The 71,450-nt window shown below is 44.6% G+C and overlaps 5 protein-coding genes across 5 annotated transcripts; 1 reads left to right on the top strand and 4 right to left on the bottom strand.

Moving 5' to 3' along the window:
* Positions 1-29,803: 29,803 nt before the first annotated feature.
* Positions 29,804-32,760, bottom strand: LOC119278503 (endo-1,3;1,4-beta-D-glucanase-like). The gene is made up of 7 exons (XM_037559848.1): positions 32,528-32,760; positions 32,396-32,417; positions 31,718-31,844; positions 31,047-31,137; positions 30,869-30,958; positions 30,685-30,785; positions 29,804-30,170 (listed from the first exon to the last, which is right to left on the bottom strand). Exons 1-7 carry the CDS (start codon positions 32,676-32,678, stop codon positions 30,030-30,032), a joined length of 723 nt encoding a protein of 240 aa, XP_037415745.1. The 5' UTR covers positions 32,679-32,760; the 3' UTR covers positions 29,804-30,029.
* Positions 32,761-34,277: 1,517 nt separating this feature from the next.
* On the top strand, positions 34,278-34,810 carry LOC119278511 (trihelix transcription factor GTL2-like). The gene is made up of 2 exons (XM_037559856.1): positions 34,278-34,662; positions 34,695-34,810. Exons 1-2 carry the CDS (start codon positions 34,299-34,301, stop codon positions 34,808-34,810), a joined length of 480 nt encoding a protein of 159 aa, XP_037415753.1. The 5' UTR covers positions 34,278-34,298.
* Positions 34,811-38,366: 3,556 nt separating this feature from the next.
* LOC119353688 lies at positions 38,367-40,093 on the bottom strand. The gene is made up of 3 exons (XM_037620342.1): positions 39,944-40,093; positions 39,732-39,899; positions 38,367-38,737 (listed from the first exon to the last, which is right to left on the bottom strand). Exons 1-3 carry the CDS (start codon positions 40,091-40,093, stop codon positions 38,597-38,599), a joined length of 459 nt encoding a protein of 152 aa, XP_037476239.1. The 3' UTR covers positions 38,367-38,596.
* Positions 40,094-42,787: 2,694 nt separating this feature from the next.
* On the bottom strand, positions 42,788-45,794 carry LOC119278480 (endo-1,3;1,4-beta-D-glucanase-like). The gene is made up of 7 exons (XM_037559833.1): positions 45,532-45,794; positions 45,422-45,443; positions 44,755-44,881; positions 44,261-44,351; positions 44,084-44,173; positions 43,884-43,987; positions 42,788-43,156 (listed from the first exon to the last, which is right to left on the bottom strand). The coding sequence occupies exons 1-7, from the start codon at positions 45,680-45,682 to the stop codon at positions 43,016-43,018; spliced, it is 726 nt and encodes a 241-aa protein (XP_037415730.1). The 5' UTR covers positions 45,683-45,794; the 3' UTR covers positions 42,788-43,015.
* A 1,623-nt stretch (positions 45,795-47,417) lies between these two features.
* On the bottom strand, positions 47,418-50,288 carry LOC119278490 (endo-1,3;1,4-beta-D-glucanase-like). The gene is made up of 7 exons (XM_037559840.1): positions 49,986-50,288; positions 49,866-49,887; positions 49,236-49,362; positions 48,718-48,808; positions 48,541-48,630; positions 48,342-48,442; positions 47,418-47,788 (listed from the first exon to the last, which is right to left on the bottom strand). Exons 1-7 carry the CDS (start codon positions 50,134-50,136, stop codon positions 47,648-47,650), a joined length of 723 nt encoding a protein of 240 aa, XP_037415737.1. The 5' UTR covers positions 50,137-50,288; the 3' UTR covers positions 47,418-47,647.
* Positions 50,289-71,450: the final 21,162 nt, after the last annotated feature.

The following is a 71,450-nucleotide window of genomic DNA, read 5'->3' as shown; positions in this document are numbered from 1 at the left end:
TCCTAATCTTGAAATACGCCAACCCAACATGTACCTTTGGAGACACCTGTAGAGCACCTTTATAATCACCCAGTTACGTTGTGACGTTTGGTAGCACACAAAGTGTTCCTTCGGTAAACGGGAGTTGCATAATCTCATAGTCATAGGAACATGTATAAGTCATAAAGAAAGCAATAGCAACATACTAAACGATCGAGTGCTAAGCTAACAGAATGGGTCAAGTCAATCACATCATTCTCCTAATGATGTGATCCCGTTAATCAAATGACAACTCATGTCTATGGCTAGGAAACATAACCATCTTTGATCAACGAGCTAGTCAAGTAGAGGCATACTAGTGACACTCTATTTGTCTATGTATTCACACATGTATCATGTTTCCAGTTAATACAATTCTAGCATGAATAATAAACATTTATCATGAAATAAGGAAAAAAATAATAACTTTATTATTGCCTCTAGGGCATATTTCCTTCAGTCTCCCACTTGCACTAGAGTCAATAATCTAGTTCACATCGCCATGTGATTTAACATCAATAGTTCACATCTTTATGTGGTTAACACCCATAGTTCACATCAACATGTAACCAACACCCAAAGGGTTTACTAGAGTTAGTAATCTAGCTCACATCGCTATGTGATTAACACCCAAAGAGTACTAAGGTGTGATCATGTTTTGCTTGTGATATAATTTTAGTCAACGGGTCTGTCACACTCAGATCCATAAGTATTTTGCAAATTTCTATGTCTATAATGCTCTGCACGGAGCTACTCTAGCTAATTGCTCCCACTTTCAATATGTATCCAGATTGAGACTTAGAGTCATCTGGATCAGTGTCAAAATTTGCATCGACATAACCCTTTACGACAAACCTTTTTGTCACCTCCATAATCGAGAAAAATATCCTTATTCCACTAAGGATAATTTTGACCGCTGTCCAGTGATCTACTCCTAGATCACTATTGTACTCCCTTGCCAAAATCAGTGTAGTGTATACAATAGATCTGGTACACAGCATGGCATACTTTATAGAACCTATGGCTGAGGCATAGGGAATGACTTTCACTCTCTTTCTATCTTCTGTCGTGGTCGGGCTTTGAGTCTTACTCAATTTCACACCTTGTTACACAGGCAAGAACTCTTTCTTTGACTGTTCCAATTTGAACTGCTTCAAAATCTTGTCAAGGTATGTACTCATTGAAAAAACTCATCAAGCGTCTTGATCTATCTCTATAGATCTTGATGCTCAATATGTAAGCAGCTTCACCGAGGTCTTTCTCTGAAAAACTCATTTCAAACACTCCTTTATGCTTTGCAGAATAATTCTACATTATTTCCGATCAACAATATGTCATTCACATATACTTATCAGAAATGCTGTAGTGCTCCCACTCACTTTCTTGTAAATACAGGCTTCACCGCAAGTCTATATAAAACTATATGCTTTGATCAACTCATCAAAGCGTATATTCCAACTTTGAGATGCTTGCACCAGTCCACAGATGGATCACTGGAGCTTGCACATTTTGTTAGCACCTTTAGGATTGACAAAACCTTCTGGTTGCATCATATACAACTCTTCTTTAATAAATCCATTAAGGATTGCAGTTTTGTTATCCATTTGCTAGATTTCTTAAAATGCGGCAATTGCTAACATGATTCAGACAGACTTAAGCATAGATACGAGTGAGAAACTCTCATCATAGTCAACACCTTGAACTTGTCGAAAACCTTTTGCGACAATTCTAGCTTTGTAGATAGTAACACTACTATCAGCATTCCTCTTCCTCTTGAAGATCCATTTAATCTCAATGGCTCGCCGATCATTGGGCAAGTCAATCAAAGTCCATACTTTGTTCTCATACATGGATCTCATCTCAGATTTCATGGCCTCAAACCATTTTGCAGAATCTGGGCTCACCATCGCTTCCTCATAGTTCGTAGGTTCGTCATGGTCAAGTAACATGACCTCCAGAACAGGATTATCGTACCACTCTAGTGCGGATCTCACTCTGGTTTACCTACGAGGTTTGATAGTAACTTGATCTGAAGTTACATGATCATCATCATTAGCTTCCTCACTAATTGGTGTAGGTGTCACAGAAACCGGTTTCTGTGATGTACTACTTTCCAATAAGGGAGCAGGTACAATTACCTCATCAAGTTCTACTTTCCTCCCACTCACTTCTTTAGAGAGAAACTCCTTCTCTAGAAAGGATCCATTCTTAGCAACGAATGTCTTGCCTTCGGATCTGTGATAGAAGGTGTACCCAATTGTCTCCTTTGGGTATCCTATGAAGACGCACTTCTACGATTTGGGTTTGAGCTTATCAGGTTGAAACTTTTTCACATAAGCATTGCAACCTCAAACTTTAAGAAATGACAACTTAGGTTTCTTGCCAAACCATAGTTCATATGGTGTCGTCTCAACGGATTTAGATGGTGCCCTATTTAACGTGAATGCAGATGTCTCTAATGCATAACCCCAAAACGATAGTGGTAGATCGGTAAGAGACATCATAGATCGCACCATATCTAATAAAGTATGGTTATGACGTTCGAACACACCATTATGTTGTGGTGTTCTAGGTGGCACGAATTTGTGAAATTATTCCACATTGTTTTAATTGAAGACCAAACTCGTAACTCAAATATTCGTCTCCGCGATCAGATCATAGAAACCTTTTTTTCTTGTCACGATGATTTTCCACTTCACTCTGAAATTCTTTGAACTGTTCAAATGTTTCAGAGTTATGTTTCATCAAGTAGATATACCCATATCTACTCAAATCATCTGTGAAGGTCAGAAAATAACGATACCCGCCGCGAGCCTTAACCCTCATCGGAACGCATACATCAGTATGTATTATTTCCAATAAGCCAGTTGCTTGCTCCATTGTTCCAGAGAACGGAGTTTTAGTCATCTTGCCCATAAGGCATGGTTCGCAAGCATCAAGTGATTCATAATCAAGTGATTCCAAAATCCCATCAGCATGGAGTTTCTTCATGCGATTTACACCAATATGACCTAAACGGCAGTGCCACAAACAAGTTGCACTATCATTATTAACTTTGCATCTTTTGGCTTCAATATTATGAATATGTGTATCACTACGATCGAGATCCAATAAACCATTTCCGTTGGTGTGTATGACCATAGAAGGTTTTATTCATGTAAACAGAACAACAATTGTTCTCTAACTTAAATGAATAATCGTATTGCAATAAACATGATCAAATCATATTCATGGTCAACGCAAACACCAAATAACACTTATTTAGGTTCAACACTAATCCCGAAAGTATAGGGAGTCTGCGATGATGATCATATCAATCTTGGAACCACTTCCAACACACATCGGCACCTCACCCTTAACTAGTCTCTGTTTATTCTGCAACTCCCATTTTGAGTTACTAATCATAGCAACGGAACTAGTATCAAATACTTAGGGGTTGCTATAAACACTAGTAAAGTATACATCAATAACATGTATATCAAATATACCTTTGTTCACTTTGCCATCCTTCTTATCCGCCAAATACTTGGGGCAGTTCCGCTTCCAGTGACCAGTTCCTTTGCAGTAGAAGCACTCAGTCTCAGGCTTAGGTCCAGACTTGGGCTTCTTCACTTGAGCAGCAACTCGCTTGCCATTCTTCTTGAAGTTCCCCTTCTTCCCTTTTCCCTTTTTCTTGAAACTAGTGGTCTTGTTAACTATCAACACTTGATGGTTTTCTTGATTTCTACCTTCGTCGATTCCAGCATCACGAAGAGCTTGGGAATTGTTTCCGTTATCCCTTGCATATTATAGTTCATCACGAAGTTCAACTAACTTGGTGATGGTGACTAGAGAATTCTGTCGATCACTATCTTATTTGGAAGATTAACTCCCACTTGATTCAAGCGATTGTAGTACCCAGACAATCTGAGCACATGCTCACTGCTTGGGCTATTCTCCTCCATCTTTTAGCTATAGAACTTGTTGGAGATTTCATATCTCTCAACTCGGGTATTTGCTTGAAATATTAACTTCAACTCCTGGAACATCTCATATGGTCCATGACGTTCAAAACATCTTTGAAGTCCCGATTCTAAGCCGTTAAGCATGGTGCACTAACCTATCAAGTAGTCATCATACTAAGCTAGCTAAACGTTCATAACTTCTGCATATGCTCCTGCAATAGGTCTGTCTGTTGGGGAACGTAGTAATTTCAAAAAAATTCCTACGCACACGCAAGATCATGGTGATGCATAGCAACGAGAGGGGAGAGTGAGATCTACGTACCCTTGTAGACCGACAACGGAAGCGTTAGCACAACGCGGTTGATGTAGTCGTATGTCTTCACGGCCCGACCGATCAAGCACGGAAACTACGGCACCTCTGAGTTTTAGCACACGTTCAGCTCGATGACGATCCCCGGACTCCGATCCACAAAGTGTCGGGGAAGAGTTCCGTCAGCACGACGGCGTGGTGACGATCTTGATGTACTACCATCGCAGGGCTTCGCCTAAGCACCACTACAATATTATCGAGGATTATGGTGGAAGGGGGCACCGCACACGGCTAAGAATATGATCACGTGGATCAACTTGTGTCTCTAAGGGTGCCCCCTGCCCCCGTATATAAGGGAGCAAGGGGAGGAGGCCGGCCGGCCCTATAGGCGCGCCAAGGAGGAGTCCTCCTCCTAGTAGGAGTAGGACTCCTACTAGGAGGGGGAAGGAAGTGGGGAGGGAGAAGGAAAGGGGGGCGCCGCCCCCCTCTCCTAGTCCAATTCGGACCAGGGGGGAGGAGGCGCGCGGCCCACCCTTGCTACCCCTCTCTCTCTCCACTAAGGCCCATATGGCCCATTACTTCTCCCGGTAGGGTTCCGGTAACCCTCCCGCTCTCCGGTTTTCTCCGAAATCACCCGGAACACTTTCGTTGTCCGAATATCGCCGTCCAATATATCAATCTTTATGTCTCGACCATTTCGAGACTCCTTGTTATGTCCGTGATCACATCCGGGACTCCGAACTAACTTCGGTACATCAAAACTCATAAACTCATAATATAACTGTCATCGAAACCTTAAGCGTGCGGACCCTACGGGTTCGAGAACAATGTAGACATGACCGAGACACATCTCCGGTCAATAACCAATAGCGGAACCTGGATGCTCATATTGGCTCCCACATATTCTACGAAGATCTTTATCGGTCAGACCGCATAACAACATACGGTGTTCCCTTTGTCATCGGTATGTTACTTGCCCGAGATTTGATCGTCGGTATCTCAATACCTAGTTCAATCTCTTTACCGGCAAGTCTCTTTACTCGTTTCGTAATACATCATCTCGCAACTAACTCATTAGTTGCAATGCTTGCAAGGCTTATGTGATGTGCATTACCGAGAGGGCCCAGAGATACCTCTCCGACAATCGGAGTGACAAATCCTAATCTCGAAATACGCCAACCCAACATGTACCTTTGGAGACACCTGTAGAGCTCCTTTATAATCACCCAGTTACGTTGTGACGTTTGGTAGCACACAAAGTGTTCCTCTGGCAAACGGGAGTTGCATAATCTCATAGTCATAGGAACATGTACAAGTCATGAAGAAAGCAATAGCAACACACTAAACGATCGGGTGCTAAGCTAATGGAATGGGTCATGTCAATCACATCATTGTCCTAATAATGTGATCCCGTTAATCAAATGACAACACATGTCTATGGCTAGGAAACATAACCATCTTTGATTAACGAGCTAGTCAAGTAGAGACATACTAGTGACGTTTAGTTTGTCTATGTATTCACACAATTATTATGTTTTCGGATAATACAATTCTAGCATGAATAATGAACATTTATCATGATATAAGGAAATAAAATAATAACATTATTATTGTGTCTAGGGCATATTTCCTTCAGTCTCCCACTTGCACTAGAGTCAATAATCTAGATTACACAGTAATGATTCTAACACCCATGGAGGTTTGGTGCTGATCATGTTTTGCTCGTGGAAGAGGCTTAGTCAACGGGTCTGCAACATTCAGATCCATATGTATCTTGCAAATCTCTATGTCTCCCACCTGGACTAGATCTCGGATGGAATTGAAGCGTCTCTTGATGTGCTTGGTTCTCTTGTGAAATCTGGATTCCTTTGCCAAGGCAATTGCACCAGTATTGTCACAAAAGATTTTCATTGGTCCCGATGCACTAGGTATGGCTCCTAGATCGGATATGAACTCCTTCATCCAGACTCCTTCGTTTGCTACTTCCGAAGCAGGTATGTACTCCGCTTCACATGTAGATCCCGCCACAACGCTTTATTTAGAACTGCACCAACTGACAGCTCCACCGTTTAATGTAAACACATATCTGGTTTGCGATTTAGAATCGTCCGGATCAGTGTCAAAGCTTGCATCAACGTAACCATTTACGATGAGCTCTTTGTCACCTCCATATATGAGAAACATATCCTTAGTCCTCTTCACGTATTTCAGGATGTTCTTGACCGCTGTCCAGTGATCCACTCCTGGATTACTTTGGTACCTGCCTGCTAGACTTATAGCAAGACACACATCAGGTCTGGTACACAGCATTGCATACATGATAGAGCCTATGGCTGAAGCATAGGGAACATCTTTCATTTTCTCTCTATCTTCTGCATTGGTCGGGAATTGAGTCTTACTCAATTTTACACCTTGTAACACAGGAAAGAATCCTTTCTTTGCTTGATCCATTTTGAACTTTTTCAAAACTTTGTCAAGGTATGTGCTTTGTGAAAGTCCAATTAAGCATCTTGATCTGTCTCTATAGATCTTAATGCCCAATATGTAAGCAGCTTCACCGAGGTCTTTCATTGAAAAACTCTTATTCAAGTATCCCTTTATGCTATCCAGAAATTCTATATCATTTCCGATTAGTAATATGTCATCTACATATAATATCATAAATGCTACAGAGCTCCCACTCACTTTCTTGTAAATATAGGCTTCTCCAAAAGTCTGTACAAAACCAAATGCTTTGATCACACTATCAAAGCATTTATTGCAACTCCGAGAGGTTTGCACCAGTCCATAAATGGATCGCTGGAGCTTGCACACTTTGTTAGCTCCCTTTGGATCGACAAAACCTTCCGCCTGCATCATATACAACTCTTCTTCCAGAAATCCATTCAGGAATGCAGTTTTGACATCCATCTGCCAAATTTCATAATCATAAAATGCGGCAATTGCTAACATGATTCGGACAGACTTAAGCATCGCTACGGGTGAGAAGGTCTCATCGTAGTCAATCCCTTGAACTTGTCGAAAACCTTTTGCGACAAGTCGAGCTTTGTAGACAGTAACATTACCGTCAGCGTCAGTCTTCTTCTTAAAGATCCATTTATTCTCAATTGCTTGCCGATCATTGGGCAAGTCAAGCAAAGTCCATACTTTGTTCCCATACATGGATCCCATCTCAGATTTCATGGCTTCAAGCCATTTTGCGGAATCTGGGCTCACCATTGCTTCTCCATAGTTCGTAGGTTCATCATGATCTAGTAACATGACTTCCAGAACAGGATTACCGTACCACTCTGGTGCGGATCTTACTCTGGTTGATCTACGAGGTTCAGTAGTATCTTGTTCTGAAGCTTCATGATCATCATCATTAGCTTCCTCACTAATTGGTGTAGCTGTCACAGAAACTGGTTTCTGTGATGTACTACTTTCCAATAAGGGAGAAGATACAGTTAACTCATCAAGTTCTACTTTCCTCCCACTCACTTCTTTCGAGAGAAACTCCTTCTCAAGAAAGTTTCCAAATTTAGCAACAAAAGTTTTGCCTTCGGGTCTGTGATAGAAGGTGTATCCAATAGTTTCCTTTGGATATCCTATGAAGACACATTTCTCCGATTTGGGTTCGAGCTTATCAGGTTGAAGTTTTTTCACATAAGCATCGCAACCCCAAACTTTCAGAAACGGCAACTTTGGTTTCTTGCCAAACCATAGTTCATAAGGCGTCGTCTCAACGGCTTTTGATGGTGCCCTATTTAACGTGAATGCGGCCGTCTCCAAAGCATAACCCCAAAACGATAGCGGTAAATCAGTAAGAGACATCATAGATCGCAGCATATCAAGTAAAGTACGATTACGACGTTTGGACACACCATTACGTTGTGGTGTTCCGGGTGGCGTGAGTTGCGGAACTATTCCGCATTGTTTCAAATGTACACCAAACTCGTAACTCAAATATTCTCCTCCACGATCAGATCGTAGGAATTTTATTTTCTTGTTACGATGATTTTCAACTTTACTCTGAAATTCTTTGAACTTCTCAAACGTTTCAGACTTGTGTTTCATTAAGTAGATATACCCATATCTGCTTAAGTCATCTGTGTGTTGGGGAACGTAGCAGAAATTCAAAAATTTTCCTACGTAACACCAAGATCTATCTATGGAGAGACCAGCAACGAGTAGAAAGGAGAGGAGAGTTTGCATCTACATACCCTTGTAGATCGCTAAGCGGAAGCGTTCAAGTGAACGGGGTTGATGGAGTCGTACTCGTCGTGATTCAGATCACCGATGATCAAGTGCCGAACGGACGGCACCTCCACGTTCAACACACGTACAGCCCGGTGACGTCTCCCACGCCTTGATCCAGCAAGGAGAGAGGGAGAGGTTGAGGAAGACTCCATCCAGCAGCAGCACAACGGCGTGGTGGTGATGGAGGAGCGTGGCCATCCTGCAGGGCTTCACCGAGCACCTACGGGAGAGGAGATGTGTCACGGGAGGGAGAGGGAGGCAACCAAAGGCCTTAGGTATGATTGCTCCTCCTTTTCCCCACTATATATAGGGCCAAGGGAGAGGGGGGAGGCGCAGCCTTGCCCCCTCCTCCAAGGAAGGGGTGCGGCTAAGGATGGGGAGGAGTCCATCCTCCCCAAGGCACCTCGGTGGTGCCTTCCCCCTTTAGGACTCTCCCCTTTTTCCTTTATCTTGGCGCATGGGCCTCTAGGGGCTGGTGCCCTTGGCCCATGTAGGCCAAGGCGCACCCCCTACAGCCCATGTGGCCCCCCGGGGCAGGTGGCCCCACCCGGTGGGCCCCCGGGACCCTTCCGGTGGTCCCGGTACAATACCGATGACCCCGAAACTTGTCCCGATGGCCGAAACAGGACTTCCTATATATAAATCTTTACCTCCGGACCATTCCGGAACTCCTCGTGACGTCCGGGATCTCATCCGGGACTCCGAACAACATTCGGTAACCACATACAAGCTTCCTTTATAACCCCAGCGTCATCGAACCTTAAGTGTGTAGACCCTACGGGTTCGGGAGACATGCAGACATGACCGAGACGTTCTCCGGTCAATAACCAACAGCGGGATCTGGATACCCATGATGGCTCCCACATGTTCCACGATGATCTCATCGGATGAACCACGATGTCAAGGACTCAATCAATCCCGTATACAATTCCCTTTGTCTAGCGGTATTTTACTTGCCCGAGATTCGATCGTCGGTATCCAATACCTTGTTCAATCTCGTTACCGGCAAGTCACTTTACTCGTTCCGTAACACATCATCCCGTGATCAACTCCTTGGTCACATTGCGCATATGATGATGTCCTACCGAGTGGGCCCAGAGATACCTCTCCGTTTACACGAAGTGACAAATCCCAGTCTCGATCCGCATAAAACAATAGATACTTTCGGAGATACCTGTAGTGCACCTTTATAGTCACCCAGTTACGTTGTGACGTTTGATACACTCAAAGAACTCCTACGGTATCCAGGAGTTACACGATCTCATGGTCGAAGGAAGAGATACTTGACATTGGCAAAGCTCTAGCAAATGAACTACACGATCTTTTGTGCTAGTCTTAGGATTGGGTCTTGTCCATCACATCATTCTCCTAATGATGTGATCCCGTTATCAACGACATCCAATGTCCATAGCCAGGAAACCATGACTATCTGTTGATCACAACGAGCTAGTCAACTAGAGGCTCACTAGGGACATATTGTGGTCTATGTATTCACACGTGTATTACGATTTCCGGATAATACAGTTATAGCATGAATAAAAGACAATTATCATGAACAAGGAAATATAATAATAATACTTTTATTATTGCCTCTAGGGCATATTTCCAACAGTCTCCCACTTGCACTAGAGTCAATAATCTAGTTCACATCGCCATGTGATTAACACTCACAGGTCACATCGCCATGTGACTAATACCCAAGAGTTTACTAGAGTCAGCAGTCTAGTTCACATCACTATGTGATTAACACTCAATGAGTTTTATGTTTGATCATGTTGCTTGTGAGAGAGGTTTTAGTCAACGGGTCTGAACCTTTCAGATCCGTGTGTGCTTTACAAATCTCTATGTCATCTCCTAGATGTAGCTACCACGCTCTATTTGGAGCTATTCCAAATAACTGTTCTACTTGGAGCTGTTCTAAATTATTGCTCCATTTTATGTATCCGGTCTCTCTACTCAGAGCTATCCGGATAGGTGTCAAGCTTGCATCGTCGTAACCTTTACGACGAACTCTTTTACCACCTCCATAATCGAGAAAATTCCTTAGTCCACTAGTTACTAAGGATAACTTTGACCACTGTCCTATGATCCATTCATGGATCACTCTTGTACCCCTTGACTGACTCATGGCAAGGCACACTTCAGGTGCGGTACACAGCATAGCATACTGAAGAGCCTACGTCTTAAGCATAGGGGACGACCTTCGTCCTTTCTCTCTATTCTGCCGTGGTCGAGCTTTAAGTCTTAACTTCGTACCTTACAACTCAGGCAAGAACTTCTTCTTTGACTGATCCATCTTGAACACCTTCAAGATCATGTCAAGGTATGTGCTCATTTGAAAGTATTATTAAGCATTTTGATCTATCCTTATAGATCTTGATGCTCAATGTTCAAGTAGCTTAATCCAGGCTTTCCATTGAAAAACACTTTCAAAATAACCCTATATGCTTTCCAGAAATTCTACGTCATTTCTGATCAACAATATGTCAACGACATATACTCATCAGAAATTCTATAGTGCTCCCACTCACTTCTTTGGAAATACAAGTTTCTCATAAACTTTATACAAACCCAAAATTTTTTGATCATCATCAAAGCATACATTCCAACTCCGAGATGCTCACTTCAGTCCTTAGAAGGATCGCTGGAGCTAGCATACCTTTTAGCATCCTTAGGATCGACAAAAACACTTTCTGATTGTATTGCATACAACCTTTCCTTACGAAAACTAGTAAGGAAACTTGTCTTGACATCCATCTGCCAGATTTCATAAATGCAGCTAATGCTAACATGATTCCGACGGACTTTAAGCATCGCTACGGATGAGAAAGTCTCATCGTAGTCAACTCCTTGAACTTGTGAAAAACTTTTCGCCACAAGTCGAGCTTCATGGACGGTGACATTACCATCCACGTCCGTCTTCTTCTTAAAGATCCATTTATCTTAATGGCTTGCCGATCATCGGGCAAGTCCACCAAAGTCCATGGATCCGTTCTCGGATTTTATGGCCTCGAGCCATTTATCGGAATCCGGGCCCACCATCGCTTCTCCATAGCTCGTAGGTTCATTGTTGTCTAGCAACATGACTTTCAATACAGGATCACCTTACCACTCCGAAGTAGTACGTGTCCTTGTCGTCCTACGAGGTTTGGTAGTGACTTGATCCGAAGTTTCATGATCAATATCATAAGCTTCCACTTCAATTGGTGTAGGTGCCACGGGAAGAACTTCCTGTGCCCTGTCACACACTAGTTGAAGAGATGGTTCAATAACCTCATCAAGTCTCCACCATCCTCCCACTCAATTCTTTCGAGAGAAACTTTTCCTCGAGAAAGGACCTGATTCTAGAAACAATTCATATTGCTTTCGGATCTGAATTAGGAGGTATACCCAACTGTTTTTGGGTTTCCTATGAAGATGCATTTTGTCCGCTTTGGGTTCGAGCTTATCAAGCTGAAACTTTTTCACATAAGCGTCGCAGCCCCAAACCTTTAAGAAACGACAACTTAGGTTTCTCTAAACCATAATTCATACGGTGTCATCTCAACGGAATTACGTGGTGCCCTATTTAAAGTGAATGTGGTTGTCTCTAATGCCTAACCCATGAACGATAGTGGTAATTCGATAAGAGACATCATGGTACGCACCATATCCAATAGGGTGCAACTATGATGTTCGGACACACCATCACACTATGGTGTTCCAGGCGGTATTAATTGCGAAACAATTTCCACAATGTCTTAATTGTGTGCCAAAACTCGTAATTCAGATATTCATCTCTATGATCATATCATAGATATTTTATCCTCTTGTCACAATGATCTTCTACTTCACTCTGAAATTACTTGAACCATTCAATAATTCAGACTTGTGTTTCATCAAGTAAATATTCTCAACATCTACTCGAATCATCTGTGAAGTAAGAACATAACGATATTCACTGCATGCCTCAGCACTCATTGGACTGCACACATCAAAATGTGTTACTTCCAATAAGTTGCTATCTTGTTCCATCTTACTAAAACGAGGCTTTCAGTCATCTTGTCCATGTGGTATGATTTGCATATCTCAAGCGATTCAAAATCAAGTGAGTTCAAACGGTCCATTTGCATGGAGTTTCTTCATGCATGTATACCAATAGACATGGTTCGCATGTCTCAAACTTTTCAAAAACGAGTGAGTCCAAAGATCCATCAACATGGAGCTTCTTCATGCGTTTTATACCATTATGACTTACATGGCAGTGCCACAAGTAAGTGGTACTATCATTACTATCTTATATCTTTTGGCATGAAAATGTGTATCACTATGATCGAGATTCAATAAACCATTCCTTTTTGGTGCAAGAGCACTTTATTCAGGTTTAATACTAATCTTGATGGTAGAGGGAGCGTGCGATGCTTGATCATATCAACCTTGGAAACACTTCCAACATATATCGTCAGCTCACCTTTAGCTAGTCTCCGTTTATTCCGTAGCTTTTATTTCGAGTTACTAACACTTAGCAACCGAACCGGTATCCAATACCCTGGTGCTACTAGGAGTACTAGTAAAGTACACATTAACATAATGTATATCCAATATACTTCTATCGACCTTGCCAGCCTTCTCATCTACCAGGTATCTAGGGTAATGCTGCTCCAGTGGTTGTTCCCCTTATTACAGAAGCACTTAGTCTCGGGTTTGGGTTCAACCTTGGGTTTCTTCACTAGAGCAGCAGCTGAATTGCCGTTTCATGAAGTATCCCTTTGTTCCCTTGCCCTTCTTGAAACTAGTGGTTTCACCAACCATCAACAATTGATGCTCCTTCTTGATTTCTACTTTCGCGGTGTCAAACATCGTGAATACCTCAAGGATCATCTTATCTATCCCTGATATGTTATAGTTCATCACGAAGCTCTAGCAGCTTGGTGGCAATGACTTTGGAGAAACATCACTATCTCATTTGGAAGATCAACTCCCACTCGATTCAAGTGATTGTTGCACTCAGACAATCTGAGCACAAGCTCAATGATTGAGCTTTTCTCCCTAGTTTGCAGGCTAAGAAAATCGTCGGAGGTCTTATACCTCTTGACGTGGGCACGAGCCTGAAATCCTAATTTCAGCCCTCGAAACATCTCATATGTTCCGCGACGTTTCGAAAACGTCTTTGGTGCCTCTACTTAAACCATTTAACTGAACTATCACGTAGTTATCAAAACGTGTATGTCCGATGTTCGCAACATCCACAAACGACGTTTGGGGTTCAGCATACTGAGCGGTGCATTAAGGACATAAGCTTTCTACTGATCGCATAATTGCTACTTTCAACTTTTAACTATATTTTCTCTAGGAACATATCTAAAACAGTAGAACTAAAACGCGAGCTACGACATAATTTGCAAAAGGTCTTTTGACTATGTTCAGGATAATTAAGTTCATCTTATGAACTCCCACTCAGATAGACATCCCCCTGGTCATCTAAGTGATCACATGATCCGAGTCAAACTAGGCCGTGTCCGATCATCACGTGAGACGGACTAGTCATCATCGGTGAACATCTTCATGTTGATCGTATCTTCTATACGACTCATGCTCGACCTTTGGGTCTCCGTGTTCCGAGGCCATGTCTGTACATGCTAGGCTCGTCAAGTTAACCCTAAGTGTTTTCGCTGTGTAAAACTGTCTTACACCCGTTGTATGTGAACGTAAGAATCCATCACACCCGATCATCACGTGGTGCTTAGAAGCGACGAACTGTAGCAATGGTGCACAGTTAGGGGAGAACACTTCTTGAAATTGTTGTAAGGGATCATCTTATTTACTACCGTCGTTCTAAGCAAACAAGATGCATAAACATGATAAACATCACATGCAATCAAATAGAGTAGTGACATGATATGGCCAATATCATATAGCTCCTTTGATCTTCATCTTCGGGGCTCCATGATCATCTTGTCACCGGCTTGACACCATGATCCCCATCATCATGATCTCCATCATCGTGTCTTCATGAAGTTGTCACGCCAACGACTACTTCTACTTCTATGGCTAACGCGTTTAGCAATAAAGTAAAGTAATTTACATGGCGTTGTTAAATGACACGCAGGTCATACAATAAATAAAGACAACTCCTATGGCTCCTGCCGGTTGTCATACTCATCGACATGCAAGTCGTGAATCCTATTACAAGAACATGATCAATCTCATACATCACATATATCATTCATCACATCCTTTTGGCCATATCACATCACATAGCATACCCTGCAAAAACAAGTTAGACGTCCTCTAATTGTTGTTTGCATGTTTTACGTGGCTGCTATGGGTTTCTAGCAAGAACGTTTCTTACCTACGCAAAGACCACAACGTGATATGCCAATTGCTATTTACCCTTCATAAGGACCCTTTTCATCGAATCCGATCCGACTAAAGTAGGAGAGACAGACACCCGCTAGCCACCTTATGCATCTAGTGCATGTCAGTCGGTGGAACCAGTCTCACGTAAGAGTACGTGTAAGGTCGGTCCGGGCCGCTTCATCCCACGATGCCGCCGAATCAAGATAAGACTAGTAACGGCAAGCATATTGAACAAAATCAACGCCCACAACTACTTTGTGTTCTACTCGTGCATAGAATCTACGCAATAGACCTAGCTCATGATGCCACTGTTGGGGAATGTAGCAGAAATTCAAAATTTTTCCTACGTAACACCAAGATCTATCTATGGAGAGACCAGCAACGAGTAGAAAGGAGAGGAGAGTTTGCATCTACATACCCTTGTAGATCGCTAAGCGGAAGCGTTCAAGTGAACGGGGTTGATGGAGTCGTACTCGTCGTGATTCAGATCACCGATGATCAAGTGCCGAACGGACGGCACCTCCGCGTTCAACACACGTACAGCCCGGTGACGTCTCCCACGCCTTGATCCAGCAAGGAGAGAGGGAGAGGTTGAGGAAGACTCCATCCAGCAGCAGCACAACGGCGTGGTGGTGATGGAGGAGCGTGGCCATCCTGCAGGGCTTCACCGAGCACCTACGGGAGAGGAGATGTGTCACGGGAGGGAGAGGGAGGCAACCAAAGGCCTTAGGTATGATTGCTCCTCCTTTTCCCCACTATATATAGGGCCAAGGGAGAGGGGGGAGGCGCAGCCTTGCCCCCTCCTCCAAGGAAGGGGTGCGGCTAAGGATGGGGAGGAGTCCATCCTCCCCAAGGCACCTCGGAGGTGCCTTCCCCCTTTAGGACTCTCCCCTTTTTCCTTTTATCTTGGCGCATGGGCCTCTTCTCCCGGTGGGCCCCCGGGACCCTTCCGGTGGTCCCGGTACAATACCGATGACCCCGAAACTTGTCCCGATGGCCGAAACAGGACTTCCTATATATAAATCTTTACCTCCGGACCATTCCGGAACTCCTCGTGACGTCCGGGATCTCATCCGGGACTCCGAACAACATTCGGTAACCACATACAAGCTTCCTTTATAACCCCAGCGTCATCGAACCTTAAGTGTGTAGACCCTACGGGTTCGGGAGACATGCAGACATGACCGAGACGTTCTCCGGTCAATAACCAACAGCGGGATCTGGATACCCATGATGGCTCCCACATGTTCCACGATGATCTCATCGGATGAACCACGATGTCAAGGACTCAATCAATCCCGTATACAATTCCCTTTGTCTAGCGGTATTTTACTTGCCCGAGATTCGATCGTCGGTATCCAATACCTTGTTCAATCTCGTTATCGGCAAGTCACTTTACTCGTTCCGTAACACATCATCCCGTGATCAACTCCTTGGTCACATTGCGCATATGATGATGTCCTACCGAGTGGGCCCAGAGATACCTCTCCGTTTACACGGAGTGACAAATCCCAGTCTCGATCCGCATAAAACAATAGATACTTTCGGAGATACCTGTAGTGCACCTTTATAGTCACCCAGTTACGTTGTGACGTTTGATACACTCAAAGCACTCCTACGGTATCCAGGAGTTACACGATCTCATGGTCGAAGGAAGAGATACTTGACATTGGCAAAGCTCTAGCAAATGAACTACACGATCTTTTGTGCTAGTCTTAGGATTGGGTCTTGTCCATCACATCATTCTCCTAATGATGTGATCCCGTTATCAACGACATCCAATGTCCATAGCCAGGAAACCATGACTATCTGTTGATCACAACGAGCTAGTCAACTAGAGGCTCACTAGGGACATATTGTGGTCTATGTATTCACACGTGTATTACGATTTCCGGATAATACAGTTATAGCATGAATAAAAGACAATTATCATGAACAAGGAAATATAATAATAATACTTTTATTATTGCCTCTAGGGCATATTTCCAACACCGTGAAGGTGAGAAAATAACGATATCCGCCATGAGCCTCAATATTCATCGGACCACATACATCTATATGTATGATTTCCAACAAATATGTTGCTCTCTCCATAGTACCGGAGAACGGTGTTTTTGTCATCTTACCCATAAGGCACGGTTCGCAAGTACCAAGTGATTCATAATCAAGTGGTTCCAAAAGTCCATCAGTATGGAGTTTCTTCATGCGCTTTACACCAATATGACCCAAATGGCAGTGCCACAAATAAGTTGAACTATCATTATCAACTCTGCATCTTTTGGCTTCAACATTATGAATATGTGTGTCACTACTATCGAGATTTAATAAGAATAGACCACTCTTTAAGGGTGCATGACCATAAAAGATATTACTCATATAAATAGAACAACCATTATTCTCTGATTTAAATGAATAACCGTCTCGCATTAAACAAGATTCAGATATAATGTTCATGCTTAACGCTGGCACCAAATAACAATTATTTAGGTCTAATACTAATCCCGAAGGTAGATGTAGAGGTAGCGTGCCGACCGCGATCACATCGACTTTGGAACCATTTCCCACGCGCATCGTCACCTCGTCCTTAGCCAATCTTCGCTTAATCCGTAGTCCCTGTTTCGAGTTGCAAATGTTAGCAACAGAACCAGTATCAAATACCCAGGTGCTACTGCGAGCATTAGTAAGGTACACATCAATAACATGTATATCACATATACCTTTGTTCACCTTGCCATCCTTCTTATCCGCCAAATACTTGGGGCAGTTCCGCTTCCAGTGACCAGTCTGCTTGCAGTAGAAGCACTCAGTTTCAGGCTTAGGTCCAGGTTTGGGTTTCTTCTCTTGAGTAGCAACTTGCTTGCTGTTCTTTTTGAAGTTCCCCTTCTTCTCCCCTTTGCCCTTTTTCTTGAAACTAGTGGTCTTGTTTACCATCAACACTTGATGCTCCTTCTTGATTTCTACCTCCGCAGCTTTCAGCATTGCGAAGAGCTCGGGAATAGTCTTATTCATCCCTTGCATATTATAGTTCATCACAAAGCTCTTGTAGCTTGGTGGCAGTGATTGGAGAATTCTGTCAATGACGCAATCATCTGGAAGATTAACTCCCAATTGAATCAAGTGATTATTATACCGACATTTTGAGTATATGCTCACTGACAGAACTGTTCTCCTCCATCTTGCAGCTATAGAACTTATTGGAGACTTCATATCTCTCAATCCGGGCATTTGCTTGAAATATTAACTTCAACTCCTCGAACATCTCATATGCTCCATGACGTTCAAAACATCGTTGAAGTCCTGATTCTAAGCCCTAAATTATGGCACACTGAACTATCGAGTAGTCATCAGCTTTGCTCTGCCAGACGTTCATAACATCTGGTGTTGATCCAGCAGCAGGCCTGGCACCCAGCGGTGCTTCCAGGACATAATTCTTCTGTGCAGCAATGAGGATAACCCTCAAGTTACGGACCCAGTCCGTGTAGTTGCTACCATCATCTTTCAACTTTGCTTTCTCAAGGAACGCATTAAAATTCAACGGAACAACAACACGGGTCATCTATCTACAATCAAACATAAACAAGCAAGATACTATCAGGTACTAAGTTCATGATAAATTTAGGTTCAATTAATCATATTACTAAAGAACTCCCACTTAGATAGACATCCCTCTAATCCTCTAAGTGATTACGCGATCCAAATCAACTAAACCATGTCCGATCATCACGTGAGATGGAGTAGTTTCATTGGTGAACATCACTATGTTGATCATATCTACTATATGATTCACGCTCGACCTTTCGGTCTCCGTGTTCCGAGGCCATATCTGTATATGCTTGGCTCGTCAAGTATAACCTGAGTATTCCACGTGTGCAACTGTTTGCACCCGTTGTATTTGAACGTAGAGCCTATCACACCCGATCATCACGTGGAGTCTCGGCACGAAGAACTTTCGCAACGGTGCATACTCAGGGAGAACACTTCTTGATAATTAGTGAGATCATCTTAAAATGCCACCGTTAATCAAAGCAAGATAAGATGCATAAAAGATAAACATCACATGCAATCAATATAAGTGATATGATATGGCCATCATCATCTTGTTCTTGTGATCTCCATCTTCGAAGCACCGTCATGATCACCATCGTCACCGGCGCGACACCTTGATCACCATCGTAGCATCATTGTTGTCTCGCCAATCTTATGCTTCCACGACTATCGCTACCGCTTAGTGATAAAGTAAAGCATTACAGCACAATTGCATTGCATACAATAAAGCGACAACAATATGGCTCCTGCCAGTTGCCGATAACTTGGTTACAAAACATGATTATCTCATACAATAAAATTTAGCATCATGTCTTGACCATATCACATCACAACATGCCCTGCAAAAACAAGTTAGACGTCCTCTACTTTGTTGTTGCAAGTTTTACGTGGCTGCTACGGGCTTAAGCAAGAACCAATCTTACCTACGCATCAAAACCACAACGATAGTTTGTCAAGTTGGTGCTGTTTTAACCTTCTCAAGGACCGGGCATAGCCACACTCGGTTCAACTAAAGTTGGAGAAACTGTCACCCGCTAGCCACCTTTGTGCAAAGCACGTCGGGAGAACCGGTCTCACGTAAGCGTACGCGTAATGTCGGTCCGGGCCTCTTCGTCCAAAAATACCGCCGAACCAAAGTATGACATGCTGGTAAGCAGTATGACTTATATCGCCCACAACTCACTTGTGTTCTACTCGTGCAAATAACATCAACACATAAAACCTAGGCTCGGATGCCACTGTTGGGGAACGTAGTAATTTAAAAAAAAATCGTATGCACACGCAAGATCATGGTGATGCATAGCAACGAGAGGGGAGAGTGTGATCTACGTACCCTTGTAGACCGACAGCGGAAGCGTTAGCACAACGCGGTTGATGTAGTCGCACGTCTTCACGGCCCGACCGATCAAGCACCGAAACTACGGCACCTTCGAGTTTTAGCACACGTTCAGCTCGATGACGATCCCCGGACTCCGATCCAGCAAAGTGTCAAGGAAGAGTTCCGTTAGCATGACGGCGTGGTGACGATCTTAATGTACTACCGTCGCAGGGCTTCGCCTAAGCACCGCTACAATATTATCGAGGATTATGGTGGAAGGGGGCACCGCACATGGCTAAGAATATGATCACGTGGATCAACTTGTGTCTCTAGGGGTGCCCCCTGCCCCCGTATATAAAGGAGCAAGGGGAGGAGGCCGGCCGACCCTCTAGGTGCGCCAAGGAGGAGTCCTCCTCCTAGTAGGAGTAGGACTCCTACTAGGAGGGGGAAGGAAGTGGGGAGGGAGAAGGAAAGGGGGGCGCCGCCCCCCCTCTCCTAGTCCAATTCAGACTAGGGGGAGGAGGCGCGCGGCCCATCCTTGCTGCCCCTCTCTCTCTCCACTAAGGCCCATATGGCCCATTACTTCTCCCGGTAGGTTTCCGGTAACCCTCCGACTCTCCGGTTTTCTCCAAAATCACCCAGAACACTTCCGGTGTCCGAATATAGCCGTCCAATATATCAATCTTTATGTCTCGACCATTTCGAGACTCCTCGTTATGTCCGTGATCACATACGGGACTCCGAACTAACTTCGGTACATCAAAACTCATAAACTCATAATATAACTATCATCGAAACCTTAAGCGTGCGGACCCTATGGGTTCGAGAACAATGTAGACATGACCGAGACACGTCTCCGGTCAATAACCAATAGCGGAACCTAGATGCTCATATTGGCTCCCACATATTCTACGAAGATCTTTATCGGTCAGACCGCATAACAACATACGTTGTTCCCTTTGTCATCGGTATGTTACTTGCTCGAGATTCGATCGTCGGTATCTCAATACCTAGTTCAATCTCGTTACCGGCAAGTCTCTTTACTCGTTTCGTAATACATCATCTCGCAACTAACTCATTAGTTGCAATGCTTGCAAGGCTTATGTGATGTGCATTACCGAGAGGGCCCAGAGATACCTCTCCGACAATCGGAGTGACAAATCCTAATCTCGAAATACGCCAACCCGACATGTACCTTTGGAGACACCTGTAGAGCTCCTTTATAATCACCCAATTATGTTGTGACGTATGGTAGCACACAAAGTGTTCCTCTGGCAAACGGGAGTTGCATAATCTCATAGTCATAGGAACATGTACAAGTCATGAAGAAAGCAATAGCAACACACTAAATGATCGGGTGCTAAGCTAATGGAATGGGTCATGTCAATCACATCATTCTCCTAATAATGTGATCCCGTTAATCAAATGATAACACATGTCTATGGTTAGGAAACATAACCATCTTTGATTAACGAGCTAGTCAAGTAGAGACATACTAGTGACGTTTAGTTTGTCTATGTATTCACACAAGTATTATGTTTCCAGATAATACAATTCTAGCATGAATAATAAACATTTATCATGATATAAGGAAATAAAATAATAACATTATTATTGTCTGTAGGGCATATTTCCTTCACTGTCACCTAGCGGTGCATCAAGAACATAATTCTTCTGTGCAGCAATGAGGATAAACCTCAGATCACGGATCCAATCCGTATCATTGCTACTAACATCTTTCAACTTAATTTTTCTCTAGGAACATATCAAAATAAACATAGGGAAGCAACAACGCGAGCTATTGATCTACAACATAGATATGCTAATACTACCAGGACTAAGTTCATGATAAATTTAAGTTCAATTAATCATATTACTTAAGAACTCCCACTTAAAAAGACATCCCTCTAATCTTCTAAGTGATCACGTGATCCAAATCAACTAAACCATAACCGATCATCACATGAAATGGAGTAGCTTTCAATGGTGAACATCAATATGTTGATCATATCTACTATATGATTCACGCTCGACCTTTCGGTCTCAGTGTTCCAAGGCCATATCTGCATATGCTAGGCTCGTCAAGTTTAACCTGAGTATTCTGCGTGTGCAAAACTGGCTTGCACCCGTTGTAGATGGACGTAGAGCTTATCACACCCGATCATCACGTGGTGTCTGGGCAGGACGAAGTTTGGCAACGGTGCATACTCAAGGAGAACACTTTTATCTTGAAATTTAGTGAGAGATCATCTTATAATACTACCGTCAATCAAAGCAAGATAAGATGCATAAAAGATAAACATCACATGCAATCAATATAAGTGATATGATATGGCCATCATCATCTTGTGCTTATGATCTCCATCTCCGAAGTACCGTCATGATCACCATCGTCACCGGCGCGACACCTTGATCACCATCGTAGCATCGTTGTCGTCTCGCCAATCTTATGCTTCCACGACTATCGCTACCGCTTAGTGATAAAGTAAAGCATTACAGCGCAATTGCATTGCATACAATAAAGCGACAACCATATGGCTCCTGCCAGTTGCCGATAACTCGGTTACAAAACATGATCATCTCATACAATAAAATTTAGCATCATGTCTTGACCATATCACATCACAACATGCCCTGCAAAACCAAGTTAGGCGTCCTCTACTTTGTTGTTGCAAGTTTTATGTGACTGCTACAGGCTTTAGCAAGAACCGTTCTTACCTACGCATCAAAACCACAACGATAGTTTGTCAAGTTGGTGCTGTTTTAACCTTCGCAAGGACCGGGCGTAGCCACACTTGGTTCAATTAAAGTTGGAGAAACTGACACCCGCCAGCCACCTGTGTGCAAAGCACGTCGGTAGAACCAGTCTCGCGTAAGCGTACGCGTAATGTCGGTCCGGGCCGCTTCATCCAACAATACCGCCGAACCAGAGTATGACATGCTGGTAAGCAGTATGACTTATATCGCCCACAACTCACTTCTGTTCTACTCGTGCACAACATCAACGCATAAAACCTAGGCCCGGATGCCACTATTGGAGAACGTAGTAATTTCAAAAAAATTCCTACGCACACACAAGATCATGGTGATGCATAGCAACGAGAGGGGAGAGTGTTGTCCACGTACCCTCGTATACCGAAAGCGGAAGCGTTAGCACAACGCGGTTGATGTAGTCATACGTCTTCACGGCTCGACCGATCAAGCACCGAAACTACGACACCTCCGAGTTCTAGCACACGTTCAGCTCGATGGCGATCCCAGGACTCTGATCCAGTAGAATGTCGGGGAAGAGTTCTGTCAGCACGACGGCGTGGTGACGATCTTGATGTTGTACTGTCGCAGGGCTTCGCCTAAGCACCACTACAATATTATCGAGGATTATGTTGGAGGGGGGGCACCGCACACGGCTAAGAGATCAATGATCCATTGTTGTGTCCATGGGGTGCCCCCCTGCCCCTGTATATAAAGGAGCAAGGGGGGAGGCGGCCGGCCTAGGAGGAGGGCGCACCAAGGGGGGAGTCCTACTCCCACCGGGAGTAGGATTCCTCCTTTCCTTGTTGGAGTAGGAGAGAAGGAAAGAGGAGGAGAGGAAGAAGGAAAGGGGGGCTGCACCCCTTGTCCAATTCGGACCAGAGGGGGGCCGCGCGCCTCCTTCCTTTTGGCCTCTCTCCTCTATTCCCGTATGGCCCAATAAGGCCCATATACTCCCCGGCGAATTCCCGTAACTCTCCGGTACTCCGATAAATACCCGAATCACTCGGAACATTTCCAATGTCCGAATATAGTCGTCCAATATATTGATCTTTACGTCTCGACCATTTTGAGACTCCTCGTCATGTCCCCGATCTCATCCGAGACTCCGAACTCCTTCGGTACATCAAAACTCATAAACTCATAATATAAATGTCATCGAAACTTTAAGCGTGCGGACCCTACGGGTTCGAGAACAATGTAGACATGACCGAGACACGTCTCCGGTCAATAACGAATAGCGGAACCTGGATGCTCATATTGGCTCCCACATATTCTACGAAGATCTTTATCGGTCAAACCGCATAACAATATATGTTGTTCCCTTTGTCATCGGTATGTTACTTGCCCGAGATTCGATCATCGGTATCTTAATACCTAGTTCAATCTCGTTACCGGCAAGTCTCTTTACTTGTTCCGTAATACATCATCTCGCAACTAACTCATTAGTTGCATTGCTTGCAAGGCTTAAGTGATGTGCATTACCGAGAGGGCCCAGAGATACCTCTCCGACAATCGAAGTGACAAATCCTAATCTCGAAATACGCCAACCCAACATGTATCTTTGGAGACACCTGTAGAGCACCTTTATAATCACCCAGTTACGTTGTGACGTTTGGTAGCACACATAGTGTTCCTCCGGTAAACGTGAGTTGCATAATCTCATAGTCATAGGAACATGTATAAGTCATGAAGAAAGCAATAGCAACATACTAAACGATCGAGTGCTAAGCTAACAGAATGGGTCAAGTCAATCACATCATTCTCCTAATGATGTGATCCCGTTAATCAAATGACAACTCATGTCTATGCCTAGGAAACATAACCATCTTTGATCAACGAGCTAGTCAAGTAGAGGTATACTAGTGACACTCTGTTTGTCTATGTATTCACACATGTACCATGTTTCCGGTTAATACAATTCTAGCATAAATAATAAACATTTATCATGAAATAAGGAAATAAATAATAACTTTATTATTGCCTCTAGGACATATTTCCTTCAGAGTAATGCACTACTATAGGATCCTGGAGCAAAGTAAATACATGTACGATCTTCAATCTTGCAGGCACATAATGTGTTGGTTTTGTTTCTCAAGAGTTGTGTAGGTCATCGTAGGAACATCTGGCTTCAGGCTTTCAACTCTTGACCTCAAACCATTTTCTTTAGTAACTAATCTGCAAATAAATCGACATGGAACTAAGCTGAGAGAAAAATAAGACTGAATTTTGCTTATAAAATCGAACCACATAGGCGCTCACCAAAGGGTGAATAAATCAATTCTGATTTCTATTTACTAAAATCGGATCTAATTCAGATGCATCTCACTTGCAGGCATGTAGACCCAATACCTGTATACTAATCTGAAGAGGATCGTGCAAATTAGGATTAACCATGATGGTTTGGACAAGGGGCTTACATCCCAGATTGCCGGAGTACTATTGGTGCTGGTACGAACTGGCCATGATTTGGCTTCTCTGCTATCAGACCAGGACGTCGGAGTCCGTTGGGAAGCAGAGGAGTACCGACGGCACCCGCACCTAAGCACCAGAAATCTCATATTTGGTCATCACAAACTCATGTACGTTGACATATACTACTAATGTCATCTTAGTTGATTATTCCTGCACCAAAAGAGCTCCTAAAAAAAGGTGCTGAACCAAAATTGGGCTGGGTTCCATATTGATATCATACGTCTCCGTATTATTTATTGGCTCACAGATCCTCGATAAACTCCTTCCCTACAGACATGTGCTCCTTATAGTGTGGTAGGACATAATATTCCCCCACTTCCCGGCCACTGCTGCCACTGGCAAACACATAAAGAGCAAGTCAAGAAGACATAATTTACTTAAACTATTCAGATAGCATAGCTTTAATCTATAGATGGTTCAGCTCACTTCTTCCCATACCTACTCCACTGGAAGCAAACTGAGGATGACTTGCTCCCAAGATCCATACCAAAGCTCATGTGTTCAGAAAGGAAATGGACAACCAATACCTGCATTAAGATGCACTAAAGTTTATATACTGTCCGAAAGGAGCTACCAACTTCATAAATGGTAGTAAATACTTACGACCAAGACTTAAATAGTCCATCCAATGATCAATAAAAACATAAATCAACATTGCATGAATATAAGAGTAAGAATGGCAATAAATTGGCATTATAATGCTTTTAAGGAGCTCACATTCTTTCTTTCTGTGGGTAAAACTTGTATTACTCATCTTTCAGCATCATTACAAATAGCAGTGCAAAGATGAACCCAACCAAACTACGGTTGTTCTTTCTATCCAGCAAGTTTGCTAAGTATTGAATAACCTGATTCTGAGTTTGTTTTATATGAGTACGATACAATTTTGACAATTTCGACGATTCCCTGGAAGAGTTTTGGTGAAGGAAAAAATTGTTCACTTCCCATCATTTGGGCAAGTGAGAATATTAAAAGAAACTGTAGCCTCCACAGAATAGAAAATAATTCTCTAATCTCCACAGAATATAAATACATTTCTAGCCTCCTGAAAGATAAACTATATAGCAAGACTATAATTAAACTACTTTCCATCACCATGCATAAATGTTGATTTTTTTGGTGGAAAAAAGATGGGATATAAACAATGCTAATATACACATGACGTATTAATTCATCCAATTTTTGTACGATGCTGCTATTTAACCATCAATGCTTGTGAAAAAAATGTAGAACACCTACTGAATTGTACACATACCAAGGTCGGACACCAAAGTATTGGACATGGAAGTAGTTCCGGAACAGGAATCATGATTCAGGAAAGAAGATAACAAATATATGAGCTTGTATATGCGTTCTTTTCCTCGTCTGTGAAAGCACTACACCATCATAGAAGTGTGTTGCCGCAGTGCTAATGCTCTGCAACTGTTGCTTCTCACCACATCACTCCGCATCCGAATAAGGCGTTTCCTAACTGGTTGTGCGCGCAACGCCAATCACAACAGCTGCTCCAACATATGGATCCGGGCCCTTTGCATGTGCATGCCCCTCTGCCTTTCTTTTCTTTCCTATAGACTGACACATGCATGGCTATAGTACACCTGCATGCCTAGGTTGTTTTTCCTCTCTTCAAAAACTTTGTTACTTTTAGTTGTCTTTTAACAGTTTAATCAAAATTTGTTTTTCAAACTTTATATATATTTGAACTCCTGACACCAAGTTATTCAATTTTTGAACATATTTTTTTAACTGGAATTGAAATATGATTTTTTTTAGAAGATTATCAGTGTTTTCAGTGAGGAACTTTGCTTGGCATAGTGAAGAACTTCTCATTTTCATTTGCAAAGTGATAAATAAACTGGACCAGGAGCTGAGGAACTTTATAAATAGGTTTTCTGCACTTTATTCGAAATATTAAAGAACTTCTCTAGAAAATGTATCTGGAACCGAAGAACTTTATGAACAACTTGTCTGAACTTTGATGAAATGTTTATGAAACTTTTTTAGAAATATATCAATATTGGACTTGTTTCGTAGAGCTAGCCGTGAGAAACTCAAATACATAAACGAATTCAAATTTGCATAGTTTATTTAGAAGTTGTGGTGATATATTAACTTTGCTAGCAAATATGGTGAAGTAGCCCATCACCGATGCCTTGTGTACCTTGTGTCAGATTTCTAGTATAGGACCTATTGATGTTGACATGCATGCATGAGACCAGCTGCATGTTGATTTGACGTCTAGGATGGATGGGTGGATCAGATATACGTTGCGCGCGCAATGAGCTAGTAAAAATCCGCTTCCCTCCGCATCCTCCCAGCTCTACTTCTTCTCGTCAGAACTGTAAGAAAATCGAAAAGTTAATAATCAATAATCAACCAGATGGGAACAAGAAGTGGAGTGGGGAGGAAGATGTCGCTGGCAAGGAGAAGGACGGACCCGGTGAGGGGTCGAAGTAGGAGGATCGGAGAGCGGCAACAGAGGCCGAAATGAGCGGCGCCGACGAAGACCGAGTTGAGCGGCGACGGCGGGGGAGTGGAGGCAACCCGCGATGGCATCGGACACCGAGACCACCCAGCACGCTGCGAATCCTCCTGCCGCAGAACAGCCCGCCGTGAAACTGTCGATGTTGATCGAAGCAGCCATTTGCTGGTGGAGGTGCAGCTGAGGAGCGGGGTGGCGCTGCTGGTGGAGAAGTGGTCGTCGGGAGGGCGTTCGGTGAGGGAACCCAAGGATGGAGCGGTGGGAGGGTGGGGCGACAGGGAGGGCGCAGGTCGTAGGCGGCAGTTGGGCGGCGCTGCCCGGTGAAGTGGCGGCGTTCGGTGGTGAAGCAGCCCCGGGGTAGGCGAGGGGCGTGCTCAGCGGGTGGCGCCGGAGCCCGGTGGATTGGCGGGCGGCGGAGGCCCGCCCGTCCTAGCGTCCGTTGCGGGGCGCCCGGAGGAGCAGGCGAAAAAGATCGTGGTGTGGGCGTGGTGTCAGGAGCGGTTTGGTTGTTTTTTTATTCCGAAGCGTCCGGTATGATTAGCGATGGCGCGGGTGTGGCTTAATTATTGCGTGGCTTGTTGCGTTAAACATGAAGATAATTTAGACCCTTGGATATCTCAGATAGACGGCTATTGTTATTTGGATCTGCGCCTCTTTTTCTTTTATAGTGGTAGTAGATAAGAGATTAAAAACAATGTACAAGAAGCCTCGAAATGGATGCGAACATCCACTCTCGGCCACACCCAATTACAACCAACGCCAGTGTACTCTAAACCTACTCTCTCACAAAACATGTCAAACCACCAACTCCTACTCCTGTCGTCCTTCACTCCTGAACTTCCCGCACAATGGCACCCACCAGCTCGAGGGTGGTCTTCTGTTGACTTGTTCTATTAGACACGCGTGCGTTTCTTTGCTTCCACAACGCCCAAACTACCGCGAAGACGAATGTGTCGAACCCATGCTTGTTCTCCCTAGTGAAAGCCCTCCTGGCATCCAGCCATCAGTCCATAAGCGTGCCGTCCACCTCTGGCCTCCTGATGCTCATGTTCAAAGCATTGAAACCTTCGTGCCCCACTTCTCATGTGTACACGCATTGGATCAAGATGTGCTGGGCATTATCCTCCTCTTGAAGGCAAGTGTAGCAGACCGACGACTGATCTTATAACCCATGTTTAGCTCCCCGATCCGAGGTCCAGATGCGATGTTGGACCGCCAACCGAACAAAAATCTTACACTTGAGAAGTGCCCAACTTCTACATATACATGTGGCGAAAGGAACTCGCTGGGCCCCGAAGCACAGGCAGTGGTATGTCGAGCGGGCAGTATACAACCCAGAGGGGCCGGCCGGCCAAGAGAAGCAGTCAGCCCTGCTCGGACCTCGCTGGACAATGCTTATCGCCAAGTTTAAATGCACAAGTTGCATATGGCCGACAAAAGTGAGCTCTCCCATCACGTCTTGAGCCATCTTCCACTGTCCAGGCCCTCGCTGACAATACGCCTGTTCTTAGTGTGAGTGTCCACTAGTGCATGGATCAAAGGAGCTATATCACCCGCCGCCAATCCATGTATCCATGTATCCATCTATCCCTCCAAAACAGGACTTTGGTACCATCCCCTACTTCAATCTTGATCAGACTATCGAAGACCGCGCGAGCATCTCTGCCCTCGTTCATAGCTAGCCCCTACCGCGGCCTCCCCGGGTCCGTCCTCTTCAACGACTCCCACCTTACTCTGAGTGCGAGGCCATGCAACTTCAAGTCACGCACCCCAAGACCACCCACCACGTCAGCTTATAGACAATACTCCAGGCCACCAAGCACTGACCTCCGTTTACTTTCTCTTTGCCTGCCCAAAAGAACGCACACATCCACTGCTCAATCTCTTCCAACACCCAAACAGGTGCCTCCGCTATCATCATGTGGTGAATAGGTTTCGCTGCAATCACGGACTTAACTAGAACGAGCCGTCCCGAACGTTGTAGCAGACCTCTTTGCCAAGCCGGGGCACATTTCTTCGCTTGATCCAATAAAGGTTGCCACTCAACATGTCTAAGTTGGCGAATGGCTACTCGGAGACCCAGATACTTGCAAGGAAAGCTGCCAATATTGCATTGCAGCAATGTGACAACACGGTTCCTGTCCGACTCATCGCCATGTATCAAAACCGTCGAGGATTTCTGATAATTCACCCTAAGGCCCGAGGCCTCTCCAAACAGTTGGAGACCAGTTGCCTTACCGGAGGTGTTGGAGATGATGGCAGCGGCCTGAGGCTTTGGAGTGGGCAGAGCCAATCATTTTATAATAACGAAAAATGAGAGAGCAATAATCACCACAAAAATTACATAAGGACAAACAGACAAGTGGGCCAACTCTCAAAACTACGAAATCGCATTTTATTCAGTGCAATAATATTATAGTAATGTGTTCAGTACAAGCAGAGACCGCTATGAGCAAGCACACAATGTATACTAGCACATGACATACACCTGCACGACCATTGATACAGGCCCTATAGCTAAGACAATAGCATAAACCCTGGATGTTTGCATGATGATTGGTGAAGAGTGACACTGGCTTATTACAAAAAAATACCGCTAATTCAGGTTCAATTTAGGTTCTTGTTAAACCAGTCAATCATGTCTGACAGGGCTTCCTCGGCGCTCTTCACAGCACCTGCATCTTCATTTTTGTATCTCACAGGACATCCATGAGAAACCCCAGGGAAAATCTTGACAAAGTGAGCAATCTGTAGGTCATAAAAGGCCATATCAGGATGAAAGATTTTGAGCTCCGGTTCTGCAACAATGTCGTACCGATAATGTGTGTCTCCAATTTACTGACATTCTACTGTACTTTCTGGTTGCTTTTTATCAATCTTCCTTTTTTTTTCTTATGATACTACACTTTCTGGTGAATATATGGTAATACCTTCTTACTTCCAAGAAACTGGTCATTCACATGGATAATAACTAGTACTATAAAATGCTGCTAGGTCCAGTGACTCGTAAAGTAAAATATTGCGTGTAAAGGCTAGTTTGCCCTTAATTAAGGGATGATTGATAGCTCCTCTGATGTCAAAGCTAATTAAGATTGGGAGGAAGTAGCAACACATTATGCTGGAACAGTCAAACAGTATACTAATCAGATATGGCTTGGCACTGGGGCAGTTTCAAATTTAGTTTAACCTCAGTAATATTACGTATTCCATAACTTGCCAACATCATAAGTTGACTTGAAGGTTGCTCGAAATGAGAACTTACCCCTGTGTTAGAGGATAGAACCTGCTCGAACTGTTTGACCAATTCTGGTGGGGATGTTTTGTCATTTTCAGCTCCAAGTACAGCGATGGGGCATTTCACCTCTGAAATATAGCACATGTCATAGTGTAAGAATCTGAAGCCTTTCAAATGGAACAATGTTAAATTCTCAAGGTAGAGATCTTACCTTTGATATCGTCAACAGTAACAGCAGAAGGGTGCGACATAACAGCTGCCTGGATCTCATTAGCTTTCGCTAACTCTGCAACTACCTTTGCTGATATATGGGGAGAAGAAGCAGAATGCTTAGCAGGTTAAACCTTAGAATTTTGGGTTCAGATGTAACAAAACAAAATAGTGCTTACCACCCCAGCAATAACCTGCAGCCCCAACAGTAGACACTCCTTGTTCTTTTAGAGCAGCAATAACAGGTTTTGCCTCTTCAAATGCTTTTCCCTGTATAAAGGAACAGTTCATTCGTTTATTAGATAGATTAAAAACCATAATGCCGCATCACCTTCAGCTAGAAGTAACTTCAGAAATGGATAAATCAACTCCATTGTCAAAAAATAAGTGTGTCTTCACCCTCAGGCGACACAGGGGCAACAACCCTTAGACCACCACCCCTCCCCCCTCCCTTGTTGCCTCATCCTGCCGCCGCTGGGTTGGAGGGGGGATTCCATTCTTAGGAGGCGAGGAGACTCAAACCCATATCACGCTTAGTAGGGCGTATCCACATTGGTGGAAGAGAAGGTGAACAATCAGTCAATATTCTACATATATTCTTGCAAAGTCATATCAAGCTGACATATACATGTTGTTAGATTTGGACCTATTGGTTTTATCATCACATCCCACCCTTGGTTACCTTAGTTAACACTGTCTGAATCAAAGTACCAAGGCCAGCAATCTCATGCGATGGAAACTGGAAAGCTCCCGAAACATATACGTTAAACATAAACTAAGGCAAGTGACCTGAACATTTACAAGAAAAAATAAAAGGAACAGGGTTTGAGGGAATCAGAAGACAACAAACCAGAGGATGTTCCTTGATCCACACTTGTATTGGTCTGTCAGCGTTTTCAGGTACAAATGGATCCCCATGTAAGAAATCTGGCACCACAACAAAATATCCCGACGAAGCAACTTTATCGGCTATCTTCCTTCATGAGGAAAGAAACTGCATCAGAAATTCATAGGCGACACTCGCTGGTTGCGATAAAGTAAAGTAGAGGGCATAGTCCGTCATAAAACAGAAGGCCACTAAAACCTATTCAAAAAATATATATTTTTGCGGGAAAAAAAACTATTCAAAAAATTAACAGCCCGCCTAAAATTCCAGCCATAAATTGTGTGGACATTACAATAGTACATTCTCCCAAAGTACTCCATCTGTTTCTTTTTACTCTAAGTATAAAATTTGTTTGAAGTCAAACTACATAAAGTTTGACCAGATTTATCTTAAAAATATCAACACTTGCAATACAAAAGTTATATGGTGTGAAAATTAATTTCATGATGCATCATATTGTGAAGGTTGATATATTTTTCTTATATAGTTGAAGTTTGACTTTACAAAGTTTGACTTCATACAAATTTATATGAGACTAAAAGGAAATGGAGGGAGTATGTGTGAATACTGAATACTGACTCTACAGATATCAGTGCGAAACAGAAGTCGCGATATCAGGAAGCACAGCACAGAAACGTATACCTCAGAATCGGCGCTTCAAACCCTGCAAACAGAAGAGAGGGAGTGCTGTTAACCAATCGTGTCTAGCATCCCCAGCAGAGAAGCATTTGGGTCAACGAGTAGGTAAGGGTTCTGGTCGAGGGCGGGGTTTACCGAAGATGTCGGAGATGAGGACGACGGCGGCCTTGGACTCTCGGACGCCGGCGACGTACGCCGCGATCCCGCCGAGGCTGTCGACGACCCTGCCCTCCCCGCCGGCGGGGTTGAGCGTCGGCGGGTCTGCGCAGCACTGCGGGCTAGCCATCCTGCCGAGGCTGCTTGTGGCTGCTGGTGCGACGGCAGCGCAGCGACCGGAGGACAGCGGAACGCTTTGGCTGCGACTTGTTTTGAAGAAGGTTGGAGGCTTCTGGTTGGGCCTCTGTTTACTTATCGAGGCCGCGCACCAGGCCGGCAGGGTGACCTCAGTGCTTGTTTTTTTTTTTTGGAGTGGTTGGGCGACCTCACTGCTGACCCACACTGATTACGTTTGTTGCTTTGCTTCCTGGGGAGGTGACCATAGGTGAATGTGATGTTTTAGTCTAACTGTCTAAGACCTCTTTGCAAAACATCACCCTCATCACCTAGAACTTGCAGGAATGTGATGTTTTGGTTCAATGCAAATCATGACGCGACAATTGGCGCCACGTTGGCTAGCTGGTCAACAGTGCACATTTGCGGTAGCCCCCCGCCATTTTTTGTAATCAACAACGGATTTTGATTGCTTTGTGTGATGATTTGTGTAGGAGGCCGCTGGACATCGACTCTGCTCGAAAGATGTGGGAGAGAAATAAGTACAGTATGGGTGAATTATCCGAGTTCTTCATGTTCTCGTGGAAGGTACATATGGCATCTTCCTGACCTTGTTTTGGGTGCTGCTGCCTCGTTCATCTTCCCGTCATGAACCTTGCTCTAGCCACAAATTCGAGCCAATGCCATACAGGAGCAATCTGTTAGTGCTCGTCCGAAGTGACCTTGGGCAAGCCAGTGACTTTAGTCCCACCTTGGATACGGGAGGAGACTAGTACCTCCTTATAAAGAAGAGTGCCACACTCCCTTCAGGCCGGTCTTTTGGGATTTTGTGGGCTCTCTGCTTGTAGTGGAGTGTCTGATGTACACCGAAAACGTCCGAACGTATGTCGATAGACCGGGAGCTGGGCCTGGGTTGCTAACATCCGAGTTCTCCATGTTCTCGTGGAAGGTACATATGGCATCTCCCTGGCCTTGTTTTGGGTGCCGCTGCCTCCCCCGTTTCCAACACTCTTCTTCCCGTCACGAACCTCGCTCTAGCCACAAATTCGAGCCTAAAGAAAATGCCATGCAGGAGCAATCTATTAGTGATCGCCCAAAGTTTAATGCTACTCCCTCTATTCTTTGAAAAGTGTACTTCCAGCTTTGTTGGAATATTAAACTTTTTTATGTTTGATCGTATTTATATAACAATACACCAAAAAATATGCTATCAAATTAGTAGCATTAGATTCGGGATAAAATATATTTCCATCATATATCTAATTGGTTTCACAAACATTGATATTTTTTACATAAACTCGATTAAATTTTAAAATAGTTTAACCCTCCAACAAAGTAGGAACTACACTTTTTAAAGGACCAAGGGAGTAGACAGAAGGAGCCCAACTTTTTCTTAACATGAGTCCAACTTAATTGCCCAAAGATAAGTACGGTGTCAGGAGGACCCAAAGCTCGCGCCATGCTGCCATGGACAAACGAAACAATCCAGGTGCTTCGTCCATGACCGAGACGCACTGCAGGCAAACACGTCGGAGACTTCAGCGGGGGAGGACGCGCCGGCGGTGCTGCAGCTGCACCCGGAGGTGCGGTCAGGGCTGGACAACCGGTTCCACTGTGGGAGGAGGTGACCGTGCGCATGGCCGCGGCGGGGTACGGCGGCCGGAGCGTGACGCGGTGCAAGGATATGTGGGAGAACATCAACAAGTACTTCTGCAAGGCCAAGGAGAGCGGCAAGAAGCGCCCTGCGCACGCCAAGACCTGCCCCTACTTCGTCAAGCTCGATCACCTCTACTTCCACCCCGGCCGTGGCTCCGGCGCCGGTGCCGCCTCCTCCTCTGCCGCCGGCAACACCAACAGCAAAACAAATGCCAATGGCAATGCCATAGCGAGCGCCGACGACACGGGCAACAAGGCAAGCGTGGAGCTACTGGACGTGGTGGTCAAGTACGACACCGACACGCACTACGGCGCCCCGCCGGGGTTCCCGACCGACGGCGTCCGTGGCAGGCTGGCAGCAATGCAGGCCGGGAAGGCACCAAAGACGACGGCGAGGCCGTCGACATGGGCAGGGCGTCGGGTAGAGCAGGCAACGACCATGAGGACGAGGTGGCCCGGAGCCACGGGCAAAACGACGACCACGATCATTAGATCGAGGAGCTTAATTAACTACTAGGCCTACATGGTTAAAGCATCTCTGTCAGACCCTTTAAAACGCGAAACTATAAAATAATCGTCAGTTTACAGTTTTAGACGAAAAAAACGACCCAAATAAAACCCGTAAATGACTCTGACCCATAAAAAAATTAAGGAGCACGAAAAACATACCTACCAAACTCGTGAAAATAAGGATTTTGAAGGCAATCCGAGGGTACCCTGTATTACGCGAAAGATTGTTGGCGTGAATCCAACTGCAATGGAAACCTTCATGAGCGCTCCCATCCGCCCGTCCTCGGCCACCGATCGCCCACCCTGGCCGCCGCGCCCGTCCCAACCGCCGCGCCCGCCGGCCGTCCGCCCAGGCCGCCGCGCTCGACGGAGGAACTAGCTAGCTAGCTCCTGGACTGATTCGGCTTCGTGTGCTGTATCTAGTCGCCGACGGTTTCGTATTTGGTCGCTTCGAGCTAGCTAGATGCTAGCGGCTTCGTATTTGGCCGCTTTGTGCGCTGTTCGCCGATTTTATAGGAGCGAGTTAGCTGATCATGAACACGAGCGAGAGAAAGAAAAAGACATGAGAAAAAATATATGTGAATATTCAGTTTTACAGTTTAAGTTTATAAAGTATATCCGGCTACAACTCAAATCGACTCTTAAAATGTGTTTTTCGTGAACTGAAATTGATGTTTTCAGTTCCGCGATTTAAAGGGTCTATTAGAGATGCTCCTAGGTAGCTAGAAGGGATCGACCCGTCCGACGTCGGAGAAAATTTGCCGTTGCTTCTGCTTGTTGAAAGCTCGGCCATCTACGTCCCATTCGAAGCTCGTCACAATGTATACGTGCGTACGTACGTACTCCCTCCGTTCGGAATTACTTGTCGTGAAAATGGATGTATCTAGATGTAATTTAGTTCTAGATACATCCATTTCCGAGACAAGTAATTCCGAACGGAGGGAGTATGTGGCACCTACGGATGTGGCCTGCGGAGCTAGTCGAGCATAGCTTCGTACTTGAACGCGAAAAAAAGGCATCCGCTGTTGATTACAAAAAACGGCGGGGGTTATCCAGAAAAGTGCAATATTGACTGGCTTAGCCGGCGTGGCACCAATTGTCGCGTCCTGACTGGATTTGGACCAAAACATTACATTCCCTGCAAGTTCTAGATGGCGGGGTGAGGTTTTGCAAATTTTGAACTAAAACATCACTTTTCCGGCAAGTTCTAAGACATGTGGTGCCACTACCTCTTCCTGGGGCAGTAGCGACCGCCGGCGCCGGCCATAGAGAAATGAGAAACACTGAAATCAACCGACGCCAGTTGCCTCGTATGTTTGCCACGTGCCTTCACCCTATCTCCAATCGAAGCGAGCACAACCACATGTTCCGCCGATCCCATTTCTCCAACCTCTCCATTCCTGTCGTGTGTGTTCTCCTACCCTCCTTGAGCCGGCCATGGATCCCCTATTTTCCTACCTATTGATTCTGTCATGGATGTGTCTTCCCTCGACGCATCTAGATCGACGGAGTCCAAGTGCACCCCAACGAAAAGTGAGGAAAAAATTGTTCCCATGGCTTTGATCTTGTTGCTGCAAAATCACCATGGCCCTGTTGCCGGAGGTCGTGCTACAAGCCCTGGACAGCGGAGCTGCGACCACAAACACCGACCAACGGCAGGATTCGTGTTCATCAACTGCAACATAGATGATGTTGCGGTGGCAACGACTACAACATGCAACATGGATGATGTTGTGGTGAGGACTCCAGTGATGGTGATGGAACAGTAGGTACGCAACATCGTCCACGTTGCAATTGGTCGCCGCAACATGACTCATATTGCAATGGATGACAAAAAGGCCCACGTAACAAAACTATTGTGCGGACAATCCTTCCTCGCCTGATATGTGCAGAATGCACGGCTGCACTTCCATCCCATGCATCAACGGCTTGATTTCGCATGTCGGGCACGTATCGGCCAAAAAGTGTCGTTTGTATAGTAGGACTCCCCACGTGATGCAATGTCACACAAGCCAAATGTGACTGCAACATGGTGTGTTTTGCAATGAGTGCCCACAACATGGTTCGTTTTGTGATCATCCTATGGATGTCTCTGACAGATCAAACGGCTGCCGACCCAGTCGATCTGATCAGTCGGATGACGCATAAGTCCGCATCTCTAAAATTATATTGGAATCTTTACCTAATAATAAAGCACATATTGCTTCTAGCGGTACGTCATTAAAATTGACCCAAAAATTAATATTACCCACCAGTGCCACCTATAAGTGACAGAAAACGTTTTGCAGGGAATCTCAGCCTGGGCCGGCCCAAGCATAGGGACCTACTATACTGCGCCCCACGCGCTGGAGAATACACTACACGCCCGTTTGCGCCGGCCCATGTGCGGGCATCTATTTTTTTTAGTTTCATTTTTTTATTTTTCTATTCCATTTTTTGTTTTTCTCTACTTTAAATAATTTGGAACTGAAAAAACTTTTCAAATTTAAAAAACTGAGAATTTTGAAATAATTTGTTCAAGATAACATAAAATGTTTGTGAATTCAAAAAATGCTTGGAATTTTTCTAAAAATGTTTGCATATTCAAAAAAATGTTCATAAAATCAAAAAAGTCCATCATTTTGAAAAAAAAGACGTTGTATTAAAAATCCGTGCCGCTTCACTAGACTTTCCTGAACCATCCATTTGATCCCCAGGATCGTGCAAAAGTTTTCAAAATCCAATGCAGAACCAAGCAGTATTAATGAAATTGAACAAAATGTTTGCTAATACAAAAAATGTTAATGCATTTTTTTAAATGTCCTAAAATTTTGAAAACAGTTCGTGAATTACAAAAGAGTTTATTGATTCATAAAATGTTTGTTGATTCAGAAAATCTTCATGCATTTCGAAAAATATTTGTGAGTTTCAAAAAAGTCCATCAATTTCGCAAAAAATGTTCGTCTATTCTAGAATTGTTCCCCGGTTCAAAAGAAAATGCTTAAAAACCGTTCACGATTTAAAAAAAATGTTCACAATTTTAAAAAGAATGTTTGTAAATAGTAAAAAATTCAAATTTTTTTAAAATGGTCCCAATTTTTTAAAAATGTTCACAAATAATCGAAGGTGTGTAGTTAAACAATAATGCTTCTGAGTCTTTGTGACTATATACCTGCGTGAACTTTGAAGAATTAACTGTCGGGGTGAATCGGAATATTATAGTATATTTTAGAAAAAAAATTCTTGAAATTCAGAATAATTCTTTGAATTACCAAGTTTTTTGACAACCACGATATTTTTTTGAAAATGTGAACATTGCTTCAATTTGTGAATGTGAATAAATTTAAAAAAACATTTTCTTGCATTTATGAACAAATCTTCAAAATCATGCGTTGAGATTTGAACAAAATGTGGTCATTGTAATTGAAGATTATGATTTTTTTTTTTCCCGTTGAAACGCACGGGCACTTTTTCTAGTAAGGAATAAACCGGGTTGTAACGATCTGTCCTTTCATCCCCAACACCAAACAAAAAAGAAAGTAACCAGGGAGGTGCCAGCTCACAAACTGCAAATACCACATTTTATTTGAGTGCAGTAGTTCAATGTTCAGCACAAGCAGACCCCGATACGAGCAATCACACACATACCAGCAGACCTGCGGCAGACAAAGATGCATGCGCTATAGGCTATATAGCTAAGACCATAACATAAACCGTGGGTGCTCGCGTGATGACTCCTGAAGAGTGACACTGGCTTATTACAAAAGGATGGCCGCTAATTCATTAGGTTTACTTGAGGTTCTTGTTAAACCAGTCAACCATGTCCGCCAGGGCTTCCTCGGCGCTCTTCACAGCAGCTGCGTCTTCGCTTTTGTATCTCACGGTCCATCCATGAGAAACCCCAGGGAAGATCTTGACAAAGTGAGCAATCTGTAGGTCCATAAGATATCATATCAGGAATTCAGGATGGAAGATCTTGAGCTCCAGTTCTCAAACAATAATGTGTTTCCAATTTATGCACATTCTACTGTACTTTGTGAAAAAATTCAGAGATTATTACACCTTTTTCCTTTTATTTATCACGATACTTATAATACTAGTGAATATTACCGAAAAAGGCTTTCGCCTCACTTTATACATAAAGCAAAGATCATCAACACAACGGTACAAACTCACGCCACCACACACGCACACACCCAAGGCAGGATACATAGGCGCTGAGCGCAACAACACCATCCCTATCTACGAAGAGATGAAGCCGCATACGACAAACCATGAACTCCAAGGCGGCGCCTTCAGAAAGGATACGACACTGGAGCGACGCCGCCGCCACCCGACCAGAGGGTCAGAGTTTCCCCTGGAGCAACACAACGGGCAATGAGAGCCGCGACGACGCCTTCAAGAAGGGAACGAGCTTCGCCATCGCCGGTCCGTCCGAGGATAGAACAGGTTTTCACCCCGGCCAACACTCACCGCCACCGAACGCCACACCCCGGCCACCACGTCGCCCACACGGCCATGGCAGCCGGGCAGCACCAAGCCACGGGCTCTGCCCATGAGCACCGCGCTACCACCACCAAGGCCACTGCCCCGGCATCCAAGACCAAGACACCACCTCACCCGAGACTCATCGCTACTCAACCAAAGAGATGCGTGGAAAGGTCCGGCCTTTCACACCCCTGAGCGACCCCAGCGTCGAGACCCAATAGGCCGGCCACTACAGGCCACCATCGCCCGTCCTGCAGCACCGGGCGCGAGACGAGCTCGATCTTGCCGCCGGGTGCAAGACGAGCTCGGTCCCGCGGCACCGGGCGCGAGACGAGCTCGATCTTGCCGCCAGGCGCAAGACGAGCTCGGAGCGGGTCAACCCTTCGATGCAAGCAGAGCCCGGACAACGAGGAGGTGAAGCAAAGGTCGAAACGACCTGACTGCAGACGAGCCGACGCCGCGGCCAGAGCCGCCGGCCACCGTGTAGCCGCCGCGCCACCGGGAGGCCACCACCCCCGGACCTCCTCGCGCCGCCGCCCACGGCCAGAGCTACAGCCACGCCCGGCCGCTGCCCCAACCCGCGCCGTCTATCGAAAATGCCGCGTCAGATCCGGCCGGCACGCCCCCACCTCCACCAGCTCCACCCACCTCCGACCCCGACCGAGAGGAGAGGGAGGCCGAGCCAGAGCACGTAGAGAAGGGATCCACCAGATCTGCCCGCAGCAGCCCGTGGCCAGATCCGAACCACCGCCGCCACCACGGGCACGCAGCCGCCGCGCGGCCACCGTCGCCCACCATGCCGCCGCTCGCACGCCGCCGCCGGGAGCCACCACCGCCGCACCACCGAGCCCCACGAATGCCCGGCGCCACCACCAGACCAAGCCGCCCCGCACCGGCCAACCCCGCGCGGCGGAGAAAGGGGCCCCGCCGCCAGCCACCGCGAGGGGCTTTGCCCCAGCGGCTGCGGGCGGCGGCGAGGGCGGGGGAGGGTGGGGAGGGGAAGAGGAGGAGGGAAGCCGCGCCGCCGCCCGAGTCGCCCGCCGGGGGGACGACGCGGGGGCTGTTTCTTTCCTTCCCCAACGTTAAGGCCCTGGCATGTTGTCTTCACTAGTGAATATTAGATAGAATACCTTCTTACTTTCAAGAAACAAGATGCAAAGATGGATAATAACACTAGCTTGTGACTATAAAATGCTAAGGTTGCCCAGGGGATCATAAAGTAAAAGCCGTGAAGGCTGGATGGCTCTTAATTGCAAAATGTCCGATGTATTACAACCATAATAGTATACTGGACCGCTCTAATATCAAAAGGCAAATTATGTACTCCCTCCGTCCCATAATATAAGATGGAAGGAAATAGAAAGATGTAATGCCGGAACAACCAGACAGCATTCGGGTCAGATGCAGCTTCGCACCAGGGCAGTTCGAGCATCCTTCGTCCTTCTCGTGTGTCGCAAGCAACAAGTTTGCCACGCTGCCATCGGACTCGGCGTCGCGGCCACCGTCAACTAGTTCGCCACTGACATGAATTGACTTGGTGTGTAAATATTCTTATGTGCATGGTTTGAATGCTTGGTTTGCACTTGCCCTTTGCGCCATCGACGCAACGGGTCATCTAGTATGTTTCAACAAATGATATGCCAGGCAATCCATGCCGAGCTTAATTAGATGAGTAGATCAACCATACCCAGAGCAGAGCAGATAATTATAGGAACATCTTGAAAATGCAGGTACCAGGAGGAACTGACCAGCAGGGGCAGGGAATCTTGACGATGTAGAACGGTAGGTAAGATTTGAGTGCCATCTTCACCAACCGTAACAGTCATCTACCGATCTTATTTGGTTGCCCCATGCCCAAGTAAAAAAATAAACAGAAAAACAGGGCTTAATTAGTTTTGCCTTCAGATCCACCTGCTGTTAAAAGGAAAAATTGCTGCTGCTTATCAAGTGGTCGATCATACACCAACAGATAATTATCAAAAGGAAAACTGTTTTGACCCGGACCAGATTTCGCTTAGTGTCCGAGAGACCAAGGCTGCTCTTGTGCACCTCTTTTTCTCCCCTTGCACACCTGGGTGATGGAGTAGTCAACGACGGCGTGCTATCAGACAAAGAGAATTGGTAAATACGAGTACAAGTTAAAGAGTATATGTACCTTCTTCCTTTAAAAAACAAACTAACTTTCAGGTGCACAATAGTAGTTGCTTACGTATCTGAAATGCCAAGTGTAGAAGCTCCTAAGGTACATAGCGTTATTACTAATATTGTCAGGTACTGAACAGAAATATTGAACTACCGAAAGATTAGAATGTCATCTCATGCAGTTATTGTAAAAAAAATGCTCATTATGCCATTTTTCAGGTCTGGATCAGAAGTTTTTTCAATAATTTCTATAGAGTTGACTGATGTCAATGTTTGAAACAGAGTACTTAGTTAGGCTAGGAAGACTGTGACATGAAAGCTGTATAGATTTCCACAAAAAACTTCAGAAAAAACAGAAAAAAGTTACCCAGGAAACTTAAATAAAAAAGGATAATCTCAAGAAACAAAAAATGAACTATGTGCCTGTACCCACATTCCAGGATTGTTAGGACTGTTGAGCTGGTATGAACCCCCGTGCAGGGAATCTAGCACTATATATCAAAGTAACCAGACAAAGCAACCTTGTCCGCTATCTTCCTCCATCAGATAGACATTTAGCATTACTGGCAATCCCATGAGGATAGCGCTAGCTTAAGATAAATAAACTTCCATAAAGAGAAAAGAGCATAGAAGCACAGTTCTAGACCATTGCCGATCTAATTTTCCAGCATTGAGATTAATGAGCTCAGCATTTCTTCATCATGTTGAAAATTTACTTATGCATTCCATTCTTTTGCTGATATGTATGCAAGCAAATGCAAATGTCCTATTATGTTAAACAAATATGAAGGTTTGAAGCAGACAAGGGGAGCCAAATCTGAACTGAAAACTACAAACAGACTACAAACACAGATTACCATTCTGTAATTCCAGCTCCCTTTCCTTCTCATAAGAAATATGTTTCATCAACACCATCTACTACGTGGCTGTATGGCTGTCAGGATGGTCACCGTTTCTACATGCAGACTCGTCGGCTTTATCAGTGTTAAGCTATTGCTACACCATTGACAAAATTAAGTAACTGCTCCATGTTGAAGGAGATGCAAAGGAAATAACATGCAAATGCAACCATTTCAGAATGGTAACTCTCACGAGAAGATAAATTCACAGTGTATCTCAGTTTCGGCACATCGAACGCTGCAAAGATAAAATGGTTCTCGGTATACATACTTTATAGGCACTAGAGTCTGGAACGCTGCAGGTGTTGGAGATTGGCCAGTTAACTCGACCAGTCGTCTTACCGGAGGTGTTGGAGATGACGGCAGTGGGCAGCGGCCCACAGCTTTGGAGTGGGCAGAGCCAACAACAATCACCACACAAGTTACATAAAGACAACGAGACAAGTGGTCCAACTCTCAAAACTACAAATATCGCATTTTATTTCAGTGCTATAGTATTATAGTAATGTGTTCAGCACAAGCAGAGACTGATATGAGCAAGCACACAGTACATACTGCACAGGACAGACACCTGCAGACGACCAACGATGCGGACCATAACATAAACCCTGGATGATTGCTTGATGACTGGTGAAGAGTGACACTGGCCTATTAAGAAAAAAGGACCGCTAATTCAGGTTCACTTTAGGTTCTTGTTAAACCAGTCGATCATGTCTGACAGGGCTTCCTCAGCACTCTTCACAGCACCTGCGTCTTCACTTTTGTATCTCACAGTCCATCCATGAGAAACCCCAGGGAAAATCTTGACAAAGTGAGCAATCTGTAGGTTCATAAAAGACCATATCAGGATGAGGACGGATGAAAGATTTTGAGCTCCAGTTCTGCAACAATATCGTACCGATAATGTGTGTCTCCAATTTGCCTACATTCTACTGTACTTTCTGGTTGCTTTTTCTCAATCTGTAACATCTACTCCCTCTGTTCCAAATTACTCGTCGCAGAAATGAATGTATCTAGAACTAAAATACATCTAGATACATCCATACCTGCGACAAGTAATTCGGAACGGAGGGAGTATTTCCTAATTCTTCATGATACTACACTTTCGGGTGAATATAAAGATAATACCTTCTTACTTCGAAGAAACTAGTCATTCACATGGATAATAACTAGTACTATAAAATGCTGGTAAGTCCAGTGACTCATAAAGTACTCCCTCCGTTCCAAATTACTCGTCGTGGTTTTAGTACAAATTTGAACTAAAACCACGACGAGTAATTTGGAACGGAGGGAGTAAAATATTGCATAAGGCTAGTTGGCCCTTATTTAAAAGAAAAGATGATTGTCCGCTCCTCTGATGTCAAAAGCTAATTAGAATGGGAGGAAGTAGCAACACATTATGCTGGAACAGTCAAACAGTATACTAATCAGATACAGCTTGGCACTGAGCCATTTTCAAATTTGACAACTTAGTTATATCACATATTCCATACCTAGACAACATCATAGTTGATTTGAAGAACTGGTTGCCCGAAATGAGAACTTACCCCAGAGTTAGAAGAGGATAGAACCTGCTCGAACTGCTTGACCAATTCTGGTGGGGATGTTTTGTCAGTTTCAGCTCCAAGTATAGCGATGGGGCATTTCACCTCTGAAATATAGCACATGTCATAGAGTAAGAATCTGAAGCCTTTCAAATGGAACAATGTTAAGTATGTATCTTGAATTCTCGAGGAAGATATCTTACCTTCGATATCGTCAACAGTAACAAAAGAAGGGTGTGACATAACAGCTGCCTGTATCTCATTAGCTTTCGCTAACTCTGCAACTCCCTTTGCTGATATGTAAGGAAAAGAAGCATAATGCTTAGCAGGTTAAACCTTATAATTTGGGTTCAGATGTAATAAAACAAAACTGTGCTTACCACCCCAACAATAACCTGCAGCCCCAACAGTAGATACTCCTTGTTCTTTTAGAGCAGCAATAACAGGTTTTGCCTCTTCAAATGCTTTTCCCTGTATAAAGGAACAATCCATTCGTTTATACTCCCTCTGTCCGGAAATACTTGTCAGAGAACTAACTTCAGAAGTGCAAATCAACTCCATTTAAAAAAAATAAGTGTGTCTTCACCCTCAGGCAACAGCTACACAGGGGCCTACATATATTCTTACAAATTCATAGCATGCTTTCATATACATGTTGTTAGGTTTGGATATTGGTTTTACCATCACTTCTCACCCTTGGTTACTTAGTTAACAGTGTGTGAATCAAAGTACCAAGGCCAGCAACCTCATGCGATGGAAACTGGAAAGCTTTTGGAACATATACCTTAATAAACATAAACTAAAGCAAAGGTGACCTGAACATTTACAAGAAAATAAAAGGAACAAGGTTTGCGGGAATCAGGAGACAACAAACCGGAGCATGTTCTTTTAACCACACTTGTATCGGCCTGTCAGCGTTTTCAGGTACATATGGATCCCCATGTAAGAAATCTGGCACCACAACAAAATATCCAGACGAAGCAACTTTATCGGTTATCTTCCTTCATGGGGAAAGAAACTACATCAGAACTCCATCATAGCTAACACTTGTTGGTTGTGACAAACTAAAGTAGAGGTCATAGTTCATCATAAAACAAAAAGTCCACTAAGAGCTCTTCAAGGTTTAATAGCCAGGCCAAAATCTCAGCCATAAAATCTCACCAAGAATTACTCCTTATTAGACGAAGGCCTCCGAGGACTAAAATTGCCAAGTTCTGAACAGTATGCATGACACAAAAACGGCAGCGGGAAAGCAATACCATCACAACTCACTATTACGGCGTGATGAACAGAGCCTACAGACATGTCGTTGCTAAACCAAAAGATGTACTGCCCCCGTTCCTAAACATAAGTCTTTGTAGAGATTTCACTACGGATCACATACGGATGTATATAGATGCATTTTAGAGTGTAGATTCACTCATTTCGCTCCGTATGTACGTAGTTCACAGAGGAATTTCTACAAAGATTTATATTTAGAAACGGAGGAGGGAGTAGGTGCAAAACAGAGTCGTAATGTCAGAGAGCACAAAAGTGTGTACCTCAGATTCGGTGCTTCAAACCCTGCAAGGGGAAGACGCGAAGCGCTGTTATGACATAAGAGAATTCGGGTTATGAGAAGACAAGGGTTCCTGTCAAGGACGGGGTTTACCGAAGATATCGGAGACGAGGATGACAGCGGCCTTGGACTCTCGGGCGCCGGCGACGTACGCCGTGATCCCGCCGAAGCTGTCGACGACCCTGCCCTCCCCGCCGGCGGGGTCGAGCGTCGGCGGGTCCGCGCAGCACTGCGGGCTAGCCATCCTGCCGAGGCTGCTGCTGGTGCCTGGTGGTTGGGGTTGGGAACCAGGCCAGCCGAGAGCCGACGGAGGTGACTGCGGGGTGTTTATGTTTCGAATCTGTTCGTGGAGAGGTTGGAGGCTTTTTTGGTTGGGCCTTTCCTTTGTTTTGTTTTTTGTTTTTTTACGGGTGGGCCTTTCATTTGTTTGCTCCAGGCAGGTGGTGACGGGTGACCTCACTGCTGACCCAATACTGATTTCGTCTGTAGCTTTGCTTCATGTGGCGGTAGCGACCGGCGAGGGCAGTGCCGCCGGCGCCAGCCATAGAGAAATGGGAAACGGCTGGGAACAACCGACGGAAAACATCTCACGCGCCGGCTTCCTCCTATGTTGCCACGTGCCCCCGTGGACCCCGCACACCCCTATCCCTTTCACCTTATCGCCAACCGAAGCGAGCACAACCACATGTTCCCCCGATCCCATTTCTCCTACGAGGGGTCCTCTTCTCCTACCTTCTTTGAGCCGGCCATGGATCCCCTACTTTCCGACCTCCTGATCCCGTCATGGATGTTACAACGTCCATGTGCACCCTAGTGAAAAGTGAGGAAGAGATTGTCCCCATGACCTTGATCTCGCTGCTGCAAAATCGCCATGTCCCTGTTGCCAGAGGTCGTGCTACGAGCCCCGGGCAGCGGAGCTGCGACCATAGACGCCAGATTTCGTGATCATCGCCTGCAACATAGATGATGTCGTGGTGGCAACAACTCAAGATGGATGATGTTGTGGTGAGGAAGGCTGTGGTGATGGTGACGGGTAAATCTGGGCAAACGTCGGGCCGGGCCGGGTTTCAGGCCGGGCTTGTAAAAGCCCGACCTTCATTTCTCAAGCCCGAGCCCGGCCCGAAGCCCGAAATACTTCATATTTTCAAGCCCGAGCCCGGCCCGAAGTCAAGCCCGAAGCCCGAAAGCCCGGTCCGAATGCTATTTTCTAGTACGCACACGTGCAAGCCCGGCCCGAAACCCGAAAGCCAAGCCCGAAATACGGGAAAATTGAAGCCCGAGCCCGGCCCGAACTATCTTTCAGGCTGCAAAACAAAGCCCGAGCCCGGCCTGAATGTCAAGCCCGGCCCGGCCCGGCCCGGGTTTTTCGAGCCGGGCTCGGGCCGGGCTGCCCATGCCCGGGTTTAGTGACGGGACAGTGGGTTCGCAACATCGTCCACGTTGCAATGGGTCACTGCAACATGACCCATATTGCACAAAACTACTGTGCGAACGATCCTCCCTCGCCCGATATGTGCATGATGCTAAACCGAATGCACCCGATATGTGCACGATGCTAAATCGAATGCACGGCTGCACTTACATCCCATGCATCAACGGCTTGATTTGGCATGTCAGGCATGTGTCGGCAAGAAAATGTCGCTTCTATATTGGGACTCCCCACGTAATGCAATGTCACACAAGCTAAAGGTGACCGCAACATGGCCCACCTTGCAATGGGTGCCAACAACATGATGACCCCAACATGGCGCGCCTTGCTATGGGTGCCCACAACATGGTCCGTTTTGCAATCATCCTAAGGATGTCTGGGACAGATCAAACGGGTGCCGACCCAGCCGATCTGATCAGCCGGATGACCCATGGCGTCAGCCCGCATCTCTCTAAAATTATATTGGAATAAGGAATAAACCGGGTTGTAACGATCTGTCCTTTCATCCCCAACACCAAACAAAAAAGAAAGTAACCAGGGAGGTGCCAACTCACAAACTGCAAATACCACATTTTATTTGAGTGCAGTAGTTCAATGTTCAGCACAAGCAGACCCCGATACGAGCAATCACACACATACCAGCAGACCTGCGGCAGACAAAGATGCATGCGCTATAGGCTATATAGCTAAGACCATAACATAAACCGTGGGTGCTCGCGTGATGACTCCTGAAGAGTGACACTGGCTTATTACAAAAGGATGGCCGCTAATTCATTAGGTTTACTTGAGGTTCTTGTTAAACCAGTCAACCATGTCCGCCAGGGCTTCCTCGGCGCTCTTCACAGCAGCTGCGTCTTCGCTTTTGTATCTCACGGTCCATCCATGAGAAACCCCAGGGAAGATCTTGACAAAGTGAGCAATCTGTAGGTCCATAAGATATATTATATCAGGATGGGAGATTTTGAGCTCCAGTTCTCAAACAATAATGTGTCTCCAATTTATGCACATTCTACTGTACTTTCTGACTTAATTTTCAGAGAATATTACATCCTTTTCCCTCTTTTTCATCATGATACCTTTAATGCTAGTGAATATTAGATGGAAATAGAATAATACCTTCTCACATTCAAGAAAACAAGATGCTCAGATGATAATAACACTAGCTTGTAACTATAAAATGCTAAGGTTTGCCCAGGGGCTCATAAAGTAAAAGCCATGAAGCCTGGATGGCTCTTAATTGCAAAATGTCTGATGTACCTACTTTAACATCAAAAGGCAAATTGGTACATAATTTGGGAAGGAAGTAGAAACAAGTAATGCCGGAACAACTAGACAACATTCTGGTCAGATACAGTTCCGCACCAGGGCAGCTCCAAATTTGACAATTAGTTTAGCCTTTGTTATATCACATATTCTATAGCTTGAGTAGATCATGCTTGGTTTGAAGATCGAGTTGCTGGAAATGAGAACTTACCCCTGAGTTAGAGGATAGAACCTGCTCGAACTCCTTGACCAATTCTGGTGGGGACATTACGTCGGTTTCAGCTCCAAGTATAGAGATGGGGCATTTCACCTCTGAGATATATAGCACATGTCGTAGTGTAAGAATCTGAAACCTTTCAAATGGAACAATTTAAGTGAGTATATGTAATTCTCAAGGAGGAGATTTTTACCTTTTATATCATCAACAGTAACAAATGAAGGGTGCGACATAACAGCTGCCTGGATCTCATTAGCTTTCCCTAGCTCTGCAACTACCTTTGCTGATATGTGGGGAGATGAAGCACAATGCTTAGCAGGTTAAACCTTAGAATTTGGGTTCAGATGTAACAAAACAAAACAGTGCTTACCACCCCAGCAATAACCTGCAGCCCCAACACTAGACGCTCCTTGTTCCTTTAGAGCAGCAATAACAGGTTTTGCCTCTTCAAATGCTTTTCCCTGTATAAAAGCACAATTTATTTGTTTATATTAGATGTGACATCACATTCAACGAGAAGTAACTCAAACCCCTATCAGCTCAGTAGAGCGTCTCCATTCTATTCTTCTGACCCAGGAGAGCTTATCCACGTTGGTGGAAGAACATGACAACAATCAGTCAATATCCTACACATATTCTCACAAAGTCATAACATGCTACCATATATATGTTGTTAGGTTTGGACCTATTGGTTTTATCATCACCTCCCACCTTCGGTTACTTAGTTAACGCTGTCCGAATCTAAGTACAAAAAGCCAGGAATGTCATGCGATGGAAACTGGAAAGCTTTCGAAACATATACCTTAAACATAAACCAAAGCAACGTGGCCTGAACATTTACAAGAAAAATAGAATAACAAGGTTTCAGGGAATCAGGAGATAACAAACCGGGGTATGCTCCTTTATCCACACTGCTATTGGTCGGTCAGCGTTTTCAGGTACAAATGGATCCCCATGTAAGAAATCTGGCACGACAACAAAATATCCAGACGAAGCAACTTTATCGGCTATCTTCCTTCAAGAGGAAAGAAGCTACAACAGAACTCCTTCATTGTGATAAACTAAAGTAGAAGGCACAGGCCGTCATAAAATAGAAGTCCATAAGAAACTACTCCTATATTCAGAAAATAACAGCTGGGCTAAAATCTCAGCCATAAATTATGCGAACCTTCCAGTTACATATTTGCCCAAAGTATGTGAGAAAGTATGATTTGTCCTTCTCATGCGGATCGACTTCCACACACAGCACAGAAGTACTCCCTCCCTCTGGAAATACTTGTCGGAGAATTGTATAAAAATAGATGTATCTAGAACTAAAATACGTCTAGATACATCCATTTCTCCGACAAGTATTTCGGAAGGGAGGAAGTATTATGATCAGATGGCCTCTGAGGACGAAATCGCCCAATTTCTAGACAATATGCACGACCCGGCAAAAAAGGCAGGCGAAAAGCAACACCGTTGCTAAATGGCGTGATGATTATCACTATTGATGAATGCCGCCAAGTATACTACTACCTCAGATTCGGCGCTTCAAAACCTGCGAAGGGAAGCCGGGTAGCGCCGTTAATCGTCAGTATCACCGGCAACCGAACTTGAATACGAACGAAAAGAGGAGTTCTGATCGAAATCAATTACCGTAGACGTCGGAGATGAGGACGACGGCGGCCTTGGAGTCCTGGGCGCCGGCGACGTACGCCTTGATCCCGCCGAAGCTGTCCACGACCTTGCCCTCGCCGGCGGCGGGGTTGAGCGCCGGTGGGTTCGCGCAGCACTGCGGGCTCGCCATGCTGCTGCGGGTGGGGAGGGCAAAGGGCTAGAGTGATGATTGCTTGGCGATGAGATTTGGATTGGGATTGGGAACCGGGCCAGGCGACAGCACCGCAGCGGCACGAAATAAATGGGGGGAGAAGGACAGCGGACGCGTGACTGGCGGCTCGTTTCGAATCTGCTCGCGTCTGGTCGAAGCTCCCAGACTTTTGGGCCTTCGCTTTTCCTTTGGCCCTGTTTGGATACTCTAAGGGCCTCTTTGATTCACAGGATTGCAAAAACACTGAAATAGAAAGAATACAGGAAATCTATAGGGTTGCAGTTATAAAACAGAGGATTGAAAAACAGTGAAAGTATAGGAATATGAAACAAATGGAACGTTTGAAATGCAAGAACTGAAATCAAAGGAATGCATTATTTAGTAGAGAAACCATGCGCTGGTATGCAACTTTGTCCCTCTTGCCTCGGTCTTTGTGTAAAAAAGAGGTCTGACTCAATGTTTCACTTCATGCGAAATCACAGGAAACCAACAGTGTTTCTCTGGATTGCAACAGTATTCCTCCATACTTGTTCCTGCAAATCAAACATCGCTACAGTAGCAAATCCTATGGAATGAGAATTCCTGCGTTTTTCCTATGAAAAATCCTTCAAATCAAAGGAGGCCTAACTTGGTTAGAGGTTAGAGTTATTTTCTAACTCTAGACTAACCTTAAACTAACTCTAGCCTTTGGTGATGTTTGGATGAAAGGGTAAGTTTGAAAAAAAATGCACTTTTTTCAATCATTTGACTCTTTTAACCAGGATTTGTTGTGACCGGCTCTTGTGTGGGTGACCGGTGCCGCGGCGGGCGAAGGTTGCGTCGAAGATGGTGCGGATGGATGGGAACGGGATGGAGGCGGACGGGGCGGGCGGACTGATGCGGCGGGATGGAGGCGGACGGGGCCGGCTGGGGCAGGCGGAAGGGACGGTGACGGGCGGACAAACTGGTGCGACGGGATGGAGGCGGACGGGGGCGGGCAGACGGGGGCGGGCAGACGCGGCCGGTGTGGGCGAGCGGACGCGACCGGCGATGCAGGGCGACAGGGGCCAGCGGGAGGAGGAGAACGAGATGCATCGGAGGGGAGGAGAACGAGAGGCAGCGGGGACGAATGGATAGGATCCGGTGCGGCTGCATGCGACAGAAAAAGAATTTTTTTAGGGCCCCACCACAACTAGCTCCAATTAGCACCTCTTCACAGGGATAGTTTTTTTGGTGGGTTAGTTTCAATCTAACTCAAACTAGCCATGTATTTGGATATTTTAAGAGTTAGTTCAGTCTCAAGTAGCTCAAAGTAGCTCTAGCCCTGGGATCCAAACAGGGCGGCGAGAGGCCGCGAACCGGGGTGACCTCACTACTGACCCAATTCGATTTGATTCTCTTCATCCTTTTCACAGTGGCAGTGGCGCGGGCCACAGATTTTGCTAGTTTTTTGACATCTTGCCACAGAGTATGATAAAAGAATAACATTCATTTTTTGCGCAAAGTGCTTCTTTGAACATTTTTTAGGGTATGCTTCCTTGAACCTTATTACTATGTACGTTTGAGTGCAGCGATTCGTGCCCAGACTCATCTGCTTTCGATCAGAAAAAATATATAAAATTTTAAAAAATTGCATGGTAGATAATTTATTGCGTTAGGTCCGTTCTAATTTTCAGATTATTTGGACATCTGAGTAGCTCGCAACAAAAAAGGCAAATCGGGTCAGAACAATACATGAACAACAAACTTTTTTACACGCCCCGTATTTATCTTTTTTGCCGAGAAATGCTCAGATGTCTAAATACTTTGAAAATTGAAGCGGACCTCACGCACCAAATTATGTACCATGCAAAAAAGTATAAAGAGAGCTATTTCATGGATCTTGGTCACAATAAAAAGAATCCAATAATGATCTATCAACTAAATGAGTTTGTTATATAATCCCATATCTTCAAGGTTGTTAAGATGATTTAGTAGATGTGTCGGTATTGTTTTCATCTGCCGTTGGGATTGACTGCTTTGAATTGAATTTTTTGGAATTTTTCTAGTATTTGTATTGAATTTTTTTTCTTCAGCGCAGGTGCAGATGAGCCTGGGCCGAGAAAAGGATTTTCGTGTCGGTTTCCCCTTTCATTTATCTATATTGATTTCCCTCCTACTTTTGGATTTTTCTCATCGGATTACCTCGTAAACCGTCTTAATTGTCCCACCTTTTATTAACTTACCAAATAAAAATATATTTTCTTTGTTTAGCCATTATGCTCTAGGTAGGTAAATCACGAGCATGATTTTATTAAAAAATATACAACATATTAATATTAACATAGATGGGTAAATCACAAGCTAAAGCACCAAAAAAAATTATATCATGTCGCAACGCATGACTAATTATCTAGTTTCATCAGAAAACAAAAGGTTAATCGGCTTTACTAAAACAGATTTGCAATCGATGACAAAAGCAATCAACGATTCTTATTGCTATATTGATTAGCATCAATGAATGGTGGGAGAGAACATCGTGTCCCTGCCTTCACCTGAAATCATGCATTTGGTGCGCCATCTCATCCATGTCTAGGTGGGATGTCTAGACGGAGAGAAACTGCTAAGAGCAACTCTTTGTCCTTCTTCCTACTTCTCTTCTTTCACATATGCAGTACCTCTACACCTTAGCATAAATCTCTATGTCTTTGCTTCGGTGCTCTGTGGCTCAGTCAAATTCGTAAAAGTAATCTAGCAAAAACCCATAAAAACAAAATCTAATATCTTCAGTTCAGACATGACAACCTTACTCTAGGCAAAGTGCATTGCATGATAAGTGCAAGTTGGTTGAAAAATCCAACCCATTGTGCTTCAACATATCTATAATTTTTGATTGCTCCATACTATTATATTATCTATTTTGCATATTATTGGGCTTATTTTTACATTTTTATTATATTTTTGGAACTAACCTATTAACCGGAGGCCCAGCCCAAACTGCTGTTTTTTTTGCCTATTTTAGAGTTTCGTCGAAAAAGAATATCAAACGGAGTCCAAACGAAATGAAACCTTCGGGAGCGTTATTTTTGAAACAAATATGATCCAGAAGACTTGGAGTGGACGTCAAGCAATCAATGAGGCGGCCACGAGGCAGGGGGGCGCGCCCTCCACCCTCGTGGGCCCCTTGTTGCTCCACAGACGTACTTCTTCCTCCTATATATATCCACGTACCCCCCAAACATCCAGGAGCAGCATGAAAACCTAAGTCCACCGCCGCAACCTTTTGTACCCGAGAGATCCCATCTTGGGGCCTTTTCCGGAGCTCCGCCGGAGGGGGCATTGATCATGGAGAGAGCCTCTACATCAACTCCATGGCCTCTCCGGTGATGTGTGAGTAGTTTACTTCAGACCTTCCAGTCCATAGCTAGTAGCTAGATGGCTTCTTCTCTCTCTTTGGATCTCAATACAAATTTCTCCTCGATTCTATTGGAGATCTATTCAATGTAATTTTCTTTTGCGGTGTGTTTGTCGAGATCCGATAAATTGTGGGTTTATGATCCAGTTTATCTATGAACAATATTTGAATCTTCTCTGAATTCTTTTATGTATGATTGGTTTATCTTTGCAAGTCTCTTCGAATTATCAGTTTGGTTTGGCCTACTAGATTGATCTTTCTTGCAATGGGAGAAGTGCTTAGCTTTGGGTTCAATCTTGCGGTGCTCGATCCAAGTGACAGAAAGGGAAATGACACGTATTGTATTGTTGCCATCGAGGATAAAAAGATGGGGTTTATATCATATTGCATGAGTTTATCCCTCTACATCATGTCATCTTTCTTAAGGCGTTACTCTGTTCTTATGAACTTAATACTCTAGATGCATACTGGATAGCGGTCGATGTGTGAAGTAACAGTAGTAGATACAGAATCGTTTCGGTCTACTTGTCTCAGACGTGATGCCTATATACATGATCATGCCTAGATATTCTCATAATTATTCGTTTTTCTATCAATTGCTCGACAGCAATTTGTTCACCCACCGTAATACTTATGCTATCTTGAGAGAAGCCACTAGTGAAACCTATGGCCCCCGGGTCTATTTTACATCATACTAATCTTCCGTCAACAAGCTATTTCTTGCACCGTTTATTTTGCTTTATTTACTTTCAATCTATATCATAAAAATACCAAAAATATTTATCTTATTATTATCATCTCTATCAGATCTCACTCTTGCAAGTGGATGTGAAGGGATTGACAACCCCTTTATCGCGTTGGTTGCGAGGTTCTTATTTGTTTGTGTAGGTACGAGGTGACTCGTGCGTGGTCTCCTACTGGATTGATACCTTGGTTCTCAAAAATTAAGGGAAATACTTACGCTGCGTTACTGCTCCACCCTTTCCTCTTCAAGGGAAAACCAACGCAGTGCTCAAGAGGTAGCAAGAAGGATTTCTGGCACCGTTGCCAGGGAGATCTACGCCAAGTCAAGACATACCAAGTACCCATCACAACTCTTATCCCTCGCATTACATTATTTGTCATTTGCCTCTCGTTTTCCTCCCCCCCACTTCACCCTTGCCGTTTTATTCGCCCTTCTTCTGTTCTTCTTTCCATTTGCTTTGATGTCTTACTTGGCCTGTTTGCTCGTTTGGTTGTAATAGTTGTTTATTTATTGCTAAACAGAGAACCTAAGATCTATGGATCCTCATCCACTTACTAATCTTTTTAAGAGATCCAATTATGATGAACCAATTGCTAGTGAGTTTTGTGCACTAGATTATCTTTATGACGTTTTGCTTGAAATTCGTGAGTCTGAAAATTGTGATGAAGTACTTTATGGAGTGATTCACGATGGATCTTTGAATAGAAAGCATGATTGCGATGATGATAATATAAATTCTATTGATGTCAATTGTGCTTATAGTATGCAAAACCCTAAGCTTGGGGATGCTAGTTTTGCTATGACTACTATTTGTTGCCGCAATGATCATGATTGGGGTGATTCTTCTTATGATCTTGAAAATTTATTTAAGCCCCATGATGAATATGAGATTGATAATAATGGTTGCAATAATATTGAAATTGAGTTTGGAAGAGTGTCAACTTTAGATCCCACATATTTGGAGAATGTTCAATCTTATGAAGTTTTTGATAAAAGTGGGTTTGGAGAGGTCATGACTTTAGTTAATGTTAATCCCACTATTTCGGAAGAGTATCAACTTTGCATGCATGTGGATCATGTTGAGAATATTTTATTTGATAGCTATATTGTTGAATTTGCTTATTATCCTTCATGTAATTATTATGAGTGAGGAAAATATGGTTGTAGAAATTTTCATGTTACTAAATTACCTCTCGTTATCTTGAGGTTGCTATTGTTTCCTTCCGCTTCCTTGCATATGCTAGTTTGTGCTTGCCTTAATAATTTGTTTGCCTATAAGATGCCTATGCATAGGAAGTATGTTAGACTTAGATGTGTTTGTCACGTGTTTTATGATGCTCTCTTTGTGCTTCAATTCTTGTCTTTCATGCGAGCATCATTGAAATCTTTTGCCTAGCTAAAAGGCTTTAAAGAAAAAGCGCTTGTTGTGAGACAACCCAATATTTTTCCTTGTTGTTACTCAATAAAACATTTATCTAGCCTCTGTTTTGGTTGTGTTTTTTGTGTTAAATTAGTGTTTGTGCCAAGTAGAACCGTTGGGAAGACTTGGTAAAAGTCTTTTTGATCTTGCTGTAAAAAACACAAACTTTTATGCTCACGAGAATTGCTGCCATTTTTTATTGGAGAGTTCTATTTAGTTAATTATTTTTGCAGATGATTAATAGATAAATTCCTCACGTTCAGAAATTTATTTTAGAATTTTTGGGGTTCCAGAAGTTTGCGTTAGTTACAGATTACTACACACTGTTCTGTTTTTGACAGATTCTGTTTTTCGTGTGTTGTTTGCTTATTTTGATGAATCTATGGCTAGTAAAAGAGTTTATAAACTATAGAGAAGTTGGAATACAGTAGGTTTAATACCAATATAAATAAAGAATGAGTTCATTACAGTACTGTAACACCCCGGATATGATTTACCCAATATGTAATCCAACTCTTGCCGTTTCCGGCGCTAAGTTGTTTTATTTTGTCGGGTTCGGGTTTTTGTCTCCGTGTGTTGTTGTTGTTGTCATGCATCTTATATCATGTCATCATGTGCATTGCATTTGCATACGTGTCCGTCTCATGCATCCGAGCATTTTCCCCGTTGTCCGTTTTGCATTCCGGCGCTCTGTTCTCCTTTGGTGGTCATTTCTACCTTCTTCTCGTGTTTGGGGATTAAACATCTCCGGATTGGACCGAGACTTGCCAAGCGGCCTTGGTTTACTACCAGTAGACCGCTTGTCAAGTTTCGTACCATTTGGACTTCGTTTGATGCTCCAACGGTTAACCGAGGGACCGAAAAGGCCTCGTGTGTGTTGCAGTCCAACACCCTTCCAATTTGGCCCAAAACCCACCAAAACCCTCTCCATCTTCTAGAGCGTGCGATCACGATCGCGTGGCCGAAAACCGCACCTCATTTGGACACTCCTAGCTCCCTCTATACCTATAAATACCACCCCCATTCGAAATCCCGGTTCTTCTTCCCCTAACCCTAGTCTCCTCCCACCTCTCGCCGCCGGACGCGTCCGCTTCGGGCCGGACGTGTCCGACCTAGCCGCCGCCGCCACGTGGCGCCCTCCGGTTCGCCCGCCGCCCGCGCCCACTTCGCCGGCCCGCGGGAGGCCCTCCCGTCCCGTAGCCTCGCCCGCGCCGCTTCCTCCGCGCGTCGCCATTGTCCTCCCGCACGGCGAGCCACCCTCCTCGTCGCCTCGCGCCCGGCCGCTGCAGGCGCCATCGCTGGCGAACTCCGGCCGGCCGCGCCTCGTCGGGCTTTGCCTCCTCGTCGCCCCGAGCCGCCGAAGACCTCCGCCGCCACTCCCCGTCGTCGCCGGCGGCTCCTCCAACCGGATCCGGGCAGGAGCCGGCCGGATCCGCCCTTTCCTCACCGACCCCGGCCACCACCGCCTCACCGGAGTGCGTGCACCGCCGCCTCGGTTCACGGACCCAGCAAACCCTAGATCCAGATCGGTTTCGGAGGTTGTTTTTTTGTCCAAGTCCTCGTCTCTGTTCTTTCTTTTAAGCATATTTCAACGTGCCGTAACTTTGCATCCGTAGCTCAGTTTTGCGCGTGTAGCATATCAAAATGTTCGCCTCAGAGAGCACATCATTTCATCTTATTGCATCATTTTCATTTGAGTTCATCTTGATGGCCGAAATACTATTGGAAGAGTGCTATTTGAGTTAATTGTCAGATCTGCTGCATCAAATAGCTATTTGTCATTTTTGCCATGATTAATGTGTGCATGATATGCCCCTGAGCTCTACATGTGATTCGTTATATGCTTTGCCATCTTTCCAGAGGTGCAATCCATGTATTTTTTTGATGTGTGTGGTGACTAGCAAAAGCTTGCAAAGTGGTGCATTCGTTAATGCTGATTTCAGGGACTTAGCAATTCCACTAAGTCCTTGATCTGTTTTTATCAATATGCCATATGTTCATGTTGTTTCCTAGTGATCCGTGCCTCTTTTGAGGATGATCAGTAAGGATGATTTGTTAATCTTGTAGTGCTCTATCCATCCATGTCTTTGTTTGCATTTATGGAGCACCCTAGCTTGAGTCAATCGAGCTCTACTTTTGCTATTTCGTAAATCTGGGCAGATTGTCTACTTGTTAGCGATTTTGCCGAAGATGTTGTAGTTGATCCGTGCATGCTATGTTGTTGTTATTACCATATCTAGCTTGTATAATGTGTATTCTTGATGGGTGCATGCTTATATTGTCATGACATGCTCTGTAGTGAGTGCATCGAGGTCGTAAACATGCCTACTTGATATCTGATTTGCATGTTCCAGTTTTTCACTAAGTCTGTGATATGTTTATGTTTTTGCCATGTTCACATGCTTGCAATTGTATTTTCTGATCCCTTTTGGCTCAAGGTCACTAAGGGACTTTTGTTAAGCTCTTTGAGTATCTCCATGCCATGCCTTACTTTGCCATGTTAAGTTCCTGTAGCATATAGTTTTCATGCTCCAAAGTGTGCTACCTGATCTGAAATTCCAGACAAGTGTTAATTTCACTAAGTCTGAAATCTGTTTACCAATTGCACTTTTGCCATGCTTGTTTGAACCTGTTAATGGATGAATTGGCCGTAGTTCAGTGTTCATCTTTTGTTAAGCTTCATGAATGGATCCCTGCCATGTATTTTGTTGCCATGTTTGGGTGCTGTAGCATAATTATCTTGTTGCATTTAGATGGTTACTTGCTGTATATCGCAGACCGGTGCCATATTTGAATTGCTCGCCATTTCCAAACCGTCCATCCGATTCCGGTGCTCTTTATATCGATTTCAACCGACATCACCTCATCTTTCCAGTGGCACTCTTGGATTTCCAAATTAAGGCCAGGTCCATTCATTCTTTGCCAAATCTTGCATATGCATCACATATCGCATCCCGCATAGCATACCATGTTTGCATCATGTTGTTTGAGCTTCGCACGTGGTTGATTGTGTTCTTGTTGCTTGTTTGTCTTGCTTGGGTAGAGCCGGGAGACGAGTTCGCTAATGAGGAGCCCATTGAGTTTGCTTTCGAGGATCCAGTCAACTCTGAAAACTTTGCAGGCAAGATGATCATACCCTCGAAATCACTTCTATCTTTGCTTTGCTAGATGCTCGCTCTTTTGCTGTGCCTATGCTATGATGTCTACCACTTGCTTATCATGCCTCCCAAATTGCCATGTCAAACCTCTAACCCACCATGCCGTAGCAAACCGTTGATTGGCTATGTTACCGCTTTGCTCAACCCCTCTTATAGCGTTGCTAGTTGCAGGTGAAGATTGGAGACCGTTCCTTGTTGGAACATTATTTACTTGTTGGGATATCACAATATTATCTTGTTATCTTAATGCCTCTATATACTTGGTAAAGGGTGGAAGGCTCGGCCTTTTTCCTAGTGTTTTGTTCCACTCTTGTCGCCCTAGTTTCCGTCATATCGGTGTTATGTTCCCGGATTTTGCGTTCCTTACGCAGTTGGGTAATAATGGGAACCCCTTGACAGTTTGCCTTGAATAAAACTCCTCCAGCAATGCCCAACCTTGGTTTTACCTTTTGCCACCTAGCCTCTTTTTCCCTTGGGTTTCCGGAGCCCAAGGGTCATCTTATTTAACCCCCCCCCCCGGGCCAGTGCTCCTCTGAGTGTTGGTCCACCTCGTCAGCCGCCGGTGGCCACCAGGGGTAACTCTGGGCTGGCCTACCAGAAGTTTAGACAATCTGAATGTGCCCTGAGAACGAGATATGTGCAGCTCCTATCGGGATTTGTCGGCACATTCGTGTTGGAAATATGCCCTAGAGGCAATAATAAATTAGTTATTATTATATTTCCTTGTTCATGATAATCGTTTATTATCCATGCTAGAATTGTATTGATAGGAAACTCAGATACATGTGTGGATACATAGACAACACCATGTCCCTAGTAAGCCTCTAGTTGACTAGCTCGTTCATCAATAGATGGTTACGGTTTCCTGACCATGGACATTGGATGTCGTTGATAACAGGATCACATCATTGGGAGAATGATGTGATGGACAAGACCCAATTCTAAGCCTAGCACAAAGATCGTGTAGTTCGTATGCTAAAGCTTTTCTAATGTCAAGTATCATTTCCTTAGACCATGAGATTGTGCAACTCCCGGATACCGTAGGAATCCTTTGGGTGTGCCAAACGTCACAACGTAACTGGGTGGCTATAAAGGTACACTACAGGTATCTCCGAAAGTGTCTGTTGGGTTGGCACGAATCGAGACTGGGATTTGTCACTCCGTGTAAACGGAGAGGTATCTCTGGGCCCACTCGGTAGGACATCATCATAATGTGCACAATGTGATCAAGGAGTTGATCACGGGATGATGTGTTACGGAACGAGTAAAGAGACTTGTCGGTGATGAGATTGAACAAGGTATCGGGATACCGATGATCGAATCTCGGGCAAGTACAATACCGCTAGACAAAGGGAATTGTATACGGGATTGATCGAATCCTCGACATCGTGGTTCATTAGATGAGATCATCGTGGAACATGTGGGAACCAACATGGGTATCTAGATCCCGCTGTTGGTTATTGATCGGAGAACGTCTCGGTCATGTCTGCATGGTTCCCGAACCTGTAGGGTCTACACACTTAAGGTTGAATGACGCTAGGGTTATAGGGAATAGATATACGTGGTTACCGAATGTTGTTCGGAGTCCTGGATGAGATCCCGGACGTCACGAGGAGTTCCGGAATGGTTCGGAGGTAAAGATTTATATATAGGAAGTCATCATATGGTCACCGGAATAATTCGGGGGTTACCGGTATTGTACCGGGACCACCGGAGGGGTTCCGGGGGTCCACCGGGAGGGTCCACCTGCCCTGGAGGGCCCTATGGGCTGTATGTGGAGAGGGACCAGCCCCTTAGTGGGTCGGGCGCCTCCCCCCTTAGGGCCCATGCGCCTAGGGTTTGGGGGAACCCTAAAGGGGGGCGCCCCCCTTGCCTTGGGGGGCAAGGCAACCCCCCTTGGCCGCCGCCCCCTCCTCAGATTGGATCTGAGGGGGCCGGCCCCCCTCTCCCTTGCCCCTATATATATGTGGGGGTGGGAGGGCAGCCGCACCCAAGTCTTGGCTCAGCCCTTCCCCTCTCCCAAGTCCTTCTCTTCTCCCGTGGTGCTTGGCGAAGCCCTGCAGGATTGCCACGCTCCTCCTTCACCACCATGTCGTTGTTCTGCTGCTGGATGGAGTCTTCCTCAACCTCTCCCTCTCTCCTTGCTGGATCAAGGCATGGGAGACGTCACCGGGCTGTACGTGTGTTGAACGCGGAGGTGCCATCCGTTCGGCACTAGGATCTCTGGTGATTTGGATCACGACGACTACGACTCCTTCAACCCCGTTCTCTTGAACGCTTCCGCATAGCGATCTACAAGGGTATGTAGATGCACTCTCCTTCCCCTCATTGCTGGTTTCTCCATAGATAGATCTTGGTGACACGTAGGAAAATTTTGAATTTCTGCTACGTTCCTCAACAGTGGCATCATGAGCTAGGTCTATTGCGTAGATTCTATGCACGAGTAGAACACAAAGTAGTTGTGGGCGTTTATTTTGTTCAATATGCTTACCGTTACTAGTCCAATCTTGATTCGGCGGCATTGTGGGATGAAGCAGCCCGGACCGACCTTACACGTACTCTTACGTGAGACTAGTTCCACCGACTGACATGCACTAGTTGCATAAGGTGGCTAGCGGGTGTCTGTCTCTCCCACTTTAGTCGGATCGGATTCGATGAAAAGGGTCCTTATGAAGGGTAAATAGCAATTGGCATATCACGTTGTGGTTTTTGCATAGGTAAGAAACGTTCTTGCTAGAAACCCATAGCAGCCACGTAAAACATGCAAACAACAATTAGAGGACGTCTAACTTGTTTTTGCAGGGTATGCTATGTGATGTGATATGGCCAAGAAGAATGTGATGTATGAGATTGATCATGTTCTTGTAATAGGAATCACGACTTGCATGTTGATGAGTATGACAACCGGCAGGAGCCATAGGAGTTGTCTTTATTAATTGTATGGCCTGCGTGTCATTGAACAATGCCATGTAATTACTTTACTTTATTGCTAACCGGTAGCCATAGTAGTAGAAGTAATAGTTGGCGAGCAACTTCATGGAGACACGATGATGGAGATCATGATGATGGAGATCATGGTGTCATGTCGGTGACAAGATGATCATGGAGCCCCAAGATGGAGATCAAAGGAGCTATATGATATTGGCCATATCATGTCACTATTATTTGATTGCATGTGATGTTTATCATGTTTTTGCATCTTGTTTACTTAGAACAATGGTACTAAATAAGATGATCCCTCATAATAATTTCAAGAAGGTGTTCGCCCTAACTGTGCACCGTTGTGACAGTTCGTTGTTTCGAAGCACCACGTGATGATCGGGTGTGATAGATTCTAACGTTCACATACAACGGGTGTAAGACAGATTTACACACTCGAAACACTTAGGTTGACTTGACGAGCCTAGCATGTACAGACATGGCCTCGGAACACAAGAAACCGAAAGGTCGAGCATGAGTCGTATGGTAGATACGATCAACATGAAGATGTTCACCGATGATGACTAGTCCGTCTCACGTGATGATCGGACACGGCCTAGTTGACTCGGATCATGTAATCACTTAGATGACTAGAGGGATGTCTATCTGAGTGGGAGTTCATAAGATGAACTTAATTATCCTGAACATAGTCAAAAGGTCTTCGCAAATTATGTCGAAGCTCGCGCTTTAGTTCTACTGTTTAGATATGTTCCTAGAGAAAATTTAGTTGAAAGTTGATAGTAGCAATTATGCGGACTAGGTCCGTAAACTGAGGATTGTCCTCATTGCTTCATAGAAGGCTTATGTCCTTAATGCACCGCTCAGTGTGCTGAACCTCGAACGTCGTCTGTGGATGTTGCGAACATCTGACATACACATTTTGATAACTACGTGATAGTTCAGTTAAACGGTTTAGAATTGAGGCACCGAAGACGTTTTTGAAACGTCGCGAAACATATGAGATGTTTCGAGGGATGAAATTGGGATTTCAGGCTCGTGCCCACGTCAAGAGGTATAAGACCTCCGACGATTTTCTTAGCCCACAAACTAAGGGAGAAAAGCTCAATTGTTGAGCTTGTGCTCAGATTGTCTGAGTACAACCAATCATTTGAATCGAGTGGGAGTTGATCTTCCAGATGAGATAGTGATGTTTCTCCGAAGTCATTACCACCAAGCTGCTAGAGCTTCGTGATGAACTATAATGTATTAGGGACATATATGATGATCCTTGAGATATTCGCGATGTTTGACACCACAAAAGTAGAAATCAAGAAGGAGCATCAATTGTTGATGGTTGGTGAAACCACTAGTTTCAAGAAGGGCAAGGGCAAAAAGGGGTGCTTCATGAAACGGCAAATCAGCTGCTGCTCTAGTGAAGAAACCCAAGGTTGAACCCAAACCCGAGACTAAGTGCTTCTGTAATAAGGGGAACAGCCACTGGAGCATAATTACACTAGATACTTGATAGATGAGAAGGCTATCGATAGAAGTATATTGGATATACATTATGTTAATGTGTACTTTACTAGTACTCCTAGTAGCACCAGGGTATTAGATACCGGTTCGGTTACTAAGTGTTAGTAACTCGAAACAAAAGCTACGGAATAAACGGAGACTAGCTAAAGGTGAGATGACGATATGTGTTGGAAGTATTTCCAAGGTTGATAAAATGTCGTACGCTCCCTCTACCATCGAGATTGGTGTTTGCGTTGAGCATAGACATGATTGGATTATGTCTATCACAATACGGTTATTCATTTAAGGAGAATAATGGTTACTCTGTTTATTTGAATAATACCTTCAATGGTCTTACACCTAAAATGAATGGTTTATTGAATCTCGATCGTAGTGATACACATGTTCATGCCAAAAGATAGTAATGATAGTACCACCTACTTGTGGCACTGCCACGTAAGTCATATCGGTATAAAACGCATGAAGAAGCTCCATGTTGATGGATCTTTGGCCTCACTCGTTTTTGAAAAGTTTGAGACATGCGAACCATGTCTATTGGTGTATATGCATGAAGAAACTCCATGCAAATGGACCTTTTGGACTCACTTGATTTTGAATCACTTGAGACATGCAAATCATACCACATGGGCAAGATGACTGAAAGCCTCGGTTTCAGTAAAATGGAACTAGAAAGCAACTTGTTGGAAGTAATACATTTTGATGTGTGCAGTCCAATGAGTGATGAGGCATGTAGTGGATATTGTTATGTTCTTACTTCACAGATGATTTGAGTAGATGTTGAGTATATTTACTTGATGAATCACGAGTCTGAATTATTGGAAGGTGAAAGTAATTTCAGGGTGAAGTTGAAAGATCGTCGTGACAAGAGGATAAAATATCTATGATATGATCATAGAGATGAATATCTGAATTACGAGTTTGGCATAGAATTAAGACATTGTGGAAATTGTTTCACAACTAATACAGCCTGGAACACCATAGTGTGATGGTGTGTCCGAACATCATAACTGCACCCTATTGGATATGATGCATACCATGATGTCTCTTATCGAATTACCACGATAGTTCATGGGTTAGGCATTAGAGACAACCGCATTCACTTTAAATAGGGCACCACGTAATTCCGATGAGATGACATCGTATGAACTATGGTTTAGAGAAACCTAAGCTGTCATTTCTTAAAAGTTTGAGGGCTGCGACGCTTATGTGAAAAGTTTCAGGCTGATAAGCTCAAACCCAAAGTGGATAAATGCATCTTCATAGGACACCCAAAAATAGTTGGGTATACCTCCTGTCTTAGATCCGAAAGCAATAAGGGATTGTTTCTAGAATTGGGTCCTTTCTCAATGAAAAGTTTCTCTTGAAAGAATTGAGTGGGAGGATGGTGGAGACTTGATGAGGTTGTTGAACCGTCTCTTCAACTAGTGTGTGGCAGGGCACAGGAAGTTGTTCCTGTGGCACCTACATCAATTGAAGTGGAAGCTTATGATAGTGATCATGAAACTTCAGATCAAGTCACTACCAAACCTCGTGGGATGACAAGGATGCGTACTACTTCAGAGTGGTACATAATCCTGTCTTGGAAGTCATGTTGCTAAACAACAATGAACCTATGAGCCATGGAGAAGCGATGGTGGGCCCGGATTCCGATAAATGGCTCGAGGCCATAAAATCCGAGAGAGGATCCATGTATGAAAACAAAGTGTAGACTTTGGCAGAACGGCTCGATGATCGTAAGGCTATTGAGTACAGATGGATTTTAAAAGGAAGACGGACAATGATGGTAAGTATCACCATTAAGAAAGCTCGACTTGTCGTTGAGATTTTTTCCGACAAGTTCAAGGAGTTGACTATGATGAGACTTTCTCACTCGTAGCGATGCTAAGAGTCTGTTGGAATTATATTAGCGATTACTGCATTATTTATGAAATCTTGCAGATAGGATGTCAAAACATTGTTTCCTCGACGATTTTCTTGAGGAAAGGTTGTATGTGATACAACCGGAAGGTTTTGTCAATCCTGAAAGATGCTAATAAGTATGCAAAGCTCCAGCAATCCTTCTAAGGACTGGAGTAAGCATCTCGGAGTTGGAATGTATGCTTTGATGAGATGATCAAAGATTTTGGGTGTATACAAAGTTTATGAGAAACTTGTATTTCCAAAGAAGTGAGTGGGAGCACTATAGAATTTCTGATGAGTATATGTTGTTGACATATTGTGGATCAGAAATGACGTAGAATTTCTGGAAAGCATATAGGGTCATTTGAAAGGTGTTTTTCAATGGAAAACCTGGATTAAGCTACTTGAACATTAAGCATCAAGATCTATAAGGATAGATAAAAAACGCTTAATGGTACTTTCAAATGAGCACATACCTTGACATGATCTTGAAGGTGTTCAAGATGGATCAGCCAAAGAAGGAGTTCTTGCCTGAGTTGTAAGGTATGAAGTTAATACTTAAAGCTCGACCACGACAGAAGAAAGAGGAAGGACGAAGGTCGTCCCCTATGCTTTTGTCATAGGATCTATACGGTATGCCATGCTAAGTACCACACCTGATGTGTGCCTTGCCACATGTCTGGCAAGAGGGTACAAAGGTGATCCAGGAGTGGATCACTAGATAGCGGTCAAAAAATTGTCCTTGGAGTAATAAGGACATGTTTCTCGATTATGGAGGTGATAAAGAGTTCGGCGTAAAGGGTTACATAGATGCAAGCTTTAACACCTATCCGAATGACTCTGAGTAGCAAACCGGATACGTATAGTGGAGAAACCATTTGGAATAGCTCCAAGTGGAGCGTGGAAGCAGCATTTATAATATGACCTAGAGATTTGCGAAGTACATACGGATCTGAATGTTGCACACCCGTTGACTAAAACCTCTCTCACAAGCAAAACATGATCAAACCCACAACTCATTGAGTCTTAATCACATGATGATGTGAACTAGTTTAGTGACACTAGTAAACTCTTTGGATATTGGTCACATGGCGATGTGACCTGTGAATGTTAATTACATGACGATGTGAACTAGATTATTGACTCTAGTGCAAGTGGGAGACTGTTGGAAATATGCCCTAGAGGCAATAATAAATTAGTTATTATTATATTTCCTTGTTCATGATAATCGTTTATTATCCATGCTAGAATTGTATTGATAGGAAACTCAGATACATGTGTGGATACATAAACAACACCATGTCCCTAGTAAGCCTCTAGTTGACTAGCTCGTTGATCAATAGATGGTTACGGTTTCCTGACCATGGACATTGGATGTCGTTGATAACGGGATCACATCATTGGGAGAATGATGTGATGGACAAGACCCAATTCTAAGCCTAGCACAAAGATCGTGTAGTTCGTATGCTAAAGCTTTTCTAATGTCAAGTATCATTTCCTTAGACCATGAGATTGTGCAACTCCCGGATACCGTAGGAATACTTTGGGTGTGCCAAACATCACAACGTAACTGGGTGGCTATAAAGGTACACTACAGGTATCTCCAAAAGTGTCTGTTGGGTTGGCACGAATCGAGACTGGGATTTGTCACTCCGTGTAAACGGAGAGGTATCTCTGGGCCCACTCGATAGGACATCATCATAATGTGCACAATGTGATCAAGGAGTTGATCACGGGATGATGTGTTATGGAACGAGTAAAGAGACTTGTCGGTAACGAGATTGAACAAGGTATCGGGATACCGATGATCGAATCTTGGGCAAGTACAATACCGCTAGACAAAGGGAATTGTATACGGGATTGATCGAATCCTCGACATCGTGGTTCATCCGATGAGATCATCATGGAACATGTGGGAACCAACATGGGTATCCAGATCCCGCTGTTGGTTATTGACCGGAGAACGTCTCGGTCATGTCTGCATGGTTCCCGAACCCGTAGGGTCTACACACTTAAGGTTCGATGATGCTAGGGTTATAGGGAATAGATATACGTGGTTACCGAATGTTGTTCGGAGTCCTGGATGAGATCTCGGACGTCACGAGGAGTTCCGGAATGGTCCAGAGGTAAAGATTTATATATGGGAAGTCATCATACGGTCACCGGAATAATTCGAAGGTTACCGGTATTGTACCGGGACCACCGGAGGGGTTCCGGGGGTCCACCTGCCCCGGAGGGCCCTATGGGCTGTATGTGGAGAGGGACCAGCCCCTTAGTGGGTTGGGCGCCTCCCCCCTTAGGGCCCATGCGCCTAGGGTTTGGGGGAACCCTAAAGGGGGGGCGCCCCCCTTGCCTTGGGGGGCAAGGCAACCCCCCTTGGCCGCCGCCCCCTCCTCAGATTGGATCTGAGGGGGCCGGCCCCCTCTCCCTTGCCCCCATATATATGTGGGGGGTGGGAGGGCAGCCGCACCCAAGTCTTGGCGCAGCCCTTCCCCTCTCCCAAGTCCTCCTCTTCTCCCGTGGTGCTTGGCGAAGCCCTGCAGGATTGCCACGCTCCTCCTTCACCACCACGCCGTTGTGCTGCTGCTGGATGGAGTCTTCCTCAACCTCTCCCTCTCTCCTTGCTGGATCAAGGCATGGGAGACGTCACCGGGCTGTACGTGTGTTGAACGCGGAGGTGCCGTCCGTTCGGCACTACGATCTCCGGTGATTTGGATCACGACGAGTACGACTCCTTCAACCCCGTTTTCTTGAACGCTTCCGCATAGCGATCTACAAGGGTATGTAGATGCACTCTCCTGCCCCTCGTTGCTGGTTTCTCCATACAAAGATCTTGGTGACACGTAGGAAAATTTTGAATTTCTGCTACGTTCCTCAACAATTCGGGCGGTGTTGCTAAATTTGTTTTAACTTGTCGAAGTGTCTTTTAGAACCGTAATGCCGAGTCTGATCGGAATGTCTCGGGAGAAGGTATATCCTTCGTTGACCGTGAGAGCTTGTCATGGGCTAAGTTGGGACTCCCCAGCAGGGATTTGAACTTTCGAAAGCCGTGCCCACGGTTATGGGCAGATGGGAATTTGTTAATGTCCGGTTGTAGATAACTTGAACCTTAACTTAATTAAAATGAATCAACTGTGTGAGTTGCCGTGATGGTCTCTTCTCGGCGGAGTCCGGGAAGTGAACACGGTGTTGGAGTAATGCTTGCGCAGGTTGTTCTCTAGTTATTCGTTCGTGCTTTGTCTTCTCTTCTCGCTCTCTTTTGCGAACAGGTTAGCCATCATATATGCTAGTCGCTTGCTGCAGCTCCACATATTACCTTGCCTTACCTATAAGCTTAAATAGTCTTAATCGCGAGGGTGCGAGATTGCTGAGTCCCTGTGGCTCACAGATTACTTCCAAACCAGATGCAGGGCCAGACGACTCCGTTCCAGATGACGCGCTTGAGCTCAAGTGGGAGTTCGACGAGGACTCACGTCATTACTATGTGTCTTTCCCTGATGATCAGTAGTGGTGCCCAGTTGGGGCGATCGGGACCATGTCGCATGTTGGGTTGATATTTTATTTTGGCACCGTAGTCGGGCCATGAGTGATTGGATGATGTAATGCTATTTATGTACTTTGTTTGACGTGGCGAGTGTAAGCCAACTGTGTACCTTCCCCTTTTATTATCTATATTACATGGGATGTTGTGAAGATTGCCTTACTTGCGACATTGCTTTCAATGCGGTTATGCCTCTAAGTCGTGCTTCGACACGTAGGAGATATAGCCGCATCAAGGGCGTTACAAGTTGGTAATCAGAGCCTTCCCCGACCTTAGGAGCCCCCACTGCTTGATCGTTTTTAGCAGCCGTTGTTGAGTCTAGAAAAATGTTTTGAGTCATTTAGGAATTATATATCGGAGAGTTTAGGAATTCTTTTTACTCCCCAGTCTCTTCATCGCTCTGGTAAGGCATCCTGACGTAGAGTTTTGACTCTTCTCTACTCAAATTTCACAAAAAAATAGGATCACGCGGGTATCTTGGAATCGTTCCGATGGTTTGTGACGAGAACATTGTTCTTGGTGCCTCCTGTCATTTAGGGGTTGTGGCAGTGTCCCGGGGAGTTGAGCTCCGAGGTGTTGTCGTCACAATTTTATCGTTGCAGTTCTGGAATACCTGAGTTTAGTACGCCAACATCAAAAATCTCTTTTATGCAGTTGTTGGTGAGATAACCTCGATGCCACGCAGTACTGGGGCGGGAGTTCGGGAGTATTGCCATAACTTGTATAACGGATGCTTTTCGAAGGTTGAGGTAGATGGTTTCCGAAGTTTTTCTCGGTTATGTGTTGAAGGATGGATATAGTTGGATGTAGGATTTGCTAGATTTGGGTGAGATATTATGCTTCCCCTGTATCCCCAACACCTGATTGCATAACCGGAAAGGTTCGGGAGTTTCATAGGTGGGAATCCTTGTAGCTCTAGTTCTTCTTCCACGGATATTTGGTTTGAGATCGGGATTTCTTACCGAGTATTCGTTCTTGATCCGTACCTTGTTGATTTATTCCTCTACCTAAATTCTAAGTGGCTTCTCAATTTATGGATATGTGACCATTTCAAGTGGAATGCATTCGTTCTTATGTTCGGATGTGAAGACTATATGTTGCAATTTCACCCGCTTGATTCAGCTTCAATTTTATCTGTCGATGTGCTAACGGATGTCACCCTCTTCAGGATGGCTCCCGCTAAGAGCAACAGTCAGAATCAGAATCAGGATCCGCCACCACCTCCCCTCCTCCAGAGGCATGGCAAGCTGTGATGTCCGCTACCAATGCAAACACGCAGTTGATCATGCAAATTCTTCAAGAGCGCAACCAAGGCAACCAAGGCAACCAGGGCAACAATCAGAATCACTTTGCTACACTCAACCAGTTCCTTGCTAACCAGCCAAAGACCTTCAACAATTGTGTTGAGGCAACTGATGCTGACGATTGGCTCGTGGACTTGTGCAAGCATTTCAAGTGCAGTAACGTCAGGCCTGAGGACTTTGTCAAGTTCGCTTCCTTCGAACTCAAAGACCAAGCTACAGAATGGTTCCAGCAGTACAAAGATTCCAGAGGAGGCCGTGTGATTACCTGGGATGAATTCCATCAAGACTTCAAAGCTCATCATATTCCTCGGAGCGTGGTTGAAAGCAAGCATGAGGAATTCCGCAACCTGAAGCAAGGCTCTTTGTCTGTCTATGACTACAACAAGTTGTTTCAGAAGTTCGCCCGCTTTGCTATGCAGGACGTCCCTGATGAGAAGAGCATGATATACCAGTTCAGGGGTGGTCTCAAAGAAGAAATCCAGCTAGCTCTTGTTCTCTTTGAGCCCTTGAGGTACGATGAGTTCTACAACATGGCATTGAAGCAAGAGGCTGCTCAACTGAAGTGTGATGCTTCCAAGAAGCGAGTCAGAGATGCTACTCCTTCTTCCTCTACTCAAGTGGCCAAGCAGCAGAAGTATTGGCTTCCTCCTCCTCCGTTTCGTCAGCCGTATCAGAAGAGCAAAGGTGGCAGTGGATCTTCCCACCCACCCAACCCTGGCTTTCAGAACAAGACTTCATCTCAAGCTCTAAGATCGAGTGCTCCGTATCACCCTTCAGAGGTCACGTGCAACAACTGCCAACAGAAGGGTCACTATGCCAACAAGTGCTTCAATCAGAGGCGTCTCCCTCCTCCTTCTCCTGTGAGATCGGCAAGTACAGCTGTGGTCAAGCATAACCCCAAGTACGCCAAGGTCAACATGGTGAATGCAGCTCAGGCAGAGGACTCGTCAGATGTCATCATGGGTAACCTTCCTGTTAACGATGTTCCTACAAAAGTACTTTTTGACACTGGTGCATCGCATTGTTTCATCTCGAGACCTTTTGCATCTAAGCATGGGTGGTATGCTCAAGTTATGCATAAACCGTTAGCAATTGTCTCTCCGGGTAGATGTTTGCTCGCTAACTACGAGATTCCGGATATTTCTATCTCGATGGGTGATTTCAAGTTTCTGGCTTCTCCAATGGTCCTTGGTAACTCGGATATTGATCTTATTCTCGGGATGGATTGGCTTTCTAAGCACAAGGCGCAACTTGATTGTGCAGCCAGGCAGATTCAATTGACTCATTCGTCTAAGGATGTAATTGTCTTTGCTGCTCGGGATAATACAATCCGTCTGTTTTCTCTCAATGAGAAGGGTGAACTAGATGCCATCTCGCAAATTCCAGCCATTTGCAAAT

This window comes from Triticum dicoccoides, chromosome 1A (genome assembly GCF_002162155.2).
Source record: "Triticum dicoccoides isolate Atlit2015 ecotype Zavitan chromosome 1A, WEW_v2.0, whole genome shotgun sequence".
Classification (NCBI taxonomy): domain Eukaryota; kingdom Viridiplantae; phylum Streptophyta; class Magnoliopsida; order Poales; family Poaceae; genus Triticum; species Triticum dicoccoides.
Note: the sequence above shows the minus strand (reverse complement) of the source record. Positions and strands in the feature narration are given on the sequence as shown.

Bases quoted from the DNA above. Each gene is read 5' to 3' on its own strand.
- LOC119278503 (XM_037559848.1), bottom strand. From the start codon at position 32,678: ATGGCTAGCCCGCAGTGCTGCGCAGACCCGCCGACGCTCAACCCCGCC. The intron at 32,418-32,527 runs GTAAACCCCGCC...TTCTGTTTGCAG, and splicing joins CCTCATCTCCGACATCTTCG to GGTTTGAAGCGCCGATTCTG. The intron at 31,138-31,717 runs GTTTGTTGTCTT...TCCTTTATACAG, and splicing joins GGATCAAGGAACATCCTCTG to GGAAAAGCATTTGAAGAGGC.
- LOC119278511 (XM_037559856.1), top strand. From the start codon at position 34,299: ATGGCCGCGGCGGGGTACGGCGGCCGGAGCGTGACGCGGTGCAAGGAT. The intron at 34,663-34,694 runs GTGGCAGGCTGG...CAGGCCGGGAAG, and splicing joins GTTCCCGACCGACGGCGTCC to GCACCAAAGACGACGGCGAG.
- LOC119353688 (XM_037620342.1), bottom strand. From the start codon at position 40,093: ATGGTGGGCGACGGTGGCCGCGCGGCGGCTGCGTGCCCGTGGTGGCGG. The intron at 39,900-39,943 runs GTGGGTGGAGCT...GGCCGGATCTGA, and splicing joins CCTCTCGGTCGGGGTCGGAG to CGCGGCATTTTCGATAGACG. The intron at 38,738-39,731 runs GTCGTTTCGACC...ATGGACCTACAG, and splicing joins GTCGGCTCGTCTGCAGTCAG to ATTGCTCACTTTGTCAAGAT.
- LOC119278480 (XM_037559833.1), bottom strand. From the start codon at position 45,682: ATGGCTAGCCCGCAGTGCTGCGCGGACCCGCCGACGCTCGACCCCGCC. The intron at 44,352-44,754 runs GTTTGTTGTCTC...TCCTTTATACAG, and splicing joins GGTTAAAAGAACATGCTCCG to GGAAAAGCATTTGAAGAGGC. The intron at 43,988-44,083 runs GTAAGATATCTT...GCTATATTTCAG, and splicing joins TACTGTTGACGATATCGAAG to AGGTGAAATGCCCCATCGCT.
- LOC119278490 (XM_037559840.1), bottom strand. From the start codon at position 50,136: ATGGCGAGCCCGCAGTGCTGCGCGAACCCACCGGCGCTCAACCCCGCC. The intron at 49,363-49,865 runs GTAGTAGTATAC...TTCCTCTTGAAG, and splicing joins TTTGAAGCGCCGAATCTGAG to GAAGATAGCCGATAAAGTTG. The intron at 48,443-48,540 runs GTAAAAATCTCC...TATATATCTCAG, and splicing joins TACTGTTGATGATATAAAAG to AGGTGAAATGCCCCATCTCT.